The following is a 72,089-nucleotide window of genomic DNA, read 5'->3' on the forward strand; positions in this document are numbered from 1 at the left end:
ATTTATTTACGTATATGCTTTAACATTACACAAATAAAAATTATGAAATTAAAGAAGTTTCAAGCTTCAATTTAAAACTAGTCAATATAAATGGACTTGTACAGTTAATGTGATGATACTTGTGTTCACTTGCTACCCAGTCTCACAAACTTATATACAGTAGTCAAGTATTTTTTTTTTTATTCTTTTTTCGTGATATTATCACGAATTTCCGCGTTTTTCCGTGATCGTATAACGAATTCCTGTTTTCGTGTGATTATCACGTGTGGTTACTCAAATGTTTTTATCCTATTTTTAAACCATTGTCGCTTCGGTTTAGGGTTAGATTTGGTGCTTGCATTAGAATGTCACTTTATACGTTAGTACTTGCTGCCTCATTTTTTTATAAAACTAAAGGGCTGGGAAAGATTAATCGCGATTAATCGCATACAAAATAAAAGTGATTTTATGTGAATGTGAATATATGACATGTATGTATTTAAGAAACATTTACATGTGTATATAAATTTATTTATATTTTTATATATTCTATTGTATATATAAATTAATAAATATATAATATATAAAGTAAAAAATATGACATGAATGTGTGTGTGGTTAAATATACACAATAGTTACACACAGTACACACACACATATATTATGCAAAAAAATAACTTTTATTTTGTATGTGATTAATCGCGATTAATCTTTCCCAGCCCTTAATAAAACAAATAATAATAATACAATTGATTATAATAATAGTATTAACGAAAAGAAGAAGAAATGAAAGAAGAAGAGGAGGAAGAAGAAAGGTGATATTAATTAATTAATTTATTTATTTGGTTGTTACTCAAATTTCCTGTGTTTCCTCTAAACTTTTTGCTAAAAATGGATTTAAGAGGGAGTTTCAACAACGATTTAATACTTATGCAAATAGTAGGCTAATCGTAACCAGAGATATAAGCACTATAGTATTTGCAGGTCAGGCGCAGTGTTTGCGCTTAAATCCGATGGTTGACGGAGTCAGTGAAGAAAATAAAACACACTAATTGGTCAGCTGAAGATCTAAATCTTTTCGCCAGTCTTGCTCAGTTAATGTGTTGTGTTAAAGTCTATTACCGCCGCTGGACGTTCCTGTCCCTTAAGCTGAAGGAACATAAATATATAAATAAAAGAAAAAAACGAAGCCATCAGTAGAGGTTTGCGCAGGTCGATAAAGCTTTTAGATTTGGAGATGTTTTCTATTTCCCGCGGCTAAGAGTTGTTAATGGAGCTTAAGGAATTATCTTATGGCTCTCTGTTTTGAGAGCAGTTTATTTCAGGGGTCCCCGTGTCCCCTGTCGAGTCTGAATATGCTGCTGTCACGGGCGCTTAATGAAAAGTAACGCGTCGCTGATTACAGTTTGATTTGCTTTCTATGTAAAAACGCCGTTAATTCAGCATCATCCCTCCACTGTGGCTGTGAATTTACCACGGATGAATGAGTAAGTCAAACGCTTCACATCTCTCTTTCTGTCTCTCTCTCTCTCTCTTTTCTCCTTCCCTGTTTTACAACGCTGTGAAAGTTTACTATAACATTGAATATAAGATGCTATATTCTGTTGTATAAATCTTTTTAAAATCTTTGTAAAATGTTTCAAATCTGTTTTAATTCTTATACATTTATTAACAAAAAAATAAAACGACTTTAATTGCATTTATTTGTTATACTAATCCTGTTTTAACACCAATTCGCTATGTAGTTATTTGTTGTGCATTGTGCTGTTTCTTTTTCAGACGTCTTTGTCCAGTGGATCGCCCAAGAGAAGATCTCAATCGTTTGGTTTTCACATTAAAATTCATCACTTAGGCCCCTCTCAACGGGCCCCAGTCCTCCAGGGGCCACACTTTCACCATCACTGTCAACTCGTACTTTCGACTGCGCGTTTTTGCCCTTTTATCTAGACCAACTAATTCTCTTGCCCTTTTCACTTATAGAGACGTGCCCCGGTGAGTACAGGGAACATTCAGAAATTGAGGGGTCTGTGTCACGATGAACATTTCAAATGATCTCGCCTTCCACCATATAAACGGGCTGTCAGGAGAACTCAAGTGCTGGGTCAAAGTAAAGGATTTGGTGCTTCGATAATATTATCAGAACGAGAGTAGAAATCGATAGGGTGAAGTGAATGATGACTAAAAACATCCCAATTACAGGCTGGTTATGGCGGGTTAATGGGGCTCATCCAGCGCTGTCTTATGGCTCCTCGGGGTCTCATCTCTCCCATCAGAGTATGAGAGAGAATGATAAACGGTGATTGAGAGATTATTACAAACCCAAACACAGTAAACACCGAGCACTCGCTGCTGAGAACATCACTATTTAGATAAATAATAGTCGGGTGTTTTGATTGTTAGGGCATTAGGTTGATGTAATCAAATACATTTTTTCTATTATTTTCTAGTTTTGAAAAAAAATGCTATTTTATAAATAAATAAATAAATAATTAAGTACATTTAATAAAAATGAACGGAGTGTTTTATTATGTCAATTTACAATCAAAATGTAAAAAATGCCACCATTATGACTGTCAGATATTTAGTGATAAATGCAGATTAGCTGTTCAAAGTGTTTCGTTTACAGAAATAGATCTTTACAGATTTTAAGCAAAGCAGTTAGATAACGTTTAACAAAACCTGTAACATAGAAACGCGTATACATTCAGCACCAAGGACAGCGACTTTGATCGACGCACGGACCCAAGACTTGGAAACATCAGCTGTTTTTTTTTTATTATAGTGAGCAGATCTCAACATTCCCCAAATTCAACAGGGATTTGTGCATTTGTGCGATACGATCTTAACAGTGACACTTGTGAGTCATTGCAACAATGTCCGAGTTCATCTAAAATAATATCCAATGAAAACTAGGAACATATGCATGCCAAATCAACATTAGAACCCCAAATCGGATTGTAAACTTTCCAGCCATAGTTGTTAATTTACACAAATTGAACGTGCGTTACAAAACTCAACTAAACAAATAAATATATACTGTAAAGCAATCCCTTTTTGGGACCCTCACCAGTGAGATGTCAATACAACAATAAATACATACACTTTCCCATGACAGCCCATTTTTATGTAGCAAAAAGTAAGACATATTTTGGGTCCACTGATTTACAGTCTTTGCTAACTGTTATGAAATAAAAATCGTTAGCAGCTATTCCAAACAGTCCACCGCGGTTTTCAAAGAGTAAATGGGTGTGCTAGGAGCAGAATATTTTATTCACCCCCTTTGGAAAAGTCATACTGTCCTTGCTGGCCTCAAGCTGCTGTGTTTTTATAACGTTGGTGTTCGCTATGGAGCGTCCAAGGGCTTCTGTTTCTAAGATGGCCCCTTTGGTCGTGGTGGTCCAAGAAACTGTAGTGTTCGTTTGTGCTTGGTTTAATGAGCTGTGCCTAAACAAGGGGTCGTGAAAAACTCCATCTACCCAGTTTCTGAGAGTGGTGACCGGTGAATCCTGCTGTCTATCTAGGCCGTTAACAGGCGAGCAGGCAGAGGGTGATGGTTGACATCTAAGCATACATGAAGAGTACTCTGTTGGGATCAGCGAGGTCGCGGTCTGGGCCAAAGACCAGATTCGTGGTTTGCTGTCCAGTAATGGATGGCCTTGCTGTTGGAAACACGTTTTGGTGTGCCGAAGGTCGCCGACGTCATGTTCGCAGTCATCGGCGGACGTCTTTAAGCAACTTTTGGTTAAATCGCGGTCAGCTTCGAGCAGACCCGGAATGGAGAGTTTTGGAGAGGTTTCTTTGGGGCGATCGTCGGTGGTCGCCATGTGCGCGTTCATGTGAAAGCGATGTTTAAGTTCACACTCCGAGCTCTCTGACTCAATGGTGTCAAAATCGTCCAAGTCACTTAACTGAAGTTCCTTGTCCTCTCGACTTTTACTCTCTGTAAGAAAAGATAGAAAAGAGTGAGAGACAATATATATATATACATAAATAGAACTTTTTATGAAATTAAAATAATGTATAACTAAAAAAAAAACTATTTAATTAATTATACTCTATAAAACGTGTTGTTATTAAATGTATATTAAGCTAGAAATGTATGGTAATGTAATGTTTGTTTTTGGATCAGTATTATGAAGACAAATTGCTTTTTATCCTCTGGCTAGAACTTTAAAAGTTTGGGCTTGCATTTTTTTTCAGAAACATTCAAAAACATTTCTTAGCTCGTGGTTTGAAATGAAATATAAACTTTATCTTATATTTTAGTTAATCAACAGCATGGTAACACATAAAAATAAATAATGAATTATTATAGGAAATTACCTACACTTGTATGTCGGTTTTAGGCTTGATTACGGTTTTTATTACCATAATTTTACTACAAATATAAGGATACTATATTAAAATAAAACAATATTAAATTTGTTTTTTTGTAATGGTTGTTGTAGCAAAAGCATGGTTAATTTTCCTATGGATAAGTTTTGTAAGCGTAAAGAATGCAGTGGCGCTGACCATCATCATTGGTTTCACTTTTGATTTGATCTTCCTGTGATCCATCCTCATCGTCATCGTATTTTTTCTCGTCTGAGCCCTTGTTTCTCGGTGGCCATGTCATCTTGTTCTCCTTCTTGAGTCTCCTCCTGGCGTTGGCGAACCATGTGGACACTTGTGTGAGGGTCATCTTGGTGATGATGGCCAGCATGATCTTCTCTCCTTTGGTAGGATATGGGTTTTTCCTGTGCTCCTGAAGCCACGCTTTTAACGTGCTGGTCGTCTCACGGGTGGCATTTTTTCTTCTGGTTCCTCCCTCCATAGATCCGTATCTATGGTATAAAGAAGTTGCTGAGCTGTTGTTTACCTCGTTCTAAATATTTCACCGGCTAAACTTTCACATAACTCTTGTTTTGGCACTGAACATGTATGTTTCAGTGGGATAATAGAGCGTGCGAATTGCTTGATCGAGTGCACACAGAATGCACTGGCCGTCTATCTGTCCATTAAAAACATCTGAGGCAAAACCCTGAAGGGTAAACCGTGAAGTGCATGATATAACATCAAATATATATCAAAGGTATAAGACCATTGCTCGTGACATCTGAGGAATTGTGTAATTCGTAGAAGTGTATCCAAACATAAAGCTAGATAGTTAGTTTAATAGTGCTTATAAAATTGATGAAATTAATTCAGTCATGCACTTGTTAATTGGCAATGGAGATGCTTAATGAGGGCCAGTATTCAATACCTGTCATACTGATACTGTCCCAGGGTGGGATCATATGGGTAATATGCGGCAGCCTGGGTTATACCCGCATGCGCAGTCGCACTTCCATCCTTGGCATCAAACGTTCCCTGTAATCAAATGCAACACTTGTCAGTATGTGCTGATGTTCATACAGTTACACATATACATTTATGTGCCACGTTTTTATAATGCCAATAAAGTTCTGGGTGGCATTTGTTTTCAGGAACAAAGGTGTAGCCTATATATAACATTTTTATATTAATTTGCTTTTGAATGATGCATGGTTCTATAGCATTTTTTAGAGTGTATGTCATTATACAGGCAGACCTGGACTTTATTTTATTTTACAAGATATAGAAAATATAAAGTGTCCCTTGTATAACACTTAGGCACAATGTTTGCTTCTCCAAATTTCTTTGCTAACACCAGAATACTTTACAAACTTTCTGTATGTCCTAGAATAGAAACACACTTTCTGTCGTCTAAATCGTAACATTATTCTTACATAATAATACATATTGACATTATGGACTCACCAAAGAGTAGAATGCAGAGGCGTCGGCTCCATAAGTAACATAATTCCCATATCCTTGACTGCTTGTGTACGGGTTCCCATAGACTCCCAGCGCAGCGGCGGAGCTCAGCTCGTGTCTGGCAGTGGCCAGCAGTCTGCTTTCATAGACGGGACAGTAGACGGGCGTCTGCGCTGAAGAATCCGAGATGGATCTGGTACTCGACTCGCAGCAAGATGTCAAAGAGTTGGTGGTCATGAGGAACTGGAATGGTGTGAAAAGAAATACAATTCAAACAAAGCCAAGCTCATAAAAAGTTCACATGATATTAACCAATAGCTAAAAACACGCGTTTTATCAGTAGATAACGTTTCCGATGAAAGTGCATGCAAGTTCATTTTTCTTTGCCAATGCCAAAACAGCCCCCACAGGACAATGCGATTTATGGATCATTGCCAAAAAACAACTGTTGTCCTCCTTCCCCCTGTCATCGCGCTTCCACTTCTGCATGCGTCTGCGGCTCGAACCCGTGTTAGTAGATTTGTAAAACGATAAGCGCAGAGGGAACCCCTGAATAACACCGGAGAAGGGTATAGCCTACCACTGAGTCTCTCTATTGCGCTATGACAGATCGAGTGAGAGCGCTTCCACTATAAAGTTGAAATGTTTTAAAATCAGAAATTGAATTTAAATGCTACATTCAGTTCAGAATAGAATTACCGCGTAATGTGAGCTTACCTGTGGTGCAGAAGAGTAAGGATATCCGAATTGAGGATAGGACATTGTAGAGTGATCCCTGTTTCCGAGAAAGCAGGCGAGACTGCAGGTCTGCTGTGTTTCACTGTAACAATTGATTGGTAAAGCATAAAGCTGCTGGACGCTTATAGGGCGAAGCGCAATACTACCATGTTTAATTTGCTTAAACGCCTTCCTGAGGATTTCCAGTAGCAATCTCCTGTATTAAACTTCTACAACACAACCGGGCGCATCGTAAAGCATTTTTTCGAGTAGCCGTCTTTGATGTCAGAAATACATATTTTGCGTTATAAAAACTAGTATTAAAGACGTCAGCCCAGATGCGGGTTGTTTTAAACGCCGGTGGCTCTGACGTCAGAAGAAACCCACTCAAAATGACCAGACTCTAACTTTAATATGCATTTCTCTGGACGAAAATCCCAGCGAGTGACAAGAGGGGTGGGGGTGAAATTTTCAGGCACAATGGACTTGTAATGGAGCTTATCAATTAAACTGATCTCTAAAATGTCATTACAACTAGTGAAAATACTTTTTTTGCGACAATCTTTTTTATTTTGTTACGGAATCATTGATCTAAAGTCAATTAGAAAAATAATCTAACATAATCTAATAAAGTCTAATAGTTAGCCAGCATTAACCTAGACATTTCACCTGTCAGAACATGAAGAAAAAAAAAGAAAGAAATGAAAAGAAAAGAAAAGGAAAAAAAGGCATAATATGCCCTTATCACGAGATACTATAAAGGTAGAAAGAGATCATTTTTTATTGAACAATAAAATGTATTGACAACGAACATTGGCCATCCTATTTAAGGATAGTCTTATGTTTTACATGCCACTTAAATTTCTATTTTTTTTTACGTAAATTACGCAAATAAACAAATTCGATGTTGTGCTTTTAAGACACTTAAAATATATTTACTGTGTTTTCTTTGGTATATTTATGATCTATCTATCTATCTATCTATCTATCTATCTATCTATCTATCTATCTATCTATCTATCTATCTATCTATCTATCTATCTATCTATCTATCTATCTATCTATCTATCTATCTATGTAAAGGACTACATTTTGCTCTTTAGAGTGATGAAAGTCTAGGTGCGCCATGGTGTGTTGCTGACTCGCTTAGAGAAGCCCGGGTTCAGACATGTGAGAAGCCCCGGGGTCACAGTCAAATTAATGATGATGTACTTCTCTTTTCCCCAGCTGGAAAACTGCCTGCAAGAAACGAATCTGCCCGCAGTGACAGCTCGATTGCGGGTGATTGATGACTATCTTGAGACCGGCCAACATAATATAATATGGGCCGCATAATTGCTTTCATTTACAGATGAAGGTACTTGTCCTCAAATTGAGTTAGACTTTTATCAGGCAAGTTTTTTCACCCGTTCCCTCTCCTTTGGCATGCTCTTGAGTTTGGAAAATAAGTGTTCTGTGAAATTAAATTAGTCAGACAATAACCGAGCAAATGTCGCGGCGTGTGCGTGTTAATAGACGTGGGGTCAAGTGACTGACCCACATTTGCGCAGCATTTCATTTTCATTCATTTACTCTTTCAGGTTTCCTTTCCCCTTATAAATTGAAGCTACACATTAAAACAAATTAAAACACATTTCGGAAATCCTGATCCTAAATTATTTGATAAGATCTCGATTAACTTTTATAACGAATGATATCACTACTGAATATATTTACAATAAATCTATAATAAATCCTGTATAAAGTCTTCATTTAATAACACATTCACACGCGCACACTCAGTACGCGGAGCTAAATGGCTTTTTGTTTCTCTCTGAAAATAACCCGTGACATTTTATCTCGAGTAACATCAACTGTATGATTGATTCCTCCTCTCACGCACCGGACTGTAGTGAAAACAGGTAATGCATCCTTGAAGTTGATAGGCAAGTCCACAATAGATTTCCTTATACATTTACATTATGTTTTTTTTCTCTCTCTTTTTTTCGGTGTTAGTTTGGTCAATATTAAATATTAAGATGCACTAGTATATGCTTTTAGAGGATAATGAAGTCTGCGCAAAGACTGTTTTTCGTTAAAGATTTAAACGAATCCTGACTCTTTTAAACATCTGGATCAGACATGATCGACTATTTATTTAAAATAATAATAATAATAACGAAAGCAATGCATGCAGGATTTGAAAAAAAAATGGAAAAATAAAACAAAAATTATTGCTAAATATCTAATCGGATATGTTTCTGTCACGCGTTTTTTAAGATCTCATCACTTGAAAGTCTCAAAACTGAATGAATTACACTTTTAAAGGACATGGCATCCTTTTGTTGTCTCCGACAAACCAAACACAAATCAATCACAGACTGCGTGTATCAACACCTCCTCCATTCTCCAGCTCAGAGAGAAGTGTGCCTACATATAGACATATAGGCAAAAATGAATTAATTATGTCAAAATAAAGAAATATTTTAAAATGAACAAATTCATGCTGAGAGTAACAATGATGTCCTCTTTTATGATTAATTCAATTGAATTATCGTTTTCTCATAAAATCTTATAAGCATCCACCTCCTGAATAACAAAAGCCTTAAGGTTTACTTAAGTATGGTTTAATAAGCCTAACAAAATAATTACTAAACAAAGACCATTTTTAAACATGTGTGAAGAGATGTGATGCGATAATTTGTGTGGCAGGCTGAATAAAGCAGGCTCCAAATTCTCCTGTAAGTGCCCTGACAAGTTCATACACCTCTGTTATGAGTCTTTCCACGGTGAGACTGCGCTTTTGTTCATGATATACTGTAGACCTCACCTCTAATCATTTGACTTCATCTTACCTTTATTGCTTTGGTTTATGGTGAAGAATTTTATCCAGAAATGCAATCATTAAAAGTACTCATGCAAGTAAGCTAATACTGTTAAACGTTCTCTTCTTTTTTTATTTTCATTAATTTATTATAAAAAATAAACACTGTCACGAAAATTACAACATCCCCCTCAGCCTCTTTTTAATTGCATGCTTTGTGTTTTCTTTCTAATATTGGTCGAGCGTAAATAACATTCAGACAACATTTCAAACTTGGAGTCAGTCTTGGATGAGACAGGTACAGCTGATGATCCAGGAATGACATCACGCCGCCAGCAGCTCTCAGGCTGTCTGCAGATAAAGTTTTTCAGCTTCTACATGGTTAGCTTAACCTGTTTTTTTCTCTGCTATAGATTGAATCATCATCCAGAGGCAGGCAGGCATTAACTGATATATGATTTAACTGACAATAGATGCATTTGTTTTTTTCTCTGCTGTTTTTATACAGTTTACATGTACTGTGTTTTTCCTCTGAGAGTAAGGGTGTTACCAGATTTTTTGAAGTATTGCCTTTGAAAAATACTACAATAATTTTAGCTAATACCTGTTCCTGTACACTTTGGGTTATTTTCAACCCAGTGTTGGGTCAAAAAGGGATAAGCCCAGCCCGCTGGGTTGTTTCAACTCAAAATGCTGGGATGTTTGAACCTATTGTTGGGTTAAATACAAACATTTTTTGGGGTTAATTTCAACCCAGCTGGTGGGCTTGTCCCTTTACGACCCAACGCTGGCTTTGGGTGTAAGTTTTTAATACTAATAAGTTTCTGTAGCTCATTTAAGCCCAGTCCTATGAACCTATGAAATTCTGGGTTATTTTAAACCCAGCACTGGATCCAAACGGTATGAACCCAACCCACTGGATGTAATTTAAGCTTTGCTGGGTTGTTTCAACCGAAAATGCTGGATGTTTTAACCCATTGTTTGGTCAAATACAAACACTTCCTGGGTTAATTTAACCCAATGGTTGGGTTTGTCCTTTTTGACCCAACTTTTGGTTGAAAATAACAAAGTTGTGGACAAAGCATAACTTAACTTTTGCATATAGACTCTTAGAAAGTATGTGTTAATTTTTTTACACATCTTTTTGTGTTAAGCTTTAAACAAATTATGTGTAATTTTAACACATTAGGTGTCATTTTGTTTTAAAATAAAACACAAGTTGTGTTAAAAGAAACACACAATGTGTTGTTTCAATAATAACACAGAGATGGGTGGAATCTGGGACAACGCATTTAGTGTGTATTTGTATTTATTTTTTATAAACATATTTCTTTCAAACTACATTTCTTTTGCACATATCACTGACGTCAATATAGTAAACATGCAGCAAAGACTCATGGGAGCGTGGACTATAGTTTGCTATTTGTTATTTATCTAACGTTCATTGAGTTCACATAATTACCCTTATGAAGCTTTTTCACAATGTCATGGTTGAGTATTTACACTGAAGTTCCATTAGAAATGTAATTGGGTGCACTTTGCTTAATATATTAAAGTGCTTTGGGGTAGGTTAAAGGTCGAGGGTTCATTCTGTATGCTCTGGGTTAAAGGTAAAAATATAGCATATTGGGAAAAATTAAAGAGCATATATTCGTTTTTTTGCTTTTCCATTACACGTCTAAAAGAAGCGCTGTATAATAGCATGAAAATATGCAGTTTTTTTTTTTAACAAATTAAGTCACACCTTGGTCTCAAATAATGTATTTTAGCTTTTGAAATATGGGTCAATAGAAAGTGTCTACTATGTTTCAGCTGTTATCATGTCTGTCTTGAACAATCAAAGCCTCTGATGCTCTCTAACAGAGAAGCATTAGGAGGAAGAAGATGTGTTTCTGCAGTGGCTAAGAGGTTTAGCATGTAGCTGTTCACTCTCCATACATTATTGATCAGAAGGGTCAGTGCGCTCACTCTCCGCTTAGTTAAGCCTGAGCAGGTGTTCCTCAAACAGCTGGTAGGAATGCAAACACTCAGCCGATAGGATCTGGATTAGAGGAATCTGCTAATTTACTGTATGTCATGTTATACAGTACAGCCATTCTGAATGATCAGACTTGTTTTTGTTATTAGTCTAATGCAGAATTTGTTTTACATTAACACAGTTTTGCAGACGACAGACAATACATTCCTTTATTTGTTGTGCATGTTGAGATAGCTGAATGATTTTGTTTAATAGTTTGAAGTGTGTGTTTGATGCATAATACCATTAATGTAAGCTTTTTAAGATTTTTTTTATTATTTGTAAAGAAAAGTGTGAATTGTATGCACAATGTAACTGTAAAAAAATCCTTTTGCACTTACATTTTTAAGTGTAAACAACAATTTTAAGTCATTTCAACTATCTTGACAATGATGAGTTGCTTTAACTTGTAAAGTTGGATTTGCTTTTGTTATGTAATTTAGAAACTGAATAAAATTACCTATAAATCCAAGTTGATTAAACTTAAAAATGTACGCACAAAATGATTTTTGTACAGTGTACTCTTAATCACATTTATACATTTTATAGATAATTTTAAGTGGGCCTAAAGTGTGATTTTAAAGGGGACATACCATGAAAATCTGACATGTTTAAGTGCTATAATTGGGTCCCCAGTGCTTCTATCAACCTAGAAAATGTGATAAAGATCAACCCAATAACTTAGTTTTGGTAAACTATTCTCTGCTAGCATGTGAAAAAAATTGGACGTGAAATTTGGCTCCCCTTGTGATGTCAGAAGGGGATAATACCGCCCCTTAATCTGCACTATCCAACCACAGCACTGCAATTTAGTGCAGAGATCAACTCATTTGCATTTAAAAGGACACACCCAAAATGGCATTTTTTGCACACACCTACAAAGAGACATTTTTAACATTCTATAATAAATTATTTATATGGTATTTTGAGCTAAAACTATCATATGTACTCAGGGGACACCAAAGATTTATATGACATCTTAAAAAAGTGTTGTAAAATGTCCCCTTTAAATCTATAAATGTTACACTCTCTGTAAAAACCCAGCTAAAGGGGTGATGTACTGTTTTCTACATAAAATCGTTCTTGATGTCTTTAATATTGACTAATATTAAGTAAGGTCAGGGATTGAAATCAATGTGAAATCAAATATTTCATGTTGTCTTAGGTAATGACCTCATAAAACAGCAATGAATTCAACATCAATATAGAACAAATTTCACAAAAAATTAGTCATTCAGTTTTTTTTTATTCTCCACTCAAGTATTTCAATGTCTCTGCTGTGGGTGAACAGATATTTAGGCAGCTAAATAAAGTATGTGAAACCCTTAGGCAATTTCAGTTCAAGGATCCACTTGTTTACCTCCGAGTAGAGGGAACTACACAAAGGCAGGCAAAAATGTACAAGTCAGTGACTGGGTTTTACTGCGGGAACAGAAGAGAGAATAGATCAGAGAAAGTTGAATATAGTGGAAAGACCTTGTCCTGCTCATAACTGCCAAGAGAATTTCGACTTTACCCATCTGCTTTTCTCCATTTTTTTAAACCAAACAGCCAAAGCATGCAGCTAAAAAAGCAACTACATGTTAAATAGATATTAAAATTGTATAATTGTAATACTTCGAGGTAAAAATATTCAAATGTATCCCTGTTTCCTCGTTCTGTGATTGAAAGGACTTGTGATTGAATTTCCACATTGTGCTCCCGTCTTCGCCGAAGAGCCTATTCGCTCTGATATTAACATGGCTCTGTCATTAGAACGCATCCCATTTGCCAGATTTATGGGGTTTATGGGTAAAATAAGATGCTGAATGAGACAATACAATGCATTTGTGTTCTCAAGCAGCATGATAAATTAATAATCGTGAGTGCCCAGGCTCCATCTTCAGATAATCATGGACTTGCACACTTTAATGTCCCACACAGACTGAAATATGAGGCTGACTGACTGTTGTAAAAGTCATGAATAATGTCTTTTTAGTGTATTGTGGATTTACTCAAAGTAAAAGTGGGCCAAGATGGAAAGCTGAAAGTTAGAGCTAAATAGCAAATGGGTTATTTTTTGAAAGAAAAAAAAGTTTTATTCTGCCTGGCATAGCCTGGACTCTTACCATTGATATATTTTTATTTTTATAATTATTTATAAATTTTCTTAGTTGAGGGAGGTACTGTGAGGTGCATGAAGGTTCTTGGGGGGTCCCGTGTGACCTAAGCTCAATGTGGCTTCATGCTTGGCAGGGATCTGACTGAGCCGGACCAGGATGGACTGATTGGTCGACTGTGGACATCTGCAGCCCAGAGGCTGATCAGTGTCACTCCACCTGTCTGACACATGGCCATGGGACATGAAAAGAAAAAGAGAGAAATAGTGAGGAAGAGAGAGATAGAGAAAGATGGGTTTGATTGACTAAAGGCTTTGTTAAATGTATAGCGCGCATGTGTGCCGTCTCAAACTGTGATTTTTTTATAGATTAATATTTTGATTTTTTATATTTTATGTATATTGTAGTTCACCCCAAATAAAAAATTGCCTGTAACCCTCTTTTCTTCTGTTGAACACCAGTGGATAATGAATGTCTGAAGCTGAATGTCTGAGCTGTGTTTCTAAAAGTGGATGGGGACCACAGGTTGGCAGGCTCCAAAATGGACAAAGCAAGCATGAAAAAGTATTATGAAAGTTCCACATATAACTTCTAAATGAAATAAAACTTTTTTTGTGTGTGAGAAGCTGACATACATTTAAGTTACTGTTGTTGTTCACTTAATTTTTTCCTTAAAAATCATGTTTGTCAGATGCGGTCGCTTTTATTGTGTGAAGAACAGCAGCTTGGACATTCTGTTATACATGTAAATCATTTTGTGGTTTGTGTAAGTAATAAAGAAACAAAAAGAAACAAAAATTTGTGTTTGAAAACCTCTGTACACAGTATATTTTTATTTCTGTAGTAAATTGTTCACTTACTTAAAGTGTAGTATAGGACGTGACAAAGAAAACCATCAAATGTAACCCATGTAGACAATCTTAGAATATTCATAATGGCATGTCAAAGAATATTCTGAGCCATTATATTAAATTAAGAAACTTTTTTTCAAAAATGTATAAAGTATATATAGAAGTGTACACAACTGAATTTTTAAGTTCTTTAATGTATATGGAGTTCTTCTCAGGCATTTTTATAGACAGTTGCACATGAGTTACCGCAGTTGCGCACTTGGCCTGAAGTTAACTTTTGGTCTGGGATTGTGTATCAGTCTAAACTGACCTGAAGATGTTTGTCTTTCTTTCTTTCTTCAGTTGAAATTTTTTGTTTTATTTTTGAAGGGAAAATTTCAGGATTTTTCTCCCTTTAGTGGACTTCAACGGTTTAACAGTTTCTATGCAGTTTAAAATCATTCAACTTCAACAATGTCGGAACGGACCTCTTTCTCCACACTTGTAAACACTGGAGTGGTAGTTTCATATACATCATGCATGACCTTTCGACATGATTATGTAATACGTAAGGTCACGCTGGTGCATCACAAGACAAGAAGTTGTGGTTTAAAAGTAGATTTTTTTGTGAAAATGACATTTGTTTCACTAGATAAGGAAGGATTGCTTTGAAACTGTAAACTGTTGAGGTCCACTAAAGTGGAGATAAATCCTGGAAGGTTTTCCTCAAAAAACTTAATTTCTTATCGACTGAAAAAACATCTTTGATGACATGGGGGGGGGGATTATCAGAATTTTTTAATGAAAGTTGAGTAATCCTTTAATTTTACACAGTAACGTCAGCTTAGTGATTGATAAACACTGAATTAAGGTCATTATTTATTTTGCTTGTTATCAGAAACAATCTACTCTAGAAGGACTCTTTTGTTATTGATTCTTTGTGAGTCTACTGGAAGTTAAGTTTGGTCCACAAAAGCTTTTGTTTATGTTGTTGTCGCTGAAACTGTCTATAATGTGTTATTGACCTTTAAAGGGATAGTTCAGCCAAAAATGAAAATTCTGTCATCTTTTTTTCACTCTCATGTTGTTACAAACCTGTAAACATGTATTTGTTCTGATGATTACAAAGGAAGATATTTTGAAAAATGTTTGAAACCAAACCATTTGTGGACCCCGTTTACTTTTTCCTACTATGGAAGTAAATGGGGTCCACAAACAGTTTGGTTACAAACATTCCTCAAAATATCTTCCTTCATGTTCATCAGAACAAAGAAATTTATGCGGGTTTATAACAACATGAGAGTGAGTAAATGATAACAGATTTTTCATTTTTGTGTGAACTATCCCTTTAACTACACTGTTTATGGTTATATAATAGATGACAATTTGCATTATTATTTTGTGTGTCTAAATGAGGGCAAAAAATGTTTCCCACAATGATTTGCAAGGATTATTGCTCTGGACAACATGCATGCTATTTATTTTAAAAAGTGTTGATAAAGTGATATCAATGAAAGCTATATTTTACCCACACATTGTAAAAATGTTTTGCCGAATACACTACAAATGTTCTTTATGTGGTATATTAATTGACTGATTTAACCTATTTGGGAAGTAAGAATCAAACCAGGTAGAAATAGCCTCTTATAAAACAGCACATCTATACACTAAAACTGCTAGGTTATTTTTAACCCATGGTAAACATTTGACAGAACACACTACTGGGTTAAAAATTACCCAATGCGTTACAACCCATGACTGGGTAACAACAACCCAGCAGTGTGTTCTGTGCAATATTTACCCAGCATGGGTTAAACAACCCAGCACTTTCTAGAGTTTTCGTGTTAAAGTTCATCCAAACTAAAATAGTTTATGGACACTTTGCACTAAAGGCAAAACTATGACATGCTTTTATGCTTGAGAGTTAAAATGAATAAGACATATATTTAGAAATGCACTTTGCATTTTGCTAATTGTTGTGATCAACTAACTGTATTGACTTTCATAATGGATGCACTTGTACTTTTATACTGTATTTTCCTTTTATTGTTTTGTTATTGCTGTGGTGAATTTTGCCTGTGTGAAATATATCCACGTAAAACAAGCCTTTATAATTAAATGGAGGTTCAATTAAGAATAAGTAACTCCATTGCCACCGAAGGTCACTTCAAAGTATAAAGTTAAGGCTGCAGAAAGGAGGCTCGTGAAATTACATTATCTGCCGGATTTTGGAGGACAGTGTGTCTCTCCTTCACTGCCTTGTTTATTTTCCACCTGAATAAGCACATTTGAATTGATTTGAGAGGAGTGCTGATGTTTACATTAGCATGCATTACTGTGTCACGCTGCCTACACACTCACTACAATGACGACTGGCCATCATCGACTTCCCTCTTTTTTATCACAGTACTGCTCCAAATAATATTCATAACTCTGCTGCCAAAAACACTCCCTGAACCCGATAGACACCTCTGATCGCAGCTATTAAGATGTGTGTGTCCGGCCTGGGCATTTTTATCTCCTACTTTTCCCCGCTTGGTGCGAATCCGTGTGTAATTGGATCCGTCCTCACTTTTTTTTGCCTTTTGTTGAACTTGACGTGAAGTTCTTCAGGAATCTGAAAAAAATCTGCCAGTTCTTCTTTCGAATGCAAAGACTGATGTATGAATTGAAGTTTAAAGATTTAGTTGTGTCCTTTGTTTTCTTGTGACACGATTCAATAAATCAAATAAAAAGCAAAAATAGGTTTAAATTGAAAGTGTTTTGAAATGTTAATAAACTTAACAGTGGAACTGTTTGAAATTGCAGCCATACAAGAAGTTAGTTTAAGGTAAAAATACTAACAATAAAGAAAACTTTCAAAAAATTTTTTACAGTAAAATAAAACTCATACATTCATAATTCACATTCTTGTAAAATAAAAACAGCAAAATGGTGTTTTTTGTCTTAAAAAGTGACTTAACATATATCTGTTCATATTTAATTTGTTATTAATAAATCATCAGTTAGTTATTTATATGCAAATGTCTGAACATACCAACTAAGAGTTTTGACTGAAGCAACTAGTGTTTATATGGTGTGTTTGAGAAGTGAAAGCTCTTCTCCTGTGGTTGAAAACTCTTGATGGGTGCTGTCTAATGGACCATAGAGAACTGTTGCTCCTCTTTTCAAGGTTAATGCATTTAGAGTGGAGACACGCTGTAATATCCTCATAGATCAAAGGTTTGGCCATCTTCTCCTTAGTCCACAGGATATTCCTGCCCATTTCTCCACAAGCTCCATACCATTCTCAGTGTGAAAGACCAAAGCCTCTTATTCTATCAAAGAATCAATAAACTATTTAGTTAAGCATCAGCAAGGTTGTTTTATATGATGTGAGCATTTCAAACTAGTTTTCCTGCTAAATAATTTTTTGATTACATGTGCCTCAACAACCTTTTTTTAATAAGCTATTTTTAAAAACATGTAAATGGGGATGTTTCATTTAAATGTAGATTACCACTAATGATAATAAATAAATAAATTAATACAAATAATTATAAACACTACTACTACTACTACTAATAATAATAATAATACTACTACTACTACTAATAATAATAATAGTAATAATAATAATACTTATAATAATATAACAGTCACAACAACAACAACAATAATAATAATAATAATATTCATAATATAATATTTACATTAATATTAATTGTACCATTATAATAGTATAATAATAATAATAATAATAATAATAATAATAAATAATAAGAAGAAGGAGAAATAATAATAATAACAGTAATAATAATTATAATTTGCTAATACTTTACAATAATGTTGCATTTGTTAACATTAGTTAACTACATAAGTCACTAACAATACTTCTAAAGTATTTTTTTAGTCTTTGTTAGTGTTCATTGGAACATTTATTAATACATTTCAAAGGTTATATCTGTTAACATTAGTTCACATTAACAAAACATGATATTAACAAAGATTAGTTTCACTAGAAGATTTTGGTTCCAAAATGCAATAAAATCCATTTTGACTAATTTCGGTAAAAACTTGTTTTCTATACCAAGAAAGTGAAAAGATAAAAACCACTTATTTCTGTTACAAACTTTCACATAGCATATTCAGGTTATAATAACATAAAAAATCTATAATTTTATTCTCAAAGATTTATTATAAAAACTTTTTTTTCAAAATGCTATAAATCTATTGAATCTATTGAGTGCGTTTACATGCACAGAATAAGCGGATAACTATCAAAAATCTGCTTATTATAGAAAACTGTTTTCATGCGATTACATGCAAATCAATAAACCGGCTATGCAGTCAACTGCGTTTACATGGGACTTGAAGACTTATCAGTTTTCTCGCAGGCAGTGACGTCACCACCTATATACATAATAGTCGATCAAAAAGCCGACGGCATATCTGTCTTAAGCTGTACTGTTGTATCTCTTCTTGTGTGTGCAGATTTACCTGTAAATGTAAATGTAACATGAGCTTCTATTTTCACAGTTTCTCTGCCAACTGCTTTTGTCGAGCGGAGACTTTTATGCGTTACTTTGCGCTTACTTCCGCGTGTGACGTTTATCTTTCATACTCGGAGACATGCGCACATGGACAAAACCGTGAGAATATGAGCAAAAAACTACCTTTGCCGATCGGTTTTTGCTTACGCCGTTTATGAGCTTTCCCCGATTAAAGAAAACAGTTTTACGCGTTTACATGACCCCACGTGTTATCAGTTTATTAAGCATAATCGGTGTAAGACTGTGCATGTAAACGCACTCAATTCATCTTTGCCATGTTATATTCATTTATTACACGGCTCTCTGGAATGCTTGATTCTGATTGGTCAGTTGAGACATTTGCAGGTTCGTTCTTTTCAAATAATAACCGCTCCAAAATAATAACGCATAGCCGGAACTACTTGCATGAGTAAAATCGCTCCGCGCCAATAAAGATTAATAAAGATTACTGTCTGTTTGGCGCCATCTTGTGACAAACACTCGACAACCACGACAAGACACAGAGAGCTTACTGAGACTGAACTTGACAAAATAGAGCATGACAGCTACGAAGCCTACACACAAAAAAATACAGAATGGGCATTAAAACTTCGACTGGTTAAAGAGAAAAAAATGGAGACAGACAAGTATGAAGCAGAGGATCTTAATAAGGTATTACGATCATTGTATGCATCTGTGCAAAGTTTCGCGGAAGGATAAAAATGTTAATTTAAAACAAATATGAGAATAAAATGTTTCAAATTCATATTCATGTCCAGTTTTTTTTCTTCTGTGGCAAGTAGCCGTGTAATAAGCGGGATAATGTAGAGGCAGCCGGTAGTTATTGGGAAATAAGCCCCTTCAGTGTGATACAAGACCCTCCGCTTCGCGTCGGGTCCTGATCACACTGTCGGGGCTTATTTCCCAATAACTACCGGCTGCCTCTACATTATCCCTTACTTAGTTGACTAGTGATATACCCTGATAAAAAAAATAAGCATTAATCAAAACACTGTGATTGCTGCTGGGACATCATCACTGAACTTTTTTGACAGCAATCAGCTGTAAAATGTTTTGATCCTGCTCGATTTTCGTTGACTTAGAGTAAAATCGAATGTGTTAGCATGACAGAAGCTTGATCCTGTCATGTGAGGCCAAGCAACAGCCGGCATTTTTCCGTCTCCCGAGTGCCTCTCGCGTAAATTATTTGATTTTGATGGCTTACGTTCTTTTTTGCTCACCACAGAAAACCACCACAGGTTTATCAATGCCAACTAAAGTATTATCATGTTTTTGTTTGTTGATCACGAAGTACAAAGTAGATGAGGAAAACTAGGATTCTGTGTGTATTCAACGCGCTGCCATTGTTGTTTACAATGCGTGGAATGGTGCGCTGTGATTGGTTAAGTGGATTTATTGCGTTCTGCAGAGAAGGAAGAGTGGCGTTTATCGCAGTTTTGAAAAAAAGGAAGAAATATTAGGCGGATATTGGATTTTGCGTAAAGTTAAGAATGTACTTTTTATTACTGACCTGATACACAATGATTTTGGCGGTAACTCATTTTTTATGGCGTTTATCGAGTTTTGGAACCAAACTCTTCACTTTATTTTACTGTGTCCTTGTTACAGTTTAATTATACGTTTAAGTACTGAGTAATAATGATTAACAACATGTAGGCTACTATAGGGTTAGGATGTGGTTTAGGATTAATTGCATGTAATCATAATTTACTGTTATTACTATTGCAATTACACGTTTTACAAAGACACTGTAAAATAAAATGTATATACGATTAGTTATTAGTCCACGTCCTCCCAGCACATTTTTGTCTGAAAGTAGGAGTTTCTTTCAATGCCACAACACATTAACATCACCACACTGGTATCTAAAAGATGTTTTAAACAACATATACAACAAATCTATAGAGGGCAAGGCTGTTCTCTTTTTATTTGTCTTGCATGTCCTTCATTATAGAAAGGTTACCACAGGAAGTGCTTTAGGACTTATCTGGCTGCTTTCTGTAGGCCGATTAATGGAACGCAGTGGAGGTGAGACAGCCACGGCTGATGGAGCCGCATTCCTATGGGCTTTTCACCTTTCCTACCTCCACCTCTCAGCATAGAGTGACATTACACAAAAATGCCCTATATCCATGAAAGAGACCTCAAACACACACACACATACGACCTCCCTGAGCCCCACACCATTATTCTGCCACTGCTATTCTGCCAGGTTTCAGATTTGAACCTAAACAGGACCTTCTCTTTACTCTTAAATCAAGAAAAATATAGAAAAGTAGTACAAAGGCAAAATGAAATACCAGAGCAAGATTCACACAGACAAAGCATACATTAGAGATCCGCCTTTTCATTACCCCTCCACCCCCTCTCAATCCAGTCCAGAAGATGGACCAGAGACTGATGCCTCTTCCTTGGCCCTTCCTGCTTCAGCAGAACCCCGGGTCCCAGGGAGGAAAGTCTGTGAAAACACAAAGTCCCGGTCCCTTGACGCGACCGCCGCCGAGTTCCAGAGTGTGAGAAGAGGCCTGCATTTGATGCCTGACTGCCCAAATCTTCTGCAGAATGGTGCGCTGAATTCCCCGGGGCCGCTGGCTGTGGGGCTGGGAGAGCGGGAGATGGAGAGGGAAGGCACAGTAATTGTACCACGGCCTGTTGAGATTTTCTTCAGAGCGGCTCTCAGTAAAAGGAAAGCAGTCCCCTGGTAGTGCCTGCAAGTTGGGCAGAATAACCAAAAAACAGTGTGCACTCACATATGAGTAACATTCAATTTACCACATGAAAGCCCATATGCTCAATACAACACATTGGTCTGCTGCAACCAGTGAGCTGTTGTTACCCCAAAAATGGGTTAGATCTCTTCCTCTTCATATTGAAGAGGTCTGTTTTTTAGAGTACCACCCTTAGTGATGTAACCTGTTATTAAAATGTGAGTTGGACATAGTATTAAATTACATCTTAACAAATGATTAATTGATGATTAAGTAAGTGATAGCATATAGCTGGTTGTTATTGCAGAATAAACCTCAGCAGAGTGATCAAGACCCAAACGCAAACCAGTTTCATTAAAATATTTTTTTTTTTGTGAGAAAATCTTATTTATTTGTCACTTTTTTTATTTTTATTTTTTGTATATATATATATATATATATATATATATATATATATATATATATATATATATATATAAATATATATATATTTAGTTGCCCACCAGCATTTTTTTGTGATTTTCACAAAAAGTTCACAAAAAGACATCCAGGAAAAATTTCTTCCATAAATATATAAACATACAAATATATCAAGTGAAAGAACAGACCCTCTGCTTGCAAACAAACAAAATGGGAAAAAAAGGTTTTATCCTATCTATATTTTTTATCTGCTTACTGTATAAACTCTTAAATATGGGTATTTTTCTTAAAAAATATTTTTTAGCAGAAAGCTGAAATAATTGCATTTTTTGTGAAGGAATTTTGTTAGAGATATTCAGAACGATTATCAAAACATACACAGAGTTTAAAATTAGTAAATAATTTTTTGGCTTCAGTTTTTTTATAATTTGGGTAAATTCGCGATCTAGTGGATAATTGCGGTATTACAGATTAACATAAAACCTCATCAGGAACACTTTTTAAAATGCAAATAACTTGTCAATGGCAGGAAAAGAGTTAAGTATTTTTTTCTAAATTGTCACGATGGCATGCAGTACTCAGATAGAATAAGAAATCTCGGAATCTCACCACTGGCCAATCAGAATTAAGCATTACAGAGAGCTGTGTATTAATGATAATAAATGGTAATTTAAAGGTGCAGTGTGTAATTTTTAGAAGGATCATTTGACAGAAATACAAATAATATACAAAACTAAATAATCAGGGGTCAATAAAAACCTTTCATAATGAACCGTCAGGGGCGGAGTGGGACCTAAAAATCTACCGGGAAATTTCATAGACCACCAGCCCTCCATGGTCAAAAAATAAGCAAATGCTGAAATCTAAAATTACAATAAAATGACTGCACAACAACATGAAATACCAAGTGTAATAACTATTATTTAAAAGATCTTAAAGTCAACAACATTTCCCTAGTTTTAGGTAAGATTAAGCTTACTATGGTTGCAAAGCAGTTGCTTATAAAATTATTAAGCCTGTTTGGAGAGAGATGTTTTATGTGACAAAATGTCAGTCATCGTGTGATAACGAAAATATAACGCAACTTACATGTTCTGAGCAGGTGTTGTCAGTGAACAGGCTGTAAACTGTTGGCTAAGTTACATACACTCGTGAAAAACTGATGCTGATTATCTGGGAAACATTCTCTAACAGCAGTCAAGTTGTCATTGTTTGTGTCAAAGTTGTGCATTTGTTGTAACATTAAAACAGGAGATCAGACTTAGGCTACTCTTTGCTGCTCAAAGTGATGCTCGGAGCTCCATTCCTCTGTGCGAGGCTATGCTTTTTATTGGTTGTTGCGTTAAATCTTACCCAGATACAACAGTCCTATTTTCTGATTGGCTATTGTGTAGCCTCTTTCTTTATTTTTTGATTGGCTGATAGAACTCCAGGGGAGACGGGCTTGATAGAGAGAGCGGTGCGGCCAGATACATTTTGAGCTCTGAAGCATATTAAATATATGATAAATAGGTTTTAGTGTGGCCGGAGTGCACGACTAAAGACTGAAAGCACGGCTATTATCAGACCAGCCCTCGCAGCCTTAAAACACTACCAGCCCACCGGGAAAAGTCCCGACTTTCCCGATTGCCACTCCGCCCCTGTGAACCGTTATGTGTTCATTGCCTTAGAATGAGACGTTTTATCTACATACACAGAGGGTCCCCTTACATGGAAGCCGCCATTTTGTGCAGCCATGTTTCTACAGAAGCCCTTAACGGACAAACTTTTTTCCTAAGTTGTCTCCAGCGATGACATGTTTGCCCAGTGGCGGCTACCGTAGCTTCTCTATGTATTTCAATAGCAAGAGGTGAGCAGTGGACTGAGCCATTGGTTGCAATTCGCAACCTCATCACTAAATGCAGGTAAAATTTACAAACTGCACCTTTAAAGAACTCTCTTTTCTTTCACGTATAAACCATTGTGAAATATATCAGCCTGATCTCATGAGAAATCTTAAGGGATAATATATAGACTTTGCGTCGGGTCTTGATCATACTGTCGGGGCTTATTTTTGTGATAAAAACCTGGTGCCTGTACATTATCACGCTTATTTCAAGGCTATTTATCTCATAAATAAGGTAAGGAGCATTAAATATTGATCTGAAATACTTTTTTGCTAATTTTTAATAAATACAGACCTTCGTGAGGAAAACCTGTTTACTTTTGGTTTTAAAATAAGAAGTTCAAATGTCACAAACACCTTATTTGGTTTAATAATTTGTAAATATAATGCCGGATATGTTATCAAAATACATATTTATATTTAATTTTGTGTTATATTAAACTGTACCTGTGAAAATGATTTGCAGCATCCAGATTACCATGTGTTTTTAGTTTTGAGCGGTATGAATGTCGTGATTGGCCAATCAGAATCTAGCATTTTAGAGAGCCGTTTAATAACATTAGGCTAAATCTTACGAAGTTAATTGTGCAAAAACATACGATTATCATAAAAAACAATAACAAAACCCACCCCTAACCCCAATGTCACAGGGGCATAGGCAAGTTATACAAAAATGTACGGATGTGGTCATACGAATTAATACAATTAACCACCTTGTAAAATTCGTACGAATTGCCATGAGATAGAATTGAACATATTGATCTAAATATCTATATGCATACCTTGAGACCGCACACATGTGTTATATACAATAAATATTTGATAAATGTATTTGTGCTATTGACACAATTGGCAAACAATTGCCAAGCTGTTCGTGTCTGTGGCACGACTTTCTTTATCGTGTCATTTTATATTTTATTTTCTCATAGTTTTTTTTCCTATTTTTCACCATTGTAGTTGGGGTTGGGGTTAGAATCACTTTTTGGGACATAACCCCAACTCCGGGCGAGAATAGTTTTAAAAGTGGACGAAAAACATACAGAAACAAATACATAAAATTACATCCTAACGCAAACCCCGAATCTAACCCTAACGCCAAGCGACAATGAAGAACAGAAACGAAAAACTGCTCCAGGGACAAAAAAGCAGGAATAAATTAATCAAACTTTTGTGACTATAACACAACTTGCCATGAGATAGGGTAGGTCTTATAAAGTAAATGAAATTTTCTTTGATAACTAAATTCAACCTTTGGAATTTAAAGAGCATTACAATTTACATTAGCCATCACATTTCTGTGTCACATTGTGTTTGTTATATCATGGTAAATCAACATATAATAGTATTTTCCCATTTGGAGTAACATAATAGTTAATTTATGCACATGAACATCATTAATATTGCATAATACTTATTTTAATAAAGTCATCCTGATTTTATTTTGACATCTAAACGTATACTTTTTTATACATTTTGTTCTCTTACAATACGATTTGGCACTGCTGTAGAAATGACAGTATACACACAGCAGCTTAAAGCGTAAATCCTCTGGCTTATTGCTTTATTTGAACTGTTTCAGCTGCTATATCCATGTTGATATTTGAGTCTCCCACTCGCTAGATTTACTGAAAAAGGTTTGTGTGCGCATGTGATGCTCTCGGCACTCAACGTCAAGCCTGCTAAAGCAAGCTGAGCTCAATTTCTCAAAGGTATGTGTGTATCTGCATATATATGTATGTGTGAATAGGTGTGTATGTTTGATGCAGATCAGCTGTCTCAGATGGACCGTCAGAGGCACGGCTGGACTGACAGGACGCGGGAGGGTGAGACGGGAAGGTCAACTGAGAGAGGGAAGAGGGACAGATAAAGGAATTCAGCGAGGTGATTTCTCCCTATCTGGACCCTCTCATCTCTCTATCCCACAATGCATCACAGATGAACATTCTGATGCAATGAGACAGAGAGAAGAAATTTAAATGGTGGGACACACCTGACACAAACAGCCCTCTGTTTTCTGCAGATTTGTGTATGAATGGAACCTTAGAGTTATTTAATATTATCTTTATAATCCCATGAAATATCTATCTAGGACACTGTCCTCCTCAAAAAATGAAAATAAAAACGACAAGGATTGATTGTGCATGCTGCTTATTGGAGACCTACAGTTACGTTTTAAGGATAAGTGCCATCTAGTGGCCAGCAGATTATTACAACCTATGGCTAGGTTTCAAGGTTTTTCTCAAGATCATTTTCTTCATAGAAAATGCAATCCCATAATGCACTCTGCCTGATCTGCCAATCCCATAATGCACTCTGCCTAATCAGTCAGCCTGATCTCACAAAAAAGTTAATCGTGCAAAATCGCACGATTTTCATGAAAAAAACAACAACAATGAAACCGAACCCCTAACCCCGCTCATAACCCGCAAATGTCACAGGGGTCAAGGCAAATCGTACCAAAACGTACAAATGTGGTCACATGAATTAAAGGGGTCATATGATGAAAATGTTAGCATTGCCACTTTGTAGGTTTGAGCAAAAATGTGTCGTTTTGGGTGTGTTTTTTAAAATGCAAATGAGCGGATAAAGTGCAAACACTGATCACAATGATGGTGGTTTGTTGTAATTTAAACTCAATTGTGCTGTCAAGTCCTTCCTTTCTCTTTCTTTCTCTCTGCACTAAACGGCAGTGCAGTGGTTGGAGTGTTCAGATTAAGGAGGCGGTATTATTCTAATAAGATATCCTTATGACATCATAATGAAAGCCAAATTTCAATGACCTATTTTTGCTCACACCTACAAAGTGGCAATGCTAACATTTTCATCATATGACCCCTTTAATACTAATTAGCCAACTCGTAAAATATGTATAAATTCTCGTGATATAGCGTTGGGTCAATTAAAAAAATAAAAATATTTTAAAAGCCGTAACCTGTGGTACATTTGGAAATCATTGGTAACATTTAGTGTAGATGCCACCAGAAGAAACACACTTTAAGTCACCTGCCAAAACATTTTAACAACATTTTAAGCTACTATACAGTAAGTCCACTCCTATGTTGATCATTTAAAATGAAATCTCCTTAGTAAATGATTGTGTGCAACAATATGTGATTTACTTAAAGGAGCGGTGAATCAAATACTCAATTTTAACTTGATAATTTGTTATATATAAGGTCAGCATACTTAAATGAACATCCTGCAAGTTTCAGTACTGAAAACGTCCGTGCTACTGAAATATAACAGTTTTTGGCACCAAGCCAGTAGAATGGCCGAGTGAGGAATTTGGAAAAATATGACATCAGAGTAGAATATAAACACCTCCCCAAACCCAAAAGGACACGTCCACTTTCGTAGCCCCGCCCACAGCATTGTGTGACACAAGGGATGTAACGATTCAATTGCGTGTCCCATTAAAAATGCCTGTCTGAAATCGATTCTGAATCGCAAGGCTACAATTTTTTGTTTCATGCACAGCTTCTGCGTGTACTACGGCATTTTGTCGGTAGGAAGTCCTTATCAATCTAAATTCATTATGAGTCAGAGTCGTTTATAACGTGCATTTAAAAAAGCAACACTCGTTAAATAAAAATCATTCAAAATATTCATTATTATTATGAAAATACTTGAAACAATTTGAAGAACAGTGTATAAATATTCCTGTAGACATTTCCTGGAATAGCGTTTGTAATGCTACGTCTTCTGTGGCACAAAGGGCGTTTCTGCATGAGAGCGCCCCCTGGGGTTCGGATGTGCCGGGATTTCACCGTAATTCATTCAAATTCATTCATTGAGAAAACACGCATTTACACGGTTAATCGTTACACCCCTACGTCACACACATGTTGGCCAGGGGCAAGCAAACCATGCAGTGTCTCAACAATCAGTGAACATGTCTTTAAAGATTGCCAAATGTAACCAAAATTACTTTTAAATACATTTGTCCTGAGGGACTTTTATTTTGAAGCGGTGATCTGTTATGAATAACCATGGAAACGGAGTCTTCGGCTGTGGAAGAACCGTCTGGGAACAACACAGACGCTGTATACCTTAACTCGGAGGCTCGGAACATAACATTAGGAATGCGTGGTTAAAGTTTGTTTTTGAAGAAGTTCCAGCTGGCGTGGGGAGTGTTTGTTTACTTTGTGTACCGCGGATTCATTTGTAAAGAAGACAAAAGTCGATGCTGGATTTGCAGAGAGACTGTGATTAAAAGCACCACTAATATTGGATCTGACAAAAATGACACAGCAGTATACACAGTAAGTAAAACATTTTTTACTTTATTTAAGATAACGTTACTGCTTTTTACTACTGCTTTGTAAGAGATGTCCTGTTGTAACATCCGTGTCTAAACACGTATGTTTGACTGTTTTAATTTACTAAAAACATTAAACGATAAATAAAGGTGCAACACTTAAAAATGCAACTGTACTATAACGGTATAAATATACAATGTTAGTGATAAGGAAGGACTTATCAGCCGCAATTTAGATTATGATGCCCGCTTACTGTGTTGTATACGGTAATTTAGGCAAGTTGCGTTTGAAAGGTCCAACACTCAAACTGTGGTATGTAACGTTACGTGTATCTAAGAGCAACCTCACAAGCACAATAGAAATATACAAAGTTGTTGGCTGCTATTTTTACACATGACTTTTTTTAAAACATTTCCCCACATGTAATGACAGGGAATGAAGCCGTCCAATCATAGAAGTGGGCGTTTACGTCCAGGTCTTCAATGCGTACCCGCCCCTTCAAACCAACCATTTTCCAGAGAGCCACTAATCCATGTTACTAAATAGCTCATTACTTATTGCTTTTGATGTTTCTTAATGTAAAAACCACGCGAACATAATAAGAAGACCTCAGACAACAGTATAAAACAACAAAATCGATAAATTCATGGCCCCTTTAAGGAGCAATATTTTGTGAAACGCAGTTATGATTTCTTTGAATGCAGCTGCCTAAAGGGCTCGTTATAGTTGTGCATAGGTCCTACGGCATAGCCGCGACGACATAGGTTCCGCGTCGGTTTTTTATGTATACTTTTGCGTTATCGTCCGCTGGTAGGCAGTATCCACGCTTTTAACCACAGTAGCAGCACGACCATCAAAGAAAAAGAAGCTTGGCAAGTTAACCCACAAACTAAGAAGAAACAACAGCTTGTTGTATATGATTTGAGAAGACAAGCAATGATGGAAGTAAATAAACAGCAGCATTTGTTGCAGTTTGAGTTAAAGCTCCCATTCTTTCTGTGATTTTGAAGCTTTGATTGTGTTTATAGTTTGCAATATAACATGTGTTCATGTTTCACGTGTAAAAACGCAGTATTTTTCACACAATTTACTCATCTGTATAGCGCTGTTTTCACTGTCCTCAAAACAGTCTGATGTCTTCCTCATTCTATGAAGTCCCTCCTTCAGAAATACATATCGAGTTCTGATTGTGTAGTTTGTTTAGTGTGTTGTGATTCGATAGCAGCTTGGCTTAGCAGAGCCGTTTGAACCAAAGCTGGCGACTGACGTATTCATGTGGGTGGAGTTTAGTAAAAAAAAAAATGTTTTACTGACATCATTAAAGCAGGAAATAGAGGGTTGTAGTCCAAACCAGCCGTTCGCTGTAGGCTTTGAAAGAGGAATTCTATTAAAGAAAATATATCACCTGGCAGTGAACTTTGAGGTTTATCATTTTACAAGTATTATTTATGCTATTATAGCAACATTACACACTAACTAGGGTTTAAAAATGGGATCAGGAAGAACGTGACCTTTAAATCACTCCTCAACTTGGCCCATCTTTGTTTTCACCGTCGCAAACGGAAATAATGACACAGTTTTTTTACCTGACAGGAGGGGTTCTGGTGGACCAATCACAGCGCTTCCGGCCCATGTAGAACTGACGCGCTGTTCAAAATTTTGCGAGGTGCACGTCAGGCTACACAGAGCTACGCACAGGCTACGGAAAACTGAGGCATAGAGCTTACACACGACTATAAATCGGGCTTAATCAAGGCCAGTGTTTAATATTTATTAGTAAATTCTTCAAGTAACAGATCAATAAAGAGCACAACATTTAAAAGCCTTCAGAGGATTAAGTGTGAATGGTACGGTTTAGTGATCCTAATGACTTCAGATCTAACCATATAGTGCACATATCAAATACACATCTAATCTGGCAAACACACACACACACACACGCACATCTTAAAGAGAGGCTAACATGTCTATTAATTTAGCTCATCCTGACCACGTTCAGTTCATTAAACTCTTAACCAGCATGCATTAGTCTGCCCGATTCCTTCTGTCTCCTGGGGGAAAATTTAATGGTTGAAGCTTTTTAACCCATTTAAAATGTTTGATGTCACTGGAGAGCTTTTTGCACTAATGCAGTTCAGTGCAGAGAGATGTAGACTGGTTTGGTTCGACTGCTCAGTTTAATATGATTGCTGAGTATCTGAAAGAATAACAGAGGTTATATAAACTCTTTTATAAACTTCAGTTGGACTATTTCTATAGGAAATCTTATCACTGCTGTTGAAAATGATGAAGGTTTGTCAGTGTATTTGTCCATAAACCTTAAGTTTCTGCTTTGTAATAGGAATGTACACTCAAAACAATTTATTTAGATATTTTCAACCCAATGTTGAATCAACAAGGGACGAACTCACAACATTAACAACGTTAGGTTGTAATTGAACCTATGCTGGGTTGTTTCAACCTTAAATGTGAGGTTGTTTTAACCCATTGTTGGGTCAAATATAAACATTTTCTGGGTTAATTGTACTCAACGGCTGGGTTTGTCCCTTTTTGACCCAACGCTGGATTGACAATAACCCAGCATTTATTATAGTGTAATAAAAATATAATAAGATTGTAATAGAAAAGTAAGAGGAATCGTTCCCCAGCTACAAGTCTTTTCCTACTTTTAAACATAGTTATGACTACTCTTATTGTTGTCTCTTCTAACAATATATTAAATGCTCTCTCATTGTGAGTTGGTTTAGTTAAAAGCACCTGCTAAATTAATGAATTTAATGGGCTCATATTATGCAAAATGGACTTCTATAAGGTGTTTGGACATAAATGTGTGTTGGCAGTATGTGAATACAACCACCCTACAATGAAAAAAATCCACTCACTCCTTTTTTAATTACAGTTAAACCAAAGCCGTCTCATTACACATGCAGTTTTGATTCTCTTCTTAATGTGATGTTGGTCATTCTACAGAAAAGGTGGAATTCTGGTGATGGAAATTTGCTTAAATGAACTTCTTTCAACATACCCAAAACTTCTTTAATAGTATTAATTAACTTGTCAAATCTATGAATCCGCAAAACGGGGAGCTTTATCTATTTTTACCTTTTTAATACATTTTAATAAAGAATCCATGAGTCATTTATTTGTCATTGGTGTTACCTGTGATTTAAACAACATTAATGTTGATACTAAATATTTCTTCTCATTACAGGTTGTGTATTTAGTTAAAGGTTGAGTAGAGGAATGATAGCAGCAAGAACAATTATTGATTATTAATATTTGTTTAAGTAAATTCTTCATCTTTACCCAGCATTGTATGAAATTATTTGATTCTCAGTTTGACTTTTGTCTTTAAAACCAACAAAAACAAAAATATTCCACCAAAAAGGCTTTGATGCAAAGACTGAAATATCAACAATGTCTTACATCCCATATCAACAACAAAATATTACTAGAAAGTACAAGAAAATACATTCATAACAACAAAGCTTGTTTTAACACCAATGACACAATGTAACACCAATGACAAAATTAGAATATAATAATAGAAAATGAATATGATAAAACTTCATAAAATTTTCAGTTTTGTTTTTATGCTTTTATGTTGGTCAGTTAAAGGAATAGTGTTTAGGAATTACTCATTAGAGAAGTAACACTAATGACAGTAACACCAATGACAATTTACAGGAAAAACTAATATTTTAACAAAATGGCTGCCATTAGCCATGTGCTATTTCATCAGAGATGTAACAATCACATACACTCTAAAAACTCCTGGGTTATTTCTTCAACCCATATTCTGGGTTATTTGTGTTGGGTTAAAATTATGGGTTATTTTTTCAGAGAGTAACCATTTTTTGGGTTATAGGGCTAATATTTTGACCCAATTCAATTCAATTCAATTCAATTTTATTTATATAGCGCTTTTCACAAAAGTCAATTGTTTCAAAGCAGCTTTACATAAATAGAAGCAGTGAAAAGCACAGAAAACGACAGATAGCACAACAGAATACATGATAGCATGAGCAGTTAAATTTGCTGCGGCTATGACTCAATATTATAATTGCACGTATTACTAAAGCAACGTATAGAAGAGGAAGCTAGGTAAAGCCCAAAAAGGCTGCCTCCCCGGGGTGAAAAACCCCCTAGGAGAAAAAAAACCCCGTGCTTTTATCCGAGGAAAAATAAGTCCTAGGAGGGAAAAACCCTTGGGAGAACGGAAATGGAGATTTAGCGGAGATTAAGTGGTTCTGCCGGTGATCGTTGGTCAGGTATCAGCTGGGCATAACGTTGAAGGACGGCCAGTAGATCAGAGGTGTGCCGACTTTCACATCTACCGGGACTGGGTCTGTTTGTCTCGTCCTCGGGTCGAGGACGAGACAGGGAGAGAAAAACAAAATCGTATTAGCGTAGCAGCCGTTCATATGTATTGAAGTGTCACACAGTGATGTGGTTTAACTCAGCTTAGTTCCAGACAGACTAAATATTGCGGCATAATAATATTATCCACAGTTGAGGATTTAGCAAATTGGGGGCCCAATGCGAGGGTATATATGGTAAATAAGGGTCACCTTCCGATCTTTAAGAGAAAATGAAACCTGACGACCCGTTTGACTAAGGCCTAAAGCCCCACTGTCGTCGTTAATGCAGGTTCAGTGGCAAACGGGTCTATATTGTATACCATTTACAGGACCAGGAGAAGACGCCAAAAACATCGCAACCCGACCATACGTGTTAACCCGTTTGACTAAGGCCGGAAGCCCCACTGTCGTCGTTAATGCAGGTTCAGTGGCAAACGGGTCTGTATGGCATACTATTCATAAGACTTACGATAGCGCCAAAATCGCAGCCCGACCATACGTGCCAACCCGTTTGACTAAGGCTGGAGGCCCCACTGTCGTCGTTAATGCAGGTTCAGTGGCAAACGGGTCTGTATGGCATACTATTCACAAGACACACGAAAGCGCGAAAAACGCAACCCGACCATACATACCAACCCGTTTGACTAAGGCTGGAGGCCCCACTGTCGTCGTTAATGCAGGTTCAGTGGCAAACGGGTCTGTATGGCATACTATTCATAAGACTTACGATAGCGCCAAAATTGCAACCCGACCATACGTGCCAACCCGTTTGACTAAGGCTGGAGGCCCCACTGTCGTCGTTAATGCAGGTTCAGTGGCAAACGGGTATGTATGGCATACTATTCACAAGACACACGAAAGCGCGAAAAACGCAACCCGACCATACATACCAACCCGTTTGACTAAGGCTGGAGGCCCCACTGTCGTCGTTAATGCAGGTTCAGTGGCAAACGGGTCTGTATGGCATACTATTCACAAGACACACGAAAGCACCAAAATCGCAACCCGACCATACGTGCCAAACCGTTTGACTAAGGCCGAAAGCCCCACTGTCGTCGTTAATGCAGGTTCAGTGGCAAACGGTGGCAAACTATTTAATGCAATTCATTTTAAGTGTTCATGTAGAAAAGGTTTTTATTTATTTATTTGGTTGGTCTGTGTTATGACCGTGAGTGCTTTGTTCCGTGAAAATAACTATTGCGAGTTAAGAACCTTTACTAGACAAATTATGCGAATGCTTTGTTGAAGAGAAAAGTTTTAAGTCTAGATTTAAAATGATCGACTGTGTCTGATTCTCGGACATCGGTTGGTAAATCATTCCAGAGCTTAGGGGCTAAGTAGGAAAAGGATCTTCCACTTTTAGACACTTTTGATAGTCTAGGGATAATCAATAGGCCAGAATTTTGCGACCGTAGTGTGCGTGATGGATTGTATTCTGATAGTAATTCTCTAAGATATGAGGGTGCTAAGCCATTTAAAGCTTTGTAGGTGATTAATGATATTTTAAATTGGATGCGATATTTAACTGGTAGCCAGTGTAAAGATGCCAGAATTGGGCTTATGTGGTCATACTTCTTAGATCGAGTAAGTACCCTTGCAGAAGCGTTTTGAACTAGCTGAAGCTTGTTGACCTGATTTGAATGGCATCCCCCGAGTAGCGAGTTACAATAGTCTATTCTAGAGGTCATAAAAGCATGAATAAGCTTCTCTGCGTCAGATGTAGACAGTATATGGCGTATTTTTGAGATATTTCTAAGATGGAAGAATGCTGTGCGGCAGACGTTGGCAATATGACTATCAAAGGATAAGTTGCTGTCGAACATCACACCTAAGTTCCTAACCGTGGAAGATGGCACCACAGTACAGCCATCTATGTGCAATTTGTAATCTGACATATTATGTTTGTAGCGATTTGGTTCAATAATAAGTACCTCTGTCTTATTGGAGTTGAGCTTAAGAAAGTTATGTGCCATCCAGTCACTAACATCGCTAATGCAGTCTTTTAGCTTAGAAAACGTGTGTGTTTCGCTGGGATGCGAGGAGATGTAAAGCTGGGTATCATCCGCATAGCAGTGAAAACTTATGTTGTGTTTCCTGATAATGTCTCCTAGGGGTAACATGTATAACGAGAACAGGATAGGACCTAAAACTGATCCCTGCGGTACACCGTATTTAACCAGGGAGTGATATGACTCTTCCTCATTTACATAAACAAAGTGATAGCGATTGGTTAGATATGACCTAAACCAGGCTAGCGCCTGACCACTGATACCAACATAGTTTTCTAGTCTATTGAGTAGGATTCTGTGGTCTATTGTGTCAAATGCTGCACTAAGGTCTAGTAATATAAGAATTGAGATTTCACCACGATCGGATGTTAATAGGAGGTCATTTGTAACTCTAAGCAACGCTGTCTCTGTGCTATGGTGGGGCCTGAATCCTGATTGGAACTTTTCATATGTACTATTATTTGTCAAGAATGTGCGTAACTGGCAGGCCACTACCTTTTCTAATATTTTCGAAAGAAAAGGGAGATTTGAGATTGGTCTAAAGTTATTAAGTTCTCCTTGGTCAAGCTGTGGTTTTTTAATCAGCGGTTTAATAACTGCTAGTTTGAAAGCTGTTGGAACGTATCCTATTTCTAGCGATGAGTTAAAGATATTTAGAACCGGGGTTGACACTACAGGGAATACTTCTTTAAGTAGTTTTGTGGGAACGGGGTCTAATATACAGGACGATGATTTGGATGATGTGACTAGTTTAGAGAGCTCATCTATTGTAGTAGGTTTAAATGAATCAAGATGTTCGTATGGTAGTCTAGTGTTAAGTGAACTAATGGGTAGAGTGGTGGCTGCCTGGGTAGCTACGATGTTTTCCCTAATAGCCGAAATTTTGTTAGAAAAGAAGTTCATGAAGTCGTTACTATTGTGTTGAAGTTTACTATTGGTTTCTGTTTGTTCTTTGTTTCTAGTCAGTTTCGCAACTGTGCTAAAGAGGAAACGAGGGTTATTATGATTCTCATTTATAAGCTTGCTAAGATATGTAGATCTGGCGGTTTTAATAGCCTGTCTGTAGTGTTTAACACTCTGTTTCCATGCTGCGCGCCATACTTCTAACTTTGTGCTTCTATAATTTCTTTCCATTTTTCTAGCTGCCTTTTTAAGGGCTGCTGTGTGATGGTCATACCATGGGGCTGGCGGTTTTTCTTTGAATCTCTTTTTTCGAATGGGAGCAACGGCATCCAATGTGTTAGAACAGACATTGTTTAGGTTTTCTATTTCAATATCTAGATCGTCACAGTTATCTGCTACATGTTTCATTTGGGACAGGTCTGGAAGAGTGCTAATAAAGCTATCTTTAGTGGTGGAAATTATTGTTCTGGCTAGTCGGTAGCATGTTGTAGATTGAGTGATCCTATCTAGTAGTACAGTGTATGACACAAGGTAATGGTCAGAAACTGCATCACTCTGAGGTGATATTTCGACGTCATTAATATTGAGTCCGAGTGACAGAATTAAGTCTAATGTGTGATTACGAGTATGCGTTGGCCCTGTCACGTTTTGTCTAATATTGAGAGAATTTAGAACATCTATAAACGCACGTCCTAATGCGTCTTTTGGGTTGTCCACATGGACATTAAAATCACCAACAATAAGAGCTTTATCTACAGTGACTACAAGCTCAGATAGGAAATCTGCTATTTCATTAAGGAAATCTGCATGGTGACCCGGTGGTCTATAGATTGTCGCTAAAGCAAAAGAAAGCTGTTTGTGGTTACGATCAGTTATTTCCATGTTTAACAACATTACTTCAAATGATTTAAATTTTAGCTCAGATTTTTGGTTTACTTTAAACATTGTGTTGTATATTGTAGCTACACCACCCCCTCTCCCCTTTAATCGAGGTTCGTGTTTATAATAATAGTCTTGTGGGGTGGATTCATTTAAACTAATGTAGTCGTCTGCTTTAAGCCAGGTTTCTGTTAAACAGAGTACATCTAAGTTTTGGTCTGTAATTATTTCATTGACAATAGGTTCTTTATTGGTAAGCGATCTAATGTTAAGAAGGCCGAATTTTAAGAATCGAGATTCATCTGTTAATGTATTGTTTTCTAATTTTATTTGAATCAGATTTGTACCAGATGTAACAAGCGGTGCCCTGTATTTATTTGTTCGGGGAACAGATACAGTTGAAATGTGCTGATATTTCGGTAAGATTGACTCGAAGTGCTGGGATATAAGTGGTCTTGACATATCACGGCAGCTAACAGATGGACGGTTAAGCCGATCCGTCTGTTTCCTGACCTGGGCCCTGGATAGTCATACTATATCAGAATTCCTGGGTTGTTTGGGTTTCTGGGTTATTTTTCAAAGGTTAACCCATGTTCTGGGTTAACGCCCCGCCCCCCGCTGTTCTGGAATTTTCTCACAACAGTCGATTGAAATAACTGTCACCGGAGTTCGCGGCGCGATCGATCCGTTTTGGCCTGGGCTTCTTCGTTGTGTATTCAAGGTAAGCAAGTATTTTAAGTGTCAATGTAACGTAAACTTTCTGTGTCCATGTCCCCGTTGCTTATCTCATTGTTATAATACCGGTAAAAATACGATAAGTACAGGGCAGCTATGACTTCGTGCAACGTTAAGGGGGTTAAGGGGGAACACCGGACGAGAAGCGCCGCGCCGTATATAAGACCACTCGAGGTATCCCGCACTTTCTCAGATTATGGCCAGCAATATTGTTATGTTTAAGGACATTATGGAATTAAGATATATCAGTACTATGTTATGATACAATCGTTGCTGAGTCTGCAGTCTGAACACTTTACCTCAGAGCGTCCGTAAACTGAATGAATTTAGGATATCACCTGAAAATCCAATATCAACCAATTTTAATGAAAGTAGCTCATTTCTGTAAATGAATGTAAAATTTAATGTACATTACAGCACATGGTGAAGTCCGTATATACATTAACGACGAATTTGAGACAAATAAGTGTAAATTTAAAACTATGTACATGGCGCTCGGCGCCGCAGACAGACGCAAAATGGCGCCGCCGGTACACACGCATACTGTACCCTGTGTCTCTTCGTTCCCTAGCTCCCGAGGTCGTGAATCAGTTTATCATGTACACAGGTTCGGGCACTGGTAAGGAATTTAGCTCACTTGACATTGGGACACTGTTCACTTATTATCCTGTGATGTGGCTGCTTAAGCGTGTTGTGATCACTCACAGCTGTTACTCATCAACAACCGGCAAAACAAACCGTTGCGTTGCTTTGAGTTATGTTTACCAGCTGCACCATGCTTATAATATTATACAGTGCTCTACTGGCTGAAGTAGTGAGATTTAAAGAAGCAGGTCAAGTCTTCAAATTGTTGCTAACCTCTATATGTTTTCTCCAGGTCTTTTTAAATGGACAGCTTTGTCACTGATAAGTTAACTGAGTGGCGGCTGTTTGAGCTGACAGAGACATTTTTAAGGTGAGCTTTTTACTCTTATTGCCCTCATATCATCTCTCTATACCGAAACATTTTTCTTTAAAGGAAAACTACACCGTTTTTCAATATTTTACTATGTTTTTACATCAACTTAGACAAAATAATACATCCCTGTCTTTTTAATGCGTGCAGTACATCGTGTACAGCATGTCGTGAATGTGTTAGCATTTAGTCTAGCCCCATTCATTCCTTAGGATCCAAACAGGAATGAATTTAGAAGCAACAAAACACTTCCATGTTTTCCCTATTTAAAGACTGTTACATGAGTATTTACACGAGTAAGTATGGTGGCACAAAATAAGAGGTGACGATATTTTAAGCGGATTAAAAAATGAGAACTATATTGTATGGCGGAAGAGCACTTAGTTTGCAGCACTTTGACCTCTGGTGCAGTAACATCACTCCTGTGAACTCTCTCATCTTTTTCAAAATCAGTGTGATGAGTGATGATGTTACTGCACCAGAGGTCAAAGTGCTGCAAACTAAGTGATCTTCCGCCATACAATATAGTTCTCATTTTTATCAGCTTAAAGAAATATTTAGTGCCACTATATTTACTGGTGTAACTACTCATGTAACAGTCTTTAAATAGGGAACACATGGAAGTGCTTGGTGGCTTCTAAATTCACCCCTGTTTGGATCCTAAGGAATGAATGGGGCTAGACTAAATGCATTAATAACGCGCTGTACAAAGATGAACTGCATGCATAGAAAAAAGGATGTATTATTTTGTCTAAGTTAAGGTAAGAACATAGTAAAATATTGAAATACTTTTTCTTTAATAGGGCTTAAAGGGATAGTTCACCCAAAAATGAAAATTCTGTCATCATTTACAGGCCATCTACAGGGTTGAGAAGAAGACTATCCGGCATTCCACTGAAGAGTCCCTGACAGCGTTCATACACCAAATGTCTGTAAGTACAATGGACCAGTTTCTCAGCACCACTCTGAGAGAGAATATTCTTAATTCTATAACTATACTGTTCATGTGAAAGAAGGCTATACAAGGGACATGTTTCATGTGGAAGCTAAAGGGTGAATCCTGGTTTAAAAAAACAACTTCAAGGTTCCTCGCAGTTGTATTTCAGTTTTGGGCGATGCCATCTAAGGTAGCAATCTGACTAAAAAGTTAAGTTAAAGATGTTAAGTTTTATTACTCAGTGGTTCTCAACCCACATTTTCTTGTACCCACTCAAAATGAAGACACCAATTAAGAACCACAGCTCATTTGGCTTCCTTGTACAGTTAGTATCAGCATTATAACACAAACTGGTAGTCTATTATCTTGCTTACAATTTACGTTCTACACAATATTCACTTTATATCTTTCTGTCTCTGTCTGTTTTAGGTTGGAACAAATATGGTGGAATACAGTGGCGGCTCGTAACTGCTCATCCAAAGATGCGCTAATTCAAAATAAGTGTTCAGATTGTCACGTGTGTGGTTCCCTTTTCCAAAATATGTGTCCTGCGTGTCGAGAGATCCTGTGTGCATCACGTGTTTTGTCAAAATAAGTGCCTGCTGCACACGCGTCAAAACCGTTTATGATAAAAGAGACGCTCATGTTTCTAAAATACACGCCAGACACTTCCTTAACAGTAAACTCCTATTATGCATGAGATTATGCGAGTATCTGGCAAACGCGAGCATCTGTTTTATCATAAACCCTTTAAACGCGTCTGCAGCAGGAACATATTTTGACATGACACGTGATGCACACAGGATCTCTCAATGGGCAGAACACATATTTTAAAATTACAAACCACACACATGACAAGCTACATACATGTTGTGACGAACTTTGCATCGAGCATCCTCGAATAAAGAAGTCACCGGCCGCCACTGGTGGAATACCTTCAGCAATCGAAGCCGTTCCCCTCTGGGAGATCTCAAGCTGCACACAACCAATGTTTGAAGACTTAAAGCCTCAAGTTCAATCCAATTATTGAATGTTGTCAAATGTTTGAGAGAGAATGTTTGAGAGTTGTTTATTATTCTATTTTTCCTTTCTAATGTTATTACAGTGTGACCTAAAATAAATAGGTCCAAGTGTGCATTTTTATATAGAATTTAATTGAATCCAATAAAAATTTAAAACTGCTTGAAGTGTGTAAGTGTCTGAATTTTTCTTTTCTGAAATAAGGCATAGTGCCATAGTTACACAATTTAGGTTATCTTTGACCTTTGGTTAAAAGGGATCTACTAATTTCTGGGTTTTTCCACCCAGATATTGGGGTTGTTCTTTTGACCCAGAAGTTGGGTTATATTAACTACAATTTTGGGTTATTTTAACCCAGAAGTTGGGTCAGGTATTTAACCCAGAAGTTGGGTCAAAAAGAATAACCCATTTTTCTGGGTTGAAATAACCCAGAAATTAGTTGGTCCCTTTTTAACCCAGGAGTTGGGTCAAAAATAACCCATTATGGGTTGTTTTTGACCCAGGAGTTTTTAGTGTGTACTTATTCAATATAATGCATTTTTATGTAAAGATCTTAACACTCCCAGCTATAAAAAAAAAAGAGTAACACTAATGACATCCAAAAAATCTTATCTCAAAATTCTTAGATATATCATGATATTCTAGAGAAATAAGGTAAGACATCTCACAAACCTTTTGCCTTCCTCCACTGCACATCTTTCACTGACCTCTTGACCCATGAAAAACTTCAAAGAGCTGATGCATTGTTTCAAAATAAAAGTGCTTTAGGGTAACACCAATGACATAAATTTGGGGGACAAATATTTATTTGATATTATTCATATTAATAGTGTATTTTTACCATTTCAGTGTTGTAGTAAATTCATACAGGGTTAAAGGTAAATATAAATTAGATTTGTTTTATAAAAAAACATGGTTTTCAATAATAAGTACACAGTTCAACTTCCATGTATGATCAAATGGACAGGGCTATTTTCAGGAAAAAAAAGTTTAAAAAATGAAAAAAAATATTAAATATATATCATTATGGGGTTATTGGGTCAAATTAAATGATTTCCATTTCCACCTTTTTTGTAGAATGACCCATGAACCACTGATAAAGCTCCACCCACAACCACTGACTGACTGGTTAACTTTACCCAAAAGTTTGTCTAAATGTGTCAGAAATCAGATCTATTTTTAATCAAAAGCAGTAGCTCATTTGCATGTAAAGGTACACAAATAAAAACAACACTTTTTTGCTACTGTATAATGAATGATCTTTAAGGTATTTTGAGCTGAAACTTCACAGACACATTCTAGGCACATCTAAGACTTATATTACATCTTGTAAAAATGGGCACAATATGTGCCCTTTAAATTTAAAGAATAGGGTTAACCCATTAAAAAATGCACACATTTAGTATTTTAAATAAAAAATGTAATTCCCAACCTGTATCACTTTCTTTCTTCTGTAAAGTGATTACTTTGCAAAATATCTAAGCTGTGTTTTTAATGAATTACTGCTGTTGTCACGAGACTATAATTCTTTCTCCATACTTTTTTTTTGCTTAGCAGAAGATATATTGAACGTCAAAATGATAAACAGTTTATAAGTCAAAATGTTCATGATGTCATATCATTCCTTTAAGTTGACCTCATTGTAATGAGAAACAAATATTATATTAAGTTTTGATTCATGCCGTTTCTTGTGTAAATCTGCATTGTTTTCACAATGATGGATTATGGGAACAGGGATTCACAGAGTTTTGCATGCTATTGAAGTGTGTGATGGGTGGCGTGCTCTTACACATCTGGCAGCTATCTGTATGTTATGATGCATGTGATGTGACAGGTTGGAATTCTCCATCTATTTGTCTATGCAAGTTTTGATGGTATCCCTGCACCTGGGAGAGCCTGAAGCAAAGTTTTGCCATCAGTGTTGGACCTGTATTAGGGGCATGATGTTATTATTACTCACAATAAATTAAAAACAATCAAAAACCTTAAAGGAAAATGTGTCATATCTAATCAAATAGCACCTGGGATTCATAATGAACAAGTCAAGTCTATAAATGAACATCTGATTCTTTCTGATGTTTGCCTTTTGGTGAGTTTGGTTCCATCCCAACATTCAGCCCTCATGTGCGTTTATAATGATTAATGACTTATAAATCTCTTATGCCAAATAGTACAAGGCCTGTTTTTGTCACATTTTAGCTAAAAAGTAGTAAAACAACAATCAGTATGAGGCTATACATATATTTAAACATAGCTTTTCAAAAACATATCATCAAAGATAGATCCCATTCTTCTGTTGGTTCTGCAAGTGGTTAAAGGGATACTTCAGACAAATATCAAAATTACCTTTAGCAATCCGAGATACATATGTCCATCATCTTTCAGAAACCACATTTGAATATATTTTAGTCAATCTTCTTGCTTTTCCAAGCTTATAGCAGTTATAACGAGATTCACTGCGCAAAATACCGACACAGAGCCGGCATCAGATCATATCTAACGGGGGGCACGCGGCTTCCAACAGGGGGCACGCAATTAGCAACAATAACTTGCAAAATCAAGGCATTAAAACAACAAATACAGTGCAAGCACACACTCATACAACTGGTTCAGACTGTCAGCTCATTTCCCGTATAAAGTGCAGAAGATCACAAACTAATCAGTATTACCATAATCAAGTCGCAATGCTGTTAACGGTCTATAGCCACACTTCACATTTAAGCTTACGTAAATTAAAACAACGCTAACTTACCTTTAAAAAAGCTAAAGGCGGCATGTGCGAACATTAAACTTCCTTAAAACAGTGTCCTGTAGATTTGAAAATTCCACTTCGACCTCTAATCTCCGAGTGTGAGCCAATCGGTGTTTGCATGAAGTCAGATGGAGCAGGCGGTTGCTGGTTCATTCTAAATGTTCTAATATCCATATTTTACACGATCCATAAAATGCTGTGAAAAAACACGTTTCTAGTATCAAGTCACATTAATATGCTAAAGACATAAAACTGCATGAGACTCCGCAATACCAATCATAGAAACTGGTCTATTTTAATAAAAATAAAAAAAACATATATCAAATATATTTTCATCATTTGATTACATTAAAAGTCATGAGACATTCAATGTGTAATTTATTTTAATTATTTTTGATATATATTAAATAAATAAAAAACTGTGGGGGGGGCACAACAACCTGTTTGGGGGGCATGGCCCGCGAATGACCCCCTTGACGCCGGCCCTGTACAGATGGCAACCAACGCTCGTTATTAACACTCGGAAGCTAGTTATTACAGTTTATAAATTTTAAAATATGGATATTTTTCTTAGAAAATCACATTCATTACCTGCAAAAGACCTACATTAACCCCTGTGTGGGTTACTTATGTAAAAGGATGAATGCACTTTTTGGAGTTTAAAGTGAGACGATGTTCTCTGAACCCTGTTTTTTCCGTTATAAAGCTTTGAAGAGCAAAGACATTTACTAAAATAACTCAAAATGTGTTCGTCTGAAAGATGATGGACATACAGTACCGTGCAAAAGTCTTAATGCCACAATTAGATTGATTGTTTTTGGATTTTATAGTGATGATATATAATTGTTTCTCAATCTCTTAATAGAATACATCCAGAAATACAGGACATGTGTATATAGTATTAAAAACAGTGGTGGCCTAAGACTTTTGCACAGTACAGTGTGTCATGGTCCTGCCTTCCTGTCATAGTGATTCATAGTTCATGTGGCAGGATCGTGGCAGTGCCCATGTTTGGTGTGGTAGCTCATGGCCTTTGGTTTAGGTAGTGTGCTCCGGTGTCTTGTCTCTTGTCCCCGCCCCCTCGTTCTCCTGCTTATTGTTAATCATTAGTTAATTCCCATCACCTGTTCCCTCCTTGTTATCTTGTTTGGTTTTCCTTATTTAATGTCACTGTTTCCTTTGTTCTGTGCAGGATCATTTTGTACCGTGTGTGTTTGCCGGTCATGTTCGTCAAGAAGTCAAGTCTAGTTTTAATCTGTCTAGTTGTTCGTGAAGTTTAGTAAAAAGTCTCTGTTAAGTGTATATCCCCTGTTGATGGGTTTGGCCCCCACGTGGGCTATTGTTTTGTCTTGTGTTTTCACAATTAAAGTCTTTTGTTAACCCTTCCATCTCCGTCTGCATTTGGGTTCTTCCTGCAATCCTGACACTGTAATTTTCATATTTGGCTGAAGTATCACTTTAATAATGTATGTCCTATATATCTCCTCTTTGTGTATGTATGCACTTGAATTTTTGTTGTAATCGCCAACAACTGTGCTATCTTCCTCTTGAACCCAGCATTAGATGTGTGGAGAGATGGCAGATGTAGTTCTCTGGGATTCTAGTGCAGATGCAAAACATCAGCTTTCACACTCTTGAGTCATCTATACATTTATGTTTCATTTTCAAATATTTACCTTTCTCCTAATGTCACAGACATTAACCTACTAGTCTTTTATTGACAGTCCTTTTAACTGGAAAAAAATCTTTTGAGTGCAAATAAGAGTCATAGCTTTATTTATTTATTTAGATTTCCTAGAAGAGAAGAATTATTAATACATGCATGTATGTGCGTATATGTAAAAATACAAATGTGTAAATGAACTCATAGCTCATTAAGTCGACTTTTAAAAGCACACATATGGTTGACCATTAAATTATGTCTTTCTCTTCAGTGAATGAAATAAAGTTGGCTGCTCTTTTCCAAACAGACGATGGTGCTTTATACTGTAAACTCAGAAATGGACAAAATAAAGTTTAAGAGCTTTTTGTAAATTAATAAAAAAATAATAAAAAAACACTTAACTCAAAGACAGAGAAACATGTTGTGCTCTAGCATTCAACATTATTTGTCATTTCTAATAAAGGCTTTACCAGCGATCTGTTGTTTCGGCTGATTTCTCACAAACCTTGAGTCCTCTGGAGACCCCATCCTGATTGACCACTCAATACAGTACAGCTCTGTTCTCTACTGCAAGCAGCTTGTGTTTTGGGTGTTTCATGAAATCACATACTGTAGATTAAATCATGTGTAAAATCACATCTATTACAACTACATGAAGTCATTTTCACTAATCATCCTGCTTCTTCTAGAGATCTTATTAAAAATTCACATAATCTAAAGATTTTCATTGATTTGCAGATAACACTTTACATTTGTTACCGTCAGCTGCCAACATTAGTTAACATGAACTTACAGTAAACAATGCTGCTACACAATTTATTAACCGTGATACTTGATGATAATCTTGATTTATGTAATTTAATGGTAAAAATTTTTCAATAAGGTTGTAGAAAACATTAGGCAAGGCAAGGCAAGTTTATTTGTAGAGCACATTTCATACACAGAGGTCATTCAAAGTGCTTTACATAGAAATGAGAAAAACAAAAAACAAAAAATCAAAGATACATGAATTTAAAATATGAATTAAAATAAAATAAATGTGATTTTAATAAAAATTGTTTAAATGTGTGAAAAAATAATAAAACTGGAATAAAAGTATAAAAAAGTTAAAAATAAGAATAAAAACAAGAGAAATAAAAAGAATTAAAATCAAATGGACAAAATAGTGAATGCATTAACTAACATGAACAAACAAATGAACAATATAGGGGGCGTCGGACTGGGGGTACAAACCAGTACTGATTACCAGGGCCCCAAAGAAAGAGAGGGCCCTTGTAAAGTCTGGAATATATTATGGGGATGGGGGGCCATCAGGACTGCCTATGCATGGGGCCCGAGATCTTGTGCAATGCCCCTGGTTTATGTATTAATGTTTGTTAATGTTGATTAATGTCAATACAGTCATTCATGTTAGTTCATGGTGCATTCATTAATATTACCAGTTACAAGGCTTGATTTTGTAAATGTATTAGTATATGAACATGAACTAAGATTAATAAATGCTATAGAAGTATTGTTCATTGTTAGATCATTCATTAACTAATTGTTAACAAAAACAACCTTATTGTAAAGTGTTACCAATTCAATAATACATATTTAAGATCGAGCTTTATCTGTTGAAGCACACTGTAATTATAACATGAATAAATTATTATATTGGTTTTAAACATCGTTGTTAGCTCATATGTTGCGTAATATAAATGAACAAAACCTTGTTAAGTAAAGTGTTATTTGTACACTTCAATTTCTTGACAAATTGAACATATTACCATCTTTTACCATGTCTGTCTAAAGCATCTTGTGTGAACAAGCTTTGTTGAAAGCAATGTTTTTATAAGTAGGCTACACTTGCCAAGTTGTCAAAGTCAATTCTACCTAAAGTTATGATGTTTATGCATTTGGCATATGCTTTTATCCAAAGCGACTTACAGTGCATTACAACTCTATATTTTTATCAGTATTTGTGTTCCCTGGGTCCAAACCCATGACCTTTTGCACTGCAAACACAATGCTCTGAGTTATACAGAAACAGTAAGATACAGTAAGTGTGTTTCACTAAGATAAGAAGAATAAGTTGACATAACTTATAAAAACAAGTTGAAATTGTTTAACATATGTAATTTAATAATAATAATATATACAGTATATATTGTAACACAGTCTCACCCCATGTCGTCAATATTTGACGACACTTGACCATTCGTCAATATGTGACGGGGAGGGTATACCTTTCGCGTCATTTTTTGACGAACTGGGGACTTCAATACTATTACGTCCGTTGCATTCTCTTCTCCTATTTTCTTACCAATTTCGCGTCGGTTTAGGGTTAGATTTACATAATGACATCCCTACCCAAACCTAACTCTAACCCCAACGCCAGGTGACAACTGTTTCTAACCCCAACGCCAGGTGACAACTGTTTAATTTCGCGTACACTGTTTAATTTTGCGTACACTGTTTAATTTTGCGTAATCTAACCCTAAACCGACTCGAAAATGGTAAGAAAATAGGAGAAGAGAATGCAACGGACGTAATAGTATTGAAGTCCCCAGTTCGTCAAAAAATGACGCGAAAGGTATACCCTCCGCGTCACATATTGACGAATGGTCAAGTGTCGTCAAATATTGACGCCATGGGGTGAGACTAATGTTGTTTTGACAAAAGATGCTGCATATTTTATTGTTTATGTGTGTAAATTATTGTCATTGTGGCCTAGCCTCACTTTATTATGGTTTAGAAAAACAAATATGTTGGTCTAGTAATAATATTTTAAAGCTTTTTTCTATATGCTTTCTTTTAAACAGAAATAAATGCCCATGTCATTATTTTCTAATGTCTGTAAACATAGTGAGCTCCCGGCACTCCAGAGATCAATTAAATTGAATAAGCATGAAATCTATCAATAAAGCTTTTAGTGGTTTAGCTCAGACTGATTCAGTCTTACCAGAGAGAGTTTAAAGGATCAGTCACAGTCACAAAGGGTATTTCTTCGTTGATTCTTCTATTGTTGTGATTAGGTTTTTTAATTTTGATTTAAAGGTTAAGAAAAGAGTTTAGTGGTTTAAAAATGTAATTATAAAATCTAAAAGTTAACTCAACTCAAACAATTTAAGAAAACCGGTTGCATTAGTTCTAAAATACATACATTTGAGTACTGTGAACTTAAACAAATTGAGTCATATGCAGTTATGCACTTATATTTAAATTCACACTACTTAAATAAAAGTGCATAATTGCAAATTACTCAAGTTCACAGTACTTAAATGTATGTGTTTTAAAACTTAAATGGTCTAATGCAACCGGTTTACTTAAATGGTTTGAGTTAGGCTTCGTTTATGTTTTTATCAAAATGTTTTTTTGTTTGGTAACAATTTATTTGAAAGTGTCTTTGTTAAACATGTTATATGTAAGTATTATATAGTAATAACAATAAAATATGCATAATTGCATGCAACTAATCTTACATTTTAGGCCAAACTCTAATCCTAACCTTAATCCCAACCCTAAAAGTACTGTAACGGTTTCATTGTTTCACTGTTTTTTAATTTAATGAATTTTCATCAAAAATAAGTTTTTCTAGAATTATTAAAGGACAAACATGTTGTTTTTGAGAGAAAGTGTGCATGTGTGTATGTATGAGTCTAAAGTAATGTGCCAACTAAACTCAACTCCATAGGTGAGGTCAGGCAAAGAAAGCACTCACACACAAACACACACACAGCACTTTGTGGTTGGTGAAATCACAGAGAGCATTGTTACATTAGCAGCAGAGAGAAAAGGTGGTCTGGAAAGACCCTCAGAGAGAGAGAGAGAGAGAGAGAGAGAGAGAGAGAGAGAGAGAGAGAGAGAGATTGAAAAGGAAAGTGTCTTCTTAAGAGGATTTCTCTCGCCCACTGTGACCACAGTCCACAGACACACATTCAGAGAAGAGTCCAGTCTTTCTCTCTTTCTCTGTCGCTCTGGGACTGAGAGCTGCATATCCTGAATGTCTATAAGAAGTGCCTGAGATTTTGATTGTCATCTTTTATAATGAAGGTGCAAGCCAATCGTCAGAAAAGGTCATTCCATTCCAGTTGACCAGAGGGGGATTATGGGTTGGGAAATTGCAGTGCATTGCTTTTGTGACACTGGAATGTAAACGGGATTCTGGGAAATGTGACCTCTTATAAGAGGACTGGATACAAAATACCCTTGGGATGGTTATGAGTATGACTGAGCTTTTTGGTTATTTATTTTCTTAGTTACATGAAAGTAACTCAAATCAGAGTGGAATAAAAACACATAAAGAACAACAACATCATGTAAAAACAACAACAACATTAGTAATAATAATAATAACAACAATAATAATAATAATAACAAATCTATAAGTATTATTATTTATGAAAAAACATACACAGGTTAAATACAGATTTTTATTTTGAATAGAAAATTCTAATTTAGAGGATATTCATAAATATATATAAGTTTTGATTTAATTTTAAAGTTAAAGCAAAAAAAGAATATTTGTGTTGTAAGGAATCAAACGATCTTGACATCATACATTTGTGTTTAGCTGTGAGCTGTTGAAAAAGAAGAACAGTCTCCACCTGCTGGACACTCTGAAAGTTGACAGTTTTCCTAGAAATAAATAAATAAGTCTATTAAACCTTAGACACAGTCAGAATTACAGTTTTTTGGGCAACTAATGCTGAACTAAAGGATGTTACAACTAGATAAAAAAGAGAAACTCTGTAGGTCTTAAAAGATGAATGCATGATAAATGCATTACACACTTATAATATGCTAACTAATTGCAGTTTCATAGAGAAAATAGTTAACTCCATATAAAGTTAAATTATGCACCAGATATACCAGGTTAGGTTAAATAGTTGTGGTCTATTTTAGGGTCATTTTCTTTGTGTTGAATGTTATACAATTGTGCATATCCATAAATAGCATTATCCAGCAATCAATAGCCGTCATTTTCCCATCTTGATTTAGACTCAAAATATTTAAGCTATATTAGGCCAAAATAATACTTCTAGCCAAAGTAAACTTGAATTTGGTTATATGTCGTTCTGTCCAAAATACCTAGTGAGATCTATGATATCCCATCATCAAAGCAAGGTCAGGGATTACAAGGGGTTTGGGTTTGTTTTTTTATTTTATTTCAATTTATTACATTTTGTCTTGTTTTAGCCTAGATGTCTGGGTTGTGTTGGACAGTTAAGACATCTTAAAAAAGCAAAAAAAATATATATATACTATAAAAATGTGTTAGGAAGTCTTAAAAGATGAAGGAAAATTTTGCAGTCAAAAGCAGCTTTTGTGTTTAGATGCTGAATTTAAATGCGTAAATATCAGAGGGGAAGTATAATGTTGAACTAAGAGAACAAATGGTGTTCAGTATTACTGTGAAATCCTATTTCAACACGTTTACAGAGGGATTACTCTGTGAACTAAACACACACACACACACTTTAGTGTGGCTACACAAACGCCCAGGATTTAAAAGGCCTCGTGCATTCAGACTTTTGGGAGGGTCTCTCTCTCTCTCTCTTCGTGTATGTGTGCATGCATATGTTGTATTGGTGCATGTGTGTGTGACCCTACAGAGCTGTAGTACACAGGTCTCTGGGGTTGGGCCGTGAGACTTGTATGACAGCAGTACAGCGGCAGATGCCAGAGATGGTGCAGAGAAATGTCCTTGTGACACCCGCAGCATTATCTTTCGGCTCTGTCTGCTGAGTACAGGGAAAAGGGCCAAGGGCGTAAAGCAAACACACACGCGCTCACAAATGTGTAGCTGTCCAGAGAGCAGTTTTATTGTTCTGAGGTCGCTCATGGAGTTCTCGGTTACATTAATCATTGTCATTAATTACATCTCATCTCAGATGGTTTGCTTATACCTCAGATCTTAGAGAAGAAAATACAAACGGTGCAATTGTTCAGCTTCTGTACTGTAGGTTATCTGCTTTGCTTAGATACTTGTGTCTTAGAGGAATTTGATTAAAAACGTTTAAGTGGATATTAAAATGAATTTTAACTCTGACTGCTTCTGTGAATGCTACAAAAAAAAAACATCAGCAGTCTCATGGCAATTCAAAGCTATTTTAAGAGGTGGCTAATTCATATAAATTCGTATGGCCAAATGTATACATTTTTGTACAATTTGCTTTCTCCCCTCCCCTATGCTAGGTTTAGTGTAGGGGTAAGAGGTGGGCTATCATTATAATTTTTATTCTAATAATCATTCATTTTTCTACGATTCACTTCATACAAGTTCATGCGTATTTCCCATCTCGTAAAATACACATCACACACTGTCCTTATAGCTGTCACTGGGTCAGTACCCTTCAAAAAGTTCCATTGAGGTACTAATATGCATCCTTTGGTACCAATATGCACCCTTGAGGTACTAATATGCATCCTTTGGTACCAATATGCACCCTTGAGGTACTAATATGCATCCTTTGGTACCAATATGCACCCTTGAGGTACTAATATGCATCCTTTGGTACCAATATGCACCCTTGAGGTACTAATATGCATCCTTTGGTACCAATATGCACCCTCGAGGTACTAATATGCATCCTTTGGTACCAATATGCACCCTTGAGGTACTAATATGCATCCTTTGGTACCAATATGCACCCTTGAGGTACTAATATGCATCCTTTGGTACCAATATGCACCCTTGAGGTACTAATATGCATCCTTTGGTACCAATATGCACCCTTGAGGTACTAATATAAATCCTTTGGTACCAATATGCACCCTTGAGGTACTAATATGCATCCTTTGGTACCAATATGCACCCTTGAGGTACTAATATGCATCCTTTGGTACCAATATGCACCCTTGAGGTACTAATATGCATCCTTTGGTACCAATATGCACCCTTGAGGTACTAATATGCATCCTTTGGTACCAATATGCACCCTCGAGGTACTAATATGCATCCTTTGGTACCAATATGCACCCTCGAGGTACTAATATGCATCCTTTGGTACCAATATGCACCCTTGAGGTACTAATATGCATCCTTTGGTACCAATATGCACCCTTGAGGTACTAATATAAATCCTTTGGTACCAATATGCACCCTTGAGGTACTAATATGCATCCGTTGGTACCAATATGCACCCTTGAGGTACTAATATGCATCCTTTGGTACCAATATGCACCCTTGAGGTACTAATATGCATCCTTTGGTACCAATATGCACCCTTGAGGTACTAATATGCATCCTTCAGTACCAATATGCACCCTTGAGGTACTAATATGCATCCTTTGGTACCAATATGCACCCTTGAGGTACTAATATGCATCCTTCAGTACCAATATGCACCCTTGATGTACTAATATAAATCCTTTGGTACCAATATGCACCCTTGAGGTACTAATATGCATCCTTCGGTACCAATATGCACCCTCGAGGTACTAATATAAATCCTTTGGTACCAATATGCACCCTTGAGGTACTAATATGCATCCGTTGGTACCAATATGCAACCTTGAGGTACTAATATGCATCCTTTGGTACCAATATGCACCCTTGAGGTACTAATATGCATCCTTTGGTACCAATATGCACCCTTGAGGTACTAATATGCATCCTTTGGTACCAATATGCACCCTTGAGATACTAATATGCATCCTTTGGTACCAATATGCACCCTTGATGTACTAATATAAATCCTTTGGTACCAATATGCACCCTTGAGGTACTAATATGCATCCTTTGGTACCAATATGCACCCTCGAGGTACTAATATAAATCCTTTGGTACCAATATGCACCCTCGAGGTACTAATATAAATCCTTTGGTACCAATATGCACCCTCGAGGTACTAATATAAATCCTTTGGTACCAATATGCACCCTTGAGGTACTAATATGCATCCTTTGGTACCAATATGCACCCTTGAGGTACTAATATGCATCCTTCAGTACCAAAATGCACCCTTGAGGTACTAATATGCATCCTTCGGTACCAACATGCACCCTTCGGTACCAACATGCACCCTTGAGGTACTAATATGCATCCTTTGGTACCAATATGCAACCTTGAGGTACTAATATGCATCCTTCGGTACCTATATGCATCCTTTGGTACCAATATGCACCCTTGAGGTACTAATATGCATCCTTTGGTACCAATATGCCCCCTTGAGGTACTAATATGCATCCTTCGGTACCAATATGCACCCTTGAGGTACTAATATGCATCCTTTGGTACCAATATGCAACCTTGAGGTACTAATATGCATCCTTCGGTACCAATATGCACCCTTGAGGTACTAATATGCATCCTTTGGTACCAATATGCACCCTTGAGGTACTAATATGCATCCTTTGGTACCAATATGCACCCTTGAGGTACTAATATGCATCCTTTGGTACCAATATGCACCCTTGAGGTACTAATATGCATCCTTTGGTACCAATATGCACCCTTGAGGTACTAATATGCATCCTTCAGTACCAATATGCACCCATGAGGTACCAATATGCATCCTTCGGTACCAATATGCACCCTTGAGGTACTAATATGCATCCTTTGGTACCAATATGCAACCTTGAGGTACTAATATGCATCCTTCGGTACCTATATGCATCCTTTGGTACCAATATGCACCCTTGAGGTACTAATATGCATCCTTTGGTACCAATATGCACCCTTGAGGTAATAATATGCATCCTTTGGTTCCAATATGCACCCTTGATGTACTATTATGCATCCTTTGGTACCAATATGCACCCTTGAGGTACTAATATGCATCCTTTTGGTACCAATATGCACCCTCGAGTTACTAATATAAATCCTTAGGTACCATTATGCACCCTTGAGGTACTAATATGCATCCTTTGGTACCAATATGCACCCTTGAGGTACTAATATGCATCATTCAGTACCAATATGCACCCATGAGGTACTAATATGCATCCTTCGGTACCAATATGCACCCTTGAGGTACTAATATGCATCCTTTGGTACCAATATGCAACCTTGAGGTACTAATATGCATCCTTCGGTACCAATATGCACCCTTGAGGTACTAATATGCATCCTTTGGTACCAATATGCAACCTTGAGGTACTAATATGCATCCTTCGGTACCTATATGCATCCTTTGGTACCAATATGCACCCTTGAGGTACTAATATGCATCCTTTGGTACCAATATGCACCCTCGAGGTACTAATATAAATCCTTTGGTACCAATATGCACCCTTGAGGTACTAATATGCATCCTTTGGTACCAATATGCACCCTTGAGGTACTTATATGCATCCTTTGGTACCAATATGCACCCTCGAGGTACTAATATGCATCCTTTGGTACCAATATGCACCCTTGAGGTACTAATATGCATCCTTTGGTACCAATATGCACCCTTGAGGTACTTATATGCATCCTTTGGTACCAATATGCACCCTCGAGGTACTAATATGCATCCTTTGGTACCAATATGCACCCTTGAGGTACTAATATGCATCCTTTGGTACCAATATGCACCCTTGAGGTACTTATATGCATCCTTTGGTACCAATATGCACCCTCGAGGTACTAATATAAATCCTTTGGTACCAATATGCACCCTTGAGGTACTAATATGCATCCTTTGGTACCAATATGCACCCTTGAGGTACTAATATGCATCCTTTGGTACCAATATGCACCCTTGAGGTACCAATATGCACCCTTGAGGTACTAATATGCATCCTTTGGTACCAATATGCACCCTTGAGGTACTAATATGCATCCTTTGGTACCAATATGCACCCTTGAGGTACTAATATGCATCCTTCAGTACCAATATGCACCCATGAGGTACTAATATGCATCCTTCGGTACCAATATGCACCCTTGAGGTACTAATATGCATCCTTTGGTACCAATATGCAACCTTGAGGTACTAATATGCATCCTTCGGTACCTATATGCATCCTTTGGTACCAATATGCACCCTTGAGGTACTAATATGCATCCTTTGGTACCAATATGCACCCTCGAGGTACTAATATAAATCCTTTGGTACCAATATGCACCCTCGAGGTACTAATATAAATCCTTTGGTACCAATATGCACCCTTGAGGTACTAATATGCATCCTTTGGTACCAATATGCACCCTCGAGGTACTAATATAAATCCTTTGGTACCAATATGCACCCTTGAGGTACTAATATGCATCCTTTGGTACCAATATGCACCCTCGAGGTACTAATATGCATCCTTTGGTTCCAATATGCACCCTTGATGTACTATTATGCATCCTTTGGTACCAATATGCACCCTTGAGGTACTAATATGCATCCTTTTGGTACCAATATGCACCCTTGAGGTACTAATATGCATCCTTTGGTACCAATATGCACCCTTGAGGTACTAATATGCATCCTTTGGTTCCAATATACATCCTTGATGTACTATTATGCATCCTTTGGTACCAATATGCACCCTTGAGGTACTAATATGCATCCTTTTGGTACCAATATGCACCCTCGAGTTACTAATATAAATCCTTAGGTACCATTATGCACCCTTGAGGTACTAATATGCATCCTTCGGTACCAATATGCACCCTTGAGGTACAAATATAAATCCTTTGGTACCAATATGCACCCTTGAGGTACTAATATGCATCCTTAGGTACCAATATGTACCACCCCATTGACAGCTAGGGACCATTTTTGTGGTAGTGCACATACTGAAAAAATATATAGTTTGAATGCATAAGGCCCTTTAGGTACACTGTAAAAATGTCTGGGTTATTTTGGGGAAGTATTGGACAGAACACATTGCTGGGCTAAAATTGACCCAATGCTGGGTTGTTTTAACCTAATTTTTATCCCAGCATTGTGTACTTTTTAACCTATCATGTGTTCTGTCCAATATTTACCCAGCATGGTTTAAAAATAACCCAGCCATTTTAACAGTGGGTTGCATATATTTGCAATTGTTCTTGTCCATGCATGCACACACAAAAAGCATCTGCTAAAAGCCTAAATGGAAATGTAAACCACACCCGTTGTGGCTAAATATAACACCATCTGATATCTAAATGTACGGTGCGTGTGTAGACAGCACTGTCCAAACCAATATGAGATGTAATATGTATCCTCTCTACCCATAATGTCTTTCATTGGCATCATTTAATCTGGGAGATGATTTAAATGGATTTCTCCTCCTCTCGGAGATCAAATGAACCTCAGGGAGAACTTTATAGATCTCTTCACGAGAACGGACCGTGAATGAGTTTGAGCAGTTTTAACCAGGCATGGGCTAAGGCAAAGCCTTATGGCCCACAGCTGTTAGTCCAGTTTCTAATCAATAATGTAATGAGTAGACCCTTCCTTCCCCAAAGACCACTCCACACCTCCTAAACCACAGACGCACAGCCAGCAGATCTCTCTCTCTCTTCTATCTTCATCTTTCAACTCGTTTTTTTTTTGCTCTCTTTGCTTTTTCCTGTAATTTGGCCCGGTTCTTTTACCTCCATGGAAATCCTTTCATCCGCGCACATACACACCAGACCTCCTCCGTAGTTTCCAGACGCCCAAGCAGATTGACCAGCAGGTCTTCAATCCCCAAGCCTGTCTTTATGTTTCAACCTGTGTTTGCCAGGCCATAGATCACCTCAGCATTAATGACCTTCAAGTGCTTTGGACAGTTGTAGACAGCTTGTTGAAGAGGTATCTGCCACAACCTTTATAGCTTCACTTCTTCATCTGTTCACAGATTAATGCCGCAGAGAGGTCAGAGGTGACGCTTTGGTTTTAGCACTTACACATGATGGTTAACATCATTAAAAATTTGTTTATTAAATTGCAAAAAATGTCAGCTTTGCTTTTTGGGTGATGACATCATACACCATTTGTCATCATATACGGTAAACCATTTTCATTAGCCAATCAATTCCTATTGAAAAGAATACGTCCCGCCCTACATTATTTCCCTTTGTTCAATATCTTGTTTCAATTAGAATTACATCACATAATGCAAGTAAAATGCAAGCCTGTTTCATGTTGACTTAATGAATAACAGATTGCAAAATCTATGACAAATTACTCCAGATTTATTGCACTGCAAATTTCTATTTGCAGTCATCGTTCTGTGAATGCGGTAAAACATTATTAAATTTGAAGTTGGGTTTTCGTCGTGTTTGCTCATCATCTGTATTTTTGACCATCCAGTCAAACACAGAAAAAGCAGAAAAACACAAAAATATCACATCTATCACATTCATTGTCAGACTGCATGAGAATAAGAGGCAGCCTCTCGTGAGTGCAGTAGACTGGCATAAACGCTCTTTAATCAAATGTCAAAGCTTTCAAACTCAGACAGTAACATTCAATTAAAACTAGCTGACAACTGTATTTACCCTCTCTCTATATGGATTCATGGAGATTTCACAACCACGTGGATGTTGCACTGAATAAAAACACAGGATTTGTGCAAAAATACAATTACAGTTAGTTTCAAGGAATAGTTTTTTTTTAAAAATTAAAAATTTCTCTTCATTTATCCTATTGTCATTTAAAACCTGTATGACTTTCTTCTATGGAACAAATAAATAAATCAATAATTATAGTTTTTGTACACTCTTAGAAAAAAATGGTACAAAGCTGAAACTTGGGCGGTACCATTTAAAAAGGTCCATAAGCTATCTATACATTTGGTATCTTTGAAGTACAAATAAACTCTTTTCTAAGAGTTAAAATCACACTGGAAGACATTGCAATATATTGCAATATAGATATAATTATTTTGTCATTTATTCATTACAGGTGGATGAATTCCTGTAAACTCTGAGGTGATCGAGACATTAGGAATATTCTGCTTCCATCCAACAAATTCAGAGAGGTAAGGTGGCTCTTTTTAACAATGTGGTGAATGCAAGATTTCAATTTCTAAAAGAACATAAGAGCAACGATTGAAAAAAATAATAATTTTCCATGTTTTCTATGATCTTGTATTTAATGTCTTGTTGAGAGATCTAGCTTGACTTTCAGCAGAGTTTACTGTACACCTGTCTTAGGCTCACATTTCATAATATGCTCTTATTTGTGCTGCCCTGTCTGAATGTAAATTGACCCTCTGAAAGATCACATACATTAAACAGCATCTTTATTTAAAAGTGTTGACAGCAACAGCAATGACACTGTGAGATGTCAGGACAAATTGGGGGAGGGCACCTGCACGGAAGCTCTGTTCGGACTCGACTAGTTTTCCCCAAGGGGCTTTTGCTGGCATACTTTTTTTTTGGACCTATGTGTTTTTTTTGCTAACTCTCTAAAATATCCTATTCAGAAATGTATGCAATTGTCATCACAATACTTTCCCACCACACCATACTGTATGCTATACTTATATTATTGATGAGAGTTTCATTGTTAGAGTGTTGTTTTTTTCTAAGCAAAAGTTAGTGTTTTTATGACTGACTGAATGTTTCTGTTGGAAGAGAACATTTGTGTAAGTAGTTGATTCCAGCCTGATCTCACGAGAATTCGTAAATATTTTACGAGTTGGCTAACTTGTATAAATTCATACAAAGTGAATTGTGCAAAAACCTACGATTCTCATAAAAAACAATAAAGAAACCTAACCCCTAACCCCGCTCATAACCCCAATGTCACAGGGGTCAAGGCAAATCGTACAAAAATCTATGAATGTTGTCATATGAATTAATATGAATTTGCCAACTCGAGAAATATGTACGAATTCTCGTGAAATAGCGTTGTTGATTCTGAGACATGTTTGCAGTTTTTGGTAAACAATTTAATTTACAATGTGTGATTCTGAGCATAAAATGAAGCAATGGATGTCAATGGGGCTTCTGATTGGTTTGGTTACAAACATTCCTTAAAATATCTCCCTTTGTGTTCATTAGAACACAGAAATGTATACAGACATTTGTAATAATAATTCGTAACAACATAAGAGTGAGTAAATGATAACAGAATTTTTTTATTTTTGAGCGAACTATCCCTTTAATTATACACATAATAGTTATATGTTTAATCACATGATGTTCACTCATCCAGAACACATGACCTTCTGTAACACCCACTTCCAGATAATAGACATTATATGATATGCCAGATGAAAAAAAAAACATTTAGAAACCCAATTTTATCCAAATAATAGGCTACTAAGGGAGACTATTACAATAATCAAAACTATAATAGACAACAATAAAAAATAAATGTAACAATTGAATAATCATTAATAATTTACAGATAATAACTAGTCCAGTCCCAACAAGTATTATACAATGTCATAAACCCACTTGAGTAATCACTAAATTTTGTAATAAACAAAAGATAAAAAAAGTCCATAAATAACCCATTCCTGTCTACAGCTACAATACAATTTAGGGAGAACACAGGTTAAATATGAGTCTTGTTTCATTGATGCCTACGCGTTGTGGCGGTTACGCGCCTGAACCGAAATGAACTTCTGGTCTGCATTTCCCGAACAACGACGTAACTCGCTGCTGAACCACCATAGTATGATGCATAGTTGGAGAAACTAACTAGCTTGTCATGACTGTTTCCCGAAAGCACAGGAACTTTGTCGCCCATGCGTAGTTTAAACCATGTTGGTTTAACATCATAGTTGATGATGTCACGTGGGAAGTGAAGTACTAATTAATCTGTGCAAATCGATTTAATGTCAGATTATTGCGCTAAATAACATATATTGCATCTGAAGACTGATTTTGTTACTGTGATTTAGTTATCTGTTGTTTATTTTCAAGACATTCAATTCAAGTTCCCTCTTACGTCACTCTTCACAGGGATTCCCCAGGGTCTTAAAGCTCATATTACTGTGCACATGCGCAGTTTTCAAATGCAGCGCTTTCATTCTGTTTACAAACTTAAAGACGTAAAATAAATTTTTTATATATTTAGAATGATGGATATAGAATGTACTACATGTTTTTTGCTTATTTTATTTAGTCTACATATTATAATAACAAGGAACGATGATTCTAACAACAGGTGAAGAGCTGCCGTTCAAAGCACACAAGTTTTTGATGCAGCTTGCGAATGATCGTTTGAACTATGGTTTCGAGCAACACCAAATCGTTGAACTTTGTCAGTAACGACGAAACTTACGACAGTAGTTGGCTAACGATGCTTTCAGGAAACGCACCAACATACATACATTAACACCCACCAACCCAAATGCGGGTAAATTTCTGTTGTGGCGTGTAAAGGGCGATTTATAGTCGTGCGTAGGTCCTACGGCGTAGGTTCCGCGTCGATTTTCATTTATACTTGTGCGTCGCCGTCCGCGTCGACGTGCAAACACACGCGAAACCGCTGGTTGGCAGTAATCACGCGTGTAACCACAGTAGCAGCAGAAGTCGTCACAGAAGAAGAAGCTAACCCACAAACGAAGAAGAAATAGCAACTTGTTGTGTATAATTTGAGAAGACCAGCAATGATGGAAGTAAATAAACAGCAACTTATGTTTCAGTTTGAGTTAAATCACTCCTCAACTTGGCTCATCTTTGTTTTCACCGTCTCAAACGGAAATACCTATGACGCAGTTTTTTTTACCTGACGGGAGGGGTTCTGGTGGACCAATCACAACGCTTACGGTCCGCGTAGAGCCGACGCGCTGTTAGAAATTTTGTGAGGTGCGCGTCAGGCTACGCAGAGCTATGCACAGGCTACGGATAGCCTACGCCGTAGCTACGCCGTAGGACCTACGCACAACTATAAATCGCCCTTCAGATTACCACTAGCCACTTTGGCAGGTTGAATAAATGTTTTATTGTAGTTTTCTTAAATGTTATGTGAAATAATAAACAATGTATAATGCAACACTGGGAAACTACAACTCCCATGAGCACTCCCTGCACCCAGCGCAACATACAGTAGGGGTTATTTAGCCTACCATAGAGAGCTCGAGCGCTGATGTATTTGCGAATGCACTGGACGCAGTCACTTCGGGAAAGATAAAACAATTGCATGGAAGTGATTGAAGAGATTTAAGTGTGTGTACACTCCCTGGGCAAGAGCAGAGAGAAATTCATAGTGCATACCTGAATGCACATGCACCCGTTTTGTCACAAGTCAAAGGAAACCCGCGAGCGGAGAGGTTCACACATCATATTAATGTAGGCTACTTTGGGCAACAATAATGCCCTCTTGACATTTGTCAGTAAAAGTCTTAAAAGCCTTGAAGTCTTATATCACTTTTAAAAGAAACCGTGATCAAGCTTATAAAACAACCTGCATAAACAAGTTTACAGTAAAATTCATGAACATGTCTTAACAGTATTTACTGCTGTTGTCAATAAATAGTTAAAGTGTATAGGGTTTTTGTGTTGATCTTTATACAGTTTAAATATGGATATGTTTCTAACAATATCGCATTAATTACCCGTAAAAAGCCTTTATTAACCCCTTAGAGCTGTTTGAATTATGTCTGTGAAGGATAAATGCACTTTATTAGTCTTTAAAGTCAGAAGTTGATCCCTGTTCCCTGTTTTCTTCCATTATAAGCTTGGAAAAGCAAGGACATTTACTAAAATAACTCCAAATGTGTTTGTCTGAAAGATGATGGACATATGTATGTCGAATTGCTTGAGGGTGAGTAAATCATGAAGTATTTTTGATATTTGGTTGCAGTATCACTTTAAGTTTGGGTGTTTGTTTATGTTGTTGCAGCTGAAACCATCTAAAGAACCTTTAATAAAACCGCAAAGGTCTTCAGATGTTAAATGTTTTTCATGGAACCATCAACCAAAAAAAGGTTTCTTCTATGGCAGCGTTTAGCAGCTAACAAATCCATAAGGGCCGAAACTTCTGCCTCTGATTAATGGCAGGTCAGAGGCTGACAAGTGTTTTAATTTGATTCGATGGCCAGATAAAAAGGGCCATTTACTGTATGGAGCCTGCATAGCACACAAGCTAAATTCCCTCTGATGGTTCCTGAGGGACCTGCTTTAACTGCACAGCTCTTTCTCTCTTACACACACACACACATTCACACAGACGTGCCGTAATTCCCTTTACGCATGCGGCGTGCAGGTTTACTTGCTTTACGTCAGTGGGTTGTAATAAAATATCCCCGCTGGTTATCTGATCAATGGTTAGAGAAGAGGACTGGCTTCGTCCGGGTTAATGGGCGCCATTTCACTTCAATACCAAATTACTGACCTGCGCTGAATCCAGGGAATACTGAGGCCTGGATCACATGACACAGCAATGAGTGAGGGACCATGGAAGGTCTGTCAGTGTGAAAAAAAGACTGGATGTGTAATAGATGCTTCAATATGAAGTAACACACATAGAGGACGTCAAGTTACGATGGGTTTGGTAATTAATAGCACTAATGACAGTCGCATGAATGATACACTGCGGATATCTGTCAGCATATAACAAATAACACATATATCAAGTAGCGTATGACATCAGATTATGACATCAAAAAATGTATTTGTGGATTCTGGTGCAGTGCATTCTGCGTTTGGACATATGAGCGGTTATAGTAATCTTCTCTATCATCTTGTCAAAATTTAATGAGTTGTTGCTGCCCTAAACAAAAAAAAAATGTCCTCCTAAACCAGAGGTCTTCAACCTTTTTCAGTCCAAGGACCCCTTGTTGGATAGAGAGGAGGACCAAGGACCCCCAATAAATGTATCAAATTAAAACTGGATTTATATTTTTTGTTTTGATGGTTACATTACAAATATATAAAATATTTTTTTTGTATACATATTCACATACTGTTAACATACTTTTAAATTTGCATTTAACATTACATTTTAAATAACTACATAGGGCACCTTTATTTTAGTAAAGTATTATATTATATATGGGAACAGTCATTTCAATCAAGTTTTTGTATCATTTGTGTTATTAGTTTATTAATGCATTTTTGATTAATGCCTAATTTTATTTTTCAAAAAAAAAAAAAAAAATTTTTAATTCAAATAATATTTGGGGGACCCCCAGTAAAACCACCACGGACCCCCAAGGGGCCCCGGACCCCCTGTTGAAGACCCATGTCCTAAACTATTTTTTATTTACCGCCTGCAATGAGTATTAAAGGGGACATTTTACAATTTCAAGGCTTTTAAGATGTAAAATAAATCTTTGGTGTCTCCAGAGCACATATGTGAAGTTTTAGCTCAAAGTATCATATAGATCATTTATTATAACATGCTAAAATGGCCACTTTGTAGGTGTGAGCAAAAATGTGCCGTTTTTGGGTGTGTCCTCTAAAATGCAAATTAGCTGATATCTGCACTAAACGTAAGTGTCGTGGTTGGATAGTGCAGATTAAGGGGTGGTATTATCCCCTTCTGACATCACAAGGGGAGCCAGATTTCAATTACCTATTTTTTACATGCTTGCAGAGAATGGTTTACCAAAAATAAGTTACTGGGTTGATCTTTTTCACATTTTCTTGGTTGATAGAAGCACTGGGGACACAATTATAGCACTTAAACATGAAAAATTCAGATTTTCATGAATTGTCCACTTTAAGTGTGTAGTGCAGATTGTTTGTGGTTTAATAACTAACTAGAGATTTTTGTACCAAAATGCTATGCAAATGTGTCGCATATGCATTAGGATATTCAATGAGTCTAAGCTGATAAAAAAGATCTCCTTACAGCCTAAAGTAAAAGACCACCCGTGCAATGACCCTCTATAAGAGTGATAGAGGAATGGAAAGAGATATCAAGTAAGAGAAGAAGAGTTTGAGTTCAAGGACAGCTTGCATTCTTCACATAAGCATTCTGCTGTAGTCTGAGCCCAGTATCTTCTCTTGGCGCATTGATCCGCAGGCCTTTGTAATGGACTCAAATAACAACTCTATTACCGCACACGACCTGATTGCTGTGTGTGGCTACAAAATTAGCGGCAAAGGAGCCAGCTTGTCAATATTCATTCTGCAGGAGAGATTACTTGTTATAGGAGAACAAAGGTGTTCCCTGGCCGGCCTGGACAACTGAACTCCTTGTCTGGTAGAATTGAAGCCCGCGTATTGATTTATTTTGTATATATGTGTCAGTAGATAAAAAAAGAACAAAGAGCGCAGGCACGGACAAGAATCAACCGGCATACGGCGTCCGTACGTGGTGATTTTTGTCCCCTTTCCACCGCGGATGGCATTCGGTATAACATACGGCAAATTAAATCAATGCGTTCCTGCTAGCAGATGGGTGTTTTAACAGTCAGTTAGCCTTTAGATAATTGAGGCGTTGACTCCGGAATCATAAAACGGATGACTTGTTTATACATTTCGCCAGAATAGATCACGGAGGTTAAATAAATGAAATCCCATTTGTCAGCCGGTAATAAATGGCACCCCCCCACCCACACCCGTCCCCGCAAACACTAGTGTTTGGCCTAATAAATACAGAGGGGCCAATGGAGGCCCTCCTCTATTGATAGGGTAACAGCTTAATGAAACACTCGCTCCCTCCGCTTGTTTTCCCCTCTCCTCCTGCACCCGGTGATAAGTAGCAAAGCAACCAAGCCTGTAATTACAATCTTACAGAGAACCCGGCCAATCTGTATATAAATCTCACCATCCAATTACAAGATGTAATAATTTTGCAGTCAAGCTGGTAATGAGGTCTAATACTCATGCATGTGATAATCCCCCCTGGATGCTGACTCTATCAGATGTTAGCTTTGTAATTATACTGGCAGAAAATCATTATTTCATGTTCAGCAGAAAAATGAGGTTGGTGGTGAAGTTAATTTTCTCCATGCTCCGTGAAGCATAGACAAAATTTTAATGATTTAATCATTATCCACGACGGTGTCTGCAATTGACCCATGTTACTTGTGTGTGGCTACATTTGCGCTGTTAAGAGTCCCTTATACATATAGCACAGCCTGCCAGGTCGCTTTTTCGTAATCGCGCCACAATAAAACCATTACCGTAATGGAAAGGAAATCCATATAGTAAAAGCGGCTGTCTCATTCAACAGCCGCGTGGAATGTAAATTACAATTTTAAACGTGCGCTGTTAATGTTAGGGTGCGACTGGCAGGATGTTCGCCATGATTGTTGACCTAAATGAGGAAGAGGAAAAGTTATTGAATAGATTTAAGGTCTTATCCTAACACGGAGAGGGTCACTTGAAGACTTAGTAAAACATAGATGAGACCCTGTCTGTGAAATCCAAGCTAAAGTCTCATGATCTTATGATGAGATTGGGAACATTAAAGTTTTATTTCAATCGTTGATTTTATTCACTTACTAGGTTATATTTTTTACAGAATGTTCTTTACATTATGTAGGGTGATTTGATGTAGAAAAATGACTCTATCATACACATGGCGCAATGCAGCGCAAAGCGCAGCACAAGTGTCTTTTGCTAGTTTCAGCCCGACGCAGTTATCATTTTCACATCCAGGGCCCTATTTTAACGATCTGAAACGCAAGTGCGAAGCGCAATGCACAAGTGACTTTGTGGGCGGATCTTGGGCGCTGTTGCTATTTTCCCGGGGGGAGAAATAACTCTTGCGCCAGGCGCAAATCAATAAGGGGTTGGTCTGAAGTAGGTTCATTATTCATAGGTGTGGTTTGGGCGTAACGTCAAATAAACCAATCAGAACGCTATCCAACATTCCCTTTAAACGCAAGGGCGCAAGTTCCATGGCGGGTTGCTATTATTATGACGGATTTACCAGGCGCACGCCAGGAGCGGTTCACAGCCAAGGAGACCGACGTTCTTGTAAGAGCAGTCAAAGACAGAGAAGTTGTTTTGTATGGGGATGGAAGAAACCCGCCCAAATCAGCGTAGGTTAAACAGGCGTGAGAGGAAATAGCCACAATTGTCTCATCAGCTGGCATCCCCATCGTTGCGCCAAGCGCTACAATGATGTCAGGAGACGGGGGAATCCCAAGCTTGCCAGCATAAATCGAGCACGCCGTGTAACGGGAGGTGGATCTGCCTCAGGGCCTGACGCCAGCAGAGGACATCACTGCGTCCACCCTCACCGCTGAAAGGGTTTGGGGGCTTTGAAATCGGCATTTTTGCGTTATTTGCGTTATTTGAGAATTTTTTTAACGCAGCAACACAATAAATAAAAACTATCACCACAATGCTCACCACAATGATTTCCCTTATCTCATGTGTTAATATTTTTTATTGTAACAATTTATGATTTGCAAAAATAACTGTTGCATCTGTGTAGATTAGATAAGCAAAGTGTGTGCGCGTTGTGCACGCTGTATATTATGGTCAAGCATGCGCCCTCAAAATAGCATAATGAACCACGCGCAACGCGCCACTGACTTTAGACTAGTTTTTTTTGGTCAGTGGCGCAATTGTTTTTTGAAACTGCAAAATAGCATCAGGGATGGTTTGCGCCGCAACACGCCTCCATTTTTGCGCTGAACCGCCCAGGGAGCGAAAGTTTAGTTTGCAGACGTGCGTCTGTGGAGGGAATAACCCGCTGTGTGCCGGTGCAAAATACGAATGATACATGCGTCACTGACAAAGTCAATTGCGCTGGGTGCAAAATAGGGCCCCCAGTGTCATCTTGTTTTTTAAATAGCAAATGCATTTGCGCTCATTTGTGCACCCATGGGCACTTTGGTCTGCAAATGAGGTGTGTTCAGAGGCATTGTTGGGGCGTTGCTATATTGAGGCAACTAAAATAGACAACGCCATTGACCAACTAAAACCTGCTCTAAAGTCAATGGCGCAATTTTGTTTTTGTTATTTAGTAATATGGGATGACGGGATGATAACGCGCATTTGCCTTTTTAGATGCATAGATGCGCAGCAGCACACAAACGTTTTTAATTATGAAAGATTACAGGATTGAAATGTATAAGATTATTATTGAGTGGACATAAATGAGGACTGCTTCACCTTTTTTGCATTTAAAAGGGCTAATATTTCTTTTTTTAAATGCTACCCATGGATTTATTGAATATGATGACTTTGTACCTCTGGATATGGTGAGATGAGAACCTTTTATAAGTTATGCTTTTCAAAACGACACGGCACTGTCCGAGTGCTGAAACGGCTCTCCGCACGTTTGTAAATTCTTTATCTCTTGTTTGTTGCAAATAAAGTATTTTTAGAGTACAAACCTTTTCTTGCATCTTTGTAAATTATTATTTGAGATTACACTGATTATGTAGGCTATGCGAACAATTACAGCAATTAAAAGCCTGCTTATTTTACTTCCATGAACCAAAGATTTTAATAAACAAAATCAATACAAATGAAAACAACGCAATTTTTTTAACATCAATCTTAAATTTGTGGCCTTCTTCCTCTGCTTAATTTTTCAGTTTACAAATTCCTCCATCTAAATAGGGAATCAGCATGGCCTGAGCGCAATTGACTTTTAAAGGGGATGAGGGATGAGACTTGAATAGAAACAACCCTTACAGGGCCCTATTTAAACGATCTAAGCACATGGTCTAAAGCGCAAGTGCAGAGTCTTAAAGGGCGTGTCCGAATCCACTTTTCCTAATTTAACGACTGGAAAATGGTTTGTGCGCCTAGCACACAGTCTAAAAGGGTTGTATCCTATCGTAATGAGTAATGAGTGTGTTTTGGGCGTAACGTTCTTTCGGAGGCAGCATTCCAAGGCAGAAAGGCATCAACCCTATGTCCAAATCCAATGTTTTGTTTACTTCCTGTTTCCTGAGATACCTCCAATGTCTTGTCTCACAATTATATGGGTATGAATGCACAGGGGAAAATGGCGGCTAAAAAGGAGGATGGAAAAAGAACCGTTTTGCTTTCTCAAAGAACCATTTAGTCAAAGTAAAATATATATATATTTCTTACAATTCTATTGTCTGAAGAACCGTCCCCCTTTAAACATAACAGGAAGGTGCAACAGGAAGGTTCCCTGCATGTAAAAGTTCTTTATGTTCTTTCTGAAACCATACAGCCAGACATAGAACCTTACAAGAATCTTTATTATTAAAACCATACCGTGGAAACATACAGAACCCAAAGCTACTGTTAGTGTTAAATACTGCTGTGACTTCCCAGCATTTGCATGACCATCAAGAAACGTACAGATCTGTAATCTGCAGGTGATAAAATCTCTGCTCAACTGGTCCGGGGTCAGTCCATGTGGAGCGTGAGATAGGCCATGCGATTGATGGAGACTGACTTCAGAGATCAGGTCACACGGGGTTCCAATTTACAATTAAGAAGAAAATTAAGAAAAAAAACAACAACTTGGGGGTCACAAGTATTACATTATTACAAGTACAACAGCCTAATAAACGGAGCATCCCATATCTCCAGAACGCAACATTTCTGATCTATGTCTCATACAGTAGATGGATTTGAAACAATAATTTATATCATATTCCCTTGTAAATGTTTGATGTTATGCGTTATTTTACATTAATGCGTTCAGTCTATTTCCTATATCTGACACAGTACACGTACTTTGGTAAATCACTAAACTGATATACAGTAAGCCATTCTGATAAACGATTCTATCACCTATTACATAATTGATCTCAGACGCGTCTCTCTCAAATACCTCGCATCTCACGTTGCGATAATGTAAAATCCAGTGTAGCATTATATTTGTAATCAGTTCCATCTGAGCTAAGGCAAAAAGCATGTTCAGGATGCAACCGTGAGTACAAAAGGCCTGTTTCAAATTCCTAAAGGTGTCAGTGGATGGAGACCAGGGATGAGAGGCTGTTACTTTTGCTTTTTCCCATTAACTGTTATTTAAATGTTGTCAGTCAAACTGCCGGCTGCATCTGGCATCCACGCCATGTGAAATTTATTTATTGAGAGTTTTGGTCACACATGAAAAGTTAAGCAGATGGTGCATCCGCAGACGCACGCGCTCGCGGGATGTGACAGGAGGATCCGCCTCCCCCTCCCCTCTGCGCTTTATGTATAATCTTTATTCCTGTCTGTTTCTGGACACGAACGTCGTTGTTTTGCCATTTTAAACCGATCTAATCAGTAGGATGTTAAACAAGAGTGGATCTTTTATGCATTGGGTGTTAGGACAAGCGAATCAGTGCTGTAGATCACCAGAATAAACAACTCAAGCTGATTCAATTACAATGGTCAGGCTGCCTTTATCTGCCCGTGACATCATTTCAATCAAAATGTAAAATAATCCAATGCAATAGCTGAGATAGCCCAGATAGGACACAGCCTGCTGCTTTTAGTCATTTAATAAAAAAACGCAGAGGAAAAAAATAAATAAACGCGAGGCATTCTTCCCTTCTGACAGCTGTGCGGAAGTTACCCAAGCCAAACTCCATTACCCTCTGTAATTGTATTCAAAAACAAATGTCGGCCGTGAGATTGTCTATGATTTTTTTTATTACGAGTCGGGGTTATTATTAAAGACGCAGCCTGCCGATTGTTTTCTCATTTAATTAACCAATGCATAAAATTCATCCTTTAGCTTTTGAGTTAGCGACCGCCATTACCGGTCGAAATCGTATTTGCCAACGGATTGAAATTTCTCCAAAGGCCGTAATCGTCACAGGTTGCAATAAATGTTCTAAATTATGGATCAGATTGAAATAGGATTCAGACCACTGCACTTTTAGCCTGTTTAATTAACAAAGCAAAATCCACTTTGACAAAATGTAGGAATATCCTCAGCGCAGAAAAAAGGGAGGGGGAGTCTTTCAACAATAATACTGGAGGAAATTGAATGTATGGGAATGTACGACAATGTTAATAATACGATGTGGGTATCTCCAACAAAGTAATCTAATAGAAAGCAATTAATTTAGGACACAGGCCGCTGCACTTTTTAGTCGTTTAATTAAAGCGGGTTTCGTTTGGGTGGAAATATAAAGGCTCGCACCTTTTGTCACCCTTCAGACGCAGGTTTGCGCGCTTGCCGTGTAATGTATATTGGCTAGGGGTTGCGAGGGGGGATCACGGGTTGTAAACCTCACACTTTTCTAACCTCCCTCAAATTCCAATATGTTATCCAGAACCCCGGTGCATGAAGTATTAAAGGATACGTTGCATTACAAGTATCGTAGGCCGTAATGAAATCCAGAGTTGAAACTTATTCTGTGTTTAGACACTCTGGCATGCCTGAAGAGACTCTTCCCTATCAAATCACAGGAGATTTTACAGTATGTTGAGAGGTTTGAACATACATTTGCACGCGGCAAAACTGACATCAGTGGGCATCTGTGTATGTTGGGTGCGCTAGGCCTCATTTTGCGTGAAGATATTTAAGGCAAATTTTGTAACCATATGCATTCACGTCCAAAAATGACCGACCTCTAGGTGATTCTGCCTGAACAGGCAAGCCCGGGACGTATCTCTTTGATCGATCCATGCAAAACAATGTATATAATATATATCTGACAGTAAAGTATGTAAACATTTAAAACACAAATTCTTTTACATATGATTCAGAATTAGTGGCTGATATTTGTATTGATTGTTCTGGATATGGAATAAAATACAAACCTTAGATGATTTTCACAAAAGTTTAATGCCTTCCAGAAAATGCTCTTCTTTAAATATATAAACAAACAATATATCAGATGAAAGAACAGACCCTCTGGTTTCAAACAAAAAAACTGTTTCATCCTACCTCCATTAGTTCTCTTGTAATCACCTCTCAAACATGGGTAGGTTTCTTCAAAAACACCCAGTTTTAAGCAAAAGGCTGAGATAATTCCATTTTTGCGAAGGACTTTTGATAGAGATCAGATGCAGAGCGATCTTTAAAGTGACACCATGTAATTTTTCAACTTTCATAATAAATTTTCAAGACCCTTGTGATAGTACATCGACTTTAAATAGGTTGAATGACATGTCTACCATAGCCTGATGGGGTCTGTATCGCTTTAACTCATACTTTAAAACTTAGGGTTTCAGGTAGTAACCAGAGCACAAAAAAACTACAAAACTCGACTGCTTTACGGCATACGTCACTTCCTCAACTTCCTGAACACAATTTTTTTTAAAGGCTCCTTAAGGAGTGTAGAGAGCAATTTCTATTATGTGACTCTGTGACATGGGTGACCTGGGTTCGATTCCCTTTTAAGGCAATTTTTTATATAAACTCACGATCTTGGTTCATACATAAATGCAATCTTCTTTATAAATGACGGCGATTATCTTGCATATAGTATTCAGATGCTGCATTCACGTGTTCATGCATTTACCTTTCTTTTACTGTCTATGTTATTTACATTACAATCAAGGATGCTATAGCAGTCAAACTTGCTCAAACTCATACAGTGTAAAACCAAACCCTATTCATTCACCAATCAGATCCGAGCGTTTCTCTCTTCCTCATTTGCTGCGTTCTGCTGTCACTCGCGTGACGTATTACAAAGCGGCAGACCTAAACACATCGGTTTACCTGGATTTGGAGCGACAATTTTCACACAAAAGAGAGGAAAAACGAGTGCCATTGCGGAAAATCCTGGTGGCGAGGGAGAGAGGGACGATGCAACAATATTTGTTTCGAAAAAGGCAAGGAAATACTTCTGATCGTTTCTCAATTGGAAGGCTGCAGCCTCCGGAGGTCAAATATGCAGGCTGCATACGTCATCAAGCCTGGTTTATTAACTCTTTCACCGCCATTGACGAGATATCTCGTCAATTAAGAGAAAACCCTTCCCCGCCAATGATGAGATTTTCCGTCTTTCCGCAATACCACTATTATCCACCAGGTGGCGCCCTTCCGCAACTTTTTAAACCTGGAAGTATTGCCCTATGGCAAGCGGCTGCATGTCCGTGTCTGTTTTAAAGATCGCTCTGAATGTGATCTCTATGAAAAGTCCGTCACAAAAATGGAATTATCTCTGCTTTTGCTCAAAATGTGGTGTTTTTGCAGAAACCTACCCATATTCAAAAGCTGATTGCAAAAGAACCACTAAAGGTAGGATGAAACGTTTTTTTTTTTTTTTTTGAAAGCAGAGGGTCTGTTCTTTCATTTGGTATATTGTATGTTTATATATTTAAAGAAGAACATTTTCTGGAAGGCATTAAACTTTGGTGAAAATCATGAAAAACGCTGGCGCTGGCTGGCAACTTTTTTTAAAAACGCTGGCGGTGAAAGAGTTAAGGTAAACTGAGCATTACATTCACAAATCATAAGCATACTGCAACAATTTACGATTAACTAAGTATAATAGTCAACTTTATAATTGTTAATATTCTGAAATAAGACAGTCTTGATGACGTATGCAGCTTAGAAATACGACATCCGGAGGCTGCAACCTTCAGATTGAGAAATGGCTTCTGCCACGAGTTCCTCATCAGAAAGTTGTAACATGACTGCGTTTCTCCCTGATGCCTCAAAATGTTGATCCTTTGCGACAGTGCTGTGGTGCTTGTGGCCTCTAGGGGCGCTAGGCGTGAAAAATACATGTCTAGCGCCCCCTAGTGGCCAAAAGGTTCCCCGGTGTGCCTTTAAAACATACACGGAGTACTTTCTCTTTCACGTGAGGCGCTACTTTCGGGTTGTATAAGTTGTGGAAGTGCGCCACCTGGTGGATAATAGCAGTATTGCGGAAAGCCGGAAAATCACGTCATTGGCGGGGAAGCGTTTTCTCTTAATTGACGAGATATCTCTTCAATGGCGGCGAAAGAGTTAATGGGATTTCGGAAGGGAGATAAAGGTTACAATCTCGATTTTTCAGTAGATTTACAATACACCATGAGTGTATATTAGTATAGTTTGTTGTTTGCTTAAGAAATCTTGTTTGGACCCAGAAGTTGTGAAGGATATGATGGATCACCAACCTCTACTATCATGAAAAGCCATAAAAAAATTTTTTATTTTGGTTTGAAGATGAAAATTTTAAGCAAAGTATTTGTCTTTTCTTGTGTTTTTGCATTAATACTGAATTTGCCGAAATTACTGAAATTTTTA

At 37.2% G+C, this 72,089-nt stretch overlaps 1 protein-coding gene and 1 long non-coding RNA gene across 2 annotated transcripts; one reads left to right on the forward strand and one right to left on the reverse strand.

The window, feature by feature from the left end:
• Window positions 1–760: 760 nt before the first annotated feature.
• irx4a (iroquois homeobox 4a) lies at window positions 761–6,863 on the reverse strand. The gene is made up of 5 exons (XM_065246502.2): window positions 6,472–6,863; window positions 5,758–5,997; window positions 5,222–5,328; window positions 4,492–4,802; window positions 761–3,919 (listed from the first exon to the last, which is right to left on the reverse strand). Exons 1-5 carry the CDS (start codon window positions 6,514–6,516, stop codon window positions 3,231–3,233), a joined length of 1,392 nt encoding a protein of 463 aa, XP_065102574.1. The 5' UTR covers window positions 6,517–6,863; the 3' UTR covers window positions 761–3,230.
• A 29,912-nt stretch (window positions 6,864–36,775) lies between these two features.
• LOC135768678 (uncharacterized) lies at window positions 36,776–39,984 on the forward strand. The gene is made up of 4 exons (XR_012334841.1): window positions 36,776–36,897; window positions 37,789–37,866; window positions 38,721–38,798; window positions 39,233–39,984. It is a non-coding gene; the product is annotated as an uncharacterized lncRNA (long non-coding RNA).
• The last annotated feature ends 32,105 nt before the right edge of the window (window positions 39,985–72,089 follow it).

Source organism: Paramisgurnus dabryanus, chromosome 13, assembly GCF_030506205.2.
Source record: "Paramisgurnus dabryanus chromosome 13, PD_genome_1.1, whole genome shotgun sequence".
Taxonomy (NCBI): domain Eukaryota; kingdom Metazoa; phylum Chordata; class Actinopteri; order Cypriniformes; family Cobitidae; genus Paramisgurnus; species Paramisgurnus dabryanus.

What these genes read in the sequence shown, in the direction of transcription:
- irx4a (XM_065246502.2), bottom strand. Translation starts at nt 6,516, where the DNA reads ATGTCCTATCCTCAATTCGGATATCCTTACTCTTCTGCACCACAG. An exon ending in CCTCTGCATTCTACTCTTTG is followed by an intron (nt 5,329 to 5,757) that starts GTGAGTCCATAA and finishes ATTTGATTACAG; the next exon opens with GGAACGTTTGATGCCAAGGA. An exon ending in AAGTGAAACCAATGATGATG is followed by an intron (nt 3,920 to 4,491) that starts GTCAGCGCCACT and finishes CTTTTCTTACAG; the next exon opens with AGAGTAAAAGTCGAGAGGAC.